The following is a 72,089-nucleotide window of genomic DNA, read 5'->3' on the forward strand; positions in this document are numbered from 1 at the left end:
CCTCCAGGGAGAATATGACATCCTTAGATCTTGATCTTTCCCTCAACACTGTGCACCATCCTGTCTAGAGCCCCCATGAGATGCCATGTGTCTGTAATAAACCATAAGTCTGAATCAGAGATGGACAACAGGCAGGAAGCCCCAGGTTCAGCATAACATACATTTTCTTAGTTTTCATATCACTACTCCAACTTCTCTTCTCACCCTCCTCCTCCTCTTCTTTTTCTGAGACATGTTTTCCCTATGTAGCCCTGGTTGTCTTGGAACTCACCTTGTAGACCAGGTGAGTTATAAAGCGTTCTGTCTCTCCCTGTCTTTCAAGTGTTGGGATTAAAGGCATGTGCCACCACTGCCTGGGTATTTTTTTTTTTTTCATCAGATCATGTTTCTTTAAAATCAAAGCTCATACCAAGCTTTCTGAAAGTTCTGATTTTGATGAGGTATAAACTTAGGACTCATTTCAATGGGAGACAGATACATCAATTTAACCTCCCACATCTTATTCAGGATTTCACACCCATGTGAACAGCAGTACTCACTCACTCACTCACTCACTCACTCACTCACTCACTCACTCACTCATTCATTTCCTTGAGATACACTCACTCTACTGCTTAAAGCTCACACTCCTGGATTTGAAGATCAAAGATCAAGCCTTTGGTATCCTGCCACTCTCCAGGAGATGGCATTTAATCACACCAGTTTTTGGATCTCCCTGGTTCCCAGAGGCCACCCCTATCCAGGGCCCAGCTCTGTCTGGCACCTGAGACACCTCAGGACTCTCAGCAAACCTTGCTGAAGTGGTATCCTGGCCTTTTTTATTGCCCTGGCTCTCCTTCCTTCCCCACCTGCACACTGACACTCTCTGTACCAACCTTAGGCTGCCCTCCCTGCATGGACTCACCTGGCTCTGCTTCTCAAGATCCTCCTGTCATCTGAGCTTTCCCAGACACCTTCTGTTCAGTTCCCTTACCTTCACCCATAGGTACATCACACTTAGACCTGTGTGTGAGCACTTCCCTTACTCCAAGACCACAGAATGCAGGGGAAAGGAAAAGAGGCTTACTTTGAACTGGGCTGCTGCCATTCTTTCTGGTCCTTTACTGCCCCCTTGTGATGATTTGCCTGTAGGAACTCTTGTGTGTTGTCACTCTAACTGCCACCAAGCACTCTGTCCAGGTTGATTAAGGAAGGAGATCTTTGTTATCCAAAGCATTCTAAGGCTTTATCGAGCCAGATACACAAACCAGTTCACTCTCCTTTCGTTCCACTCACCCTTGCTAGAGCTTGGGAGGCTGCTTTCCTCTGAGAAACTGGCTCAGTGGATCAAGAAGGGATTTCAAGTAGGCTAAACATCAAGATGGAAGATCCATTCATTCCCCACCAGTCCCATTTTCTTCTGAGCTAACAGAACAGGCCTGGGGAGGGTGTTCAGTTCCCCCAGGGCAGATGGATGCTCACTCTCTGCAAGGTGCCTGGGTTGTATGTGCTGCAGCCGTCAGCTGCCCACAGCCTGGATGTCCAGTGGTGAACTCCACTTGAGCCCTTGCAGGGATTCCTGAGGATTTCCCCTTCCCTTTACAGAGTGCATGCTGCAGCTACATCCTCACTGACTGTCCTCCAACACAAAGAATTTAGGGATGCAGGAGTCAAAACACAAATGTATAACAAACTGTGGTTTAGAGATCTGCCCTGAAATTTACTTTCATTTCCAGAAACAGGCAACTTCTCCTTTTATACCATAGAACATTGTCCAGTTACCTGAATTAAAGGTTTCTTGATATGACAGGGGCAAGGAAAGACAGATTGTCTCTGTGTTAATGAGAAACAAAGTGGTCTTCCTACTCTGTTACTAGCCTGTGTGAAATGGTGCTGCTCTCTCTCTCTCTCTCTCTCTCTCTCTCTCTCTCTTTCTCTCTCTCTCTCTCTCTCTCTCTCTCTCTCTCTCTCTCTCTCTCTCTCTCCCAACTCTGTCTATTGTAGTGATCAGGACTCTTAGGTTTGGTTTGCTGTATAGAACTTCGGCATGGTTTGCCTCCTGACTGTGGTATGGGAGCTCAGTTCTAATCTATCCACATTACATCCCATAAACAGTACTTAATATGGGATAAGAAAGAAATTTCGATGCTGGGTGAGATTTTACTTCTGTCTGTGATATCATATGACAGGCAGGTGACTTAACTGTCTATAAACCAGTTCCATGGAATCTGAAACTCTCTTCTGCCCTCTGAGGGTACCAGACATGTATCTACTAAGTACAAAGACATATATGCTGTCAAAACACCCGTATACACAGAAGCAGACAGATAGATAATGGATGGATTGATGGATTGACAGGCAGAAAGACAGGCAGACAGATAGAAATGGGAGGGGTAGAAATTGAGGCTACAGTCGGCATTCCCAGGTGTTACAAGAGACAGGTAATTTTGTTCCCTCTACATGGTGCCCCCACACCTCGTTCAGTTTGGGACTGTCTGATGGAATAGACTGGGCTTCTTTCAGATGTGGGAGTTGAGGTAAGCTACTAACTCCATTATTATGAAAGACCTCAAACCTATCTTGACTGGCTTCCTCTGCCGAGAGATACTGGGTGGGAAGAGAGAGAGGGAGAGAGAGAGAGAGAGATGGAGAGGGAGAGAGAGAGAGGGAGAGAGAGAGAGAGAGAGAGAGAGAGAGAGAGAGAGAGAGAGAGGCAGGGAAGAACAGTGAAAGAGGCTAAGTCAATAGAAGGAAAAAAGGAGAGAGAAGATGGGAAATGGAAGAAACAAGAGGGGCAGGCAGTTGCATTTAGAGCCACAGATAGTAGATTTTCACACTATGGCTCAGTAGTAAATACCTTTTCGGGGTGTGGTGGTGTTCACTTGAAGGAGACTCTCAGATCATTCCTTCAGCCAGGGGCTGTTTGTTATGGTGACCATGACCTCCTGGGTACTTCTCAAGGCTTCTTTTGGTTCTACAGAGTCTTGTTGTTAAAAAGGAGGTAGTCTTGCCCTAGAGGCATAGACTATGCTCTAGGGTTGTGCTGTACCCTGCTCCTGCTCCCCCTACAACCAGTGTGAGCTCAAACACTCAGAGGGAGGCAAGTTTTAATTTCCTAAGACCAGGAGCAAGATTCGGTCTGTGATCTGGCAATGCTGAACTGAAGCACTCTAGATTAGATGGTTGGCCCAGGCTTGTGCCCAACTAAGCAGGAGTCAGGTTCACCAGCACTGACTATGGACTTCACTGGATATAGAAAAGAAAGGTGGCCACTGGAGTGACCAAACACACACTTTTCCACATTAAGCATTAAAAGATTTTATTGTTCTTTGAGCTTCATAAAGGTATCAAAATGTTCCAAGACAAGAAATGCTTTGGCACATGGAAGGGAGATGTGGAAGTCCTGAGGAAATTCTACCTACAAGAGGTTCCAGGCAATTCAGTACCAGCCACAGATTCTTGGGTCACAGCAGCTGAGTCACAACAGCCTGTGCATTACTGGGCAAGTGCTTAGGACTGATGGTGTGTGACTGGGCCAGTGACTTGCAAGGTTGCTAGTGACCCAAAGACAAGTTGGACAGTGCATAAAATGGAATTGATAAGAGTTGAGTTGTTTCTAAGTCCCTCTCTGGAGGACCTGATAACACCCAGGGCCATGTCCTCGCCCTCCACATATCACTGTGACTTTTTGTGTAGTGTCTCCCTGTGCTGCTTCACTAGTGTTCCAATCCACTCTGAGGTTTTTTGCTTGGCTTCCTCCCAGCTGACAAGTGGCTGATAGCCTAGATCGCGCTGAGCTTTCTTATAGGAAATGGTAAACACGCTATTTAGCACTGTGATCAAGAGGCGGTTAAAGGGTGGCCTATAGTTGTAAACTGGACGTAGCAGGAAGCTCACAGTTTCCAGCAGGAAGGCAAGCCAGTAAAGCAGGGACAGAGGAAGGCTCCAGCCAGAATCAAGGCAGAGGCCCCACTCCTTGCTCAGGGTGTAATTTAAATCATCATAGCTTTGGTGAGGGGTGTTATCAGAGATGTAATAGAACTGTCCTTGGATGCTTGGGGACTTCTTGGGGTCCTGTAGGCTCCTGGCAGCCAGAATGTGAGCCCAGGCTGCATTGCCCACATACACTGGGTTGGCGATGGAGAATGTGGCATTTTTCTTAATTATGCTGTTGTTCTTCAGTGCTGTTTTCACAGTGGTTGAAGTGACTTGGCATTCTTCCCCATAGATGAAAGGGAGTCTTAAGGCACAAGTATGCAAAGTGCCACCATTTTTCAGGAGTCTCCCATTTGTTGCCAGCACTGCCTTCTCAGCCATCCTTTTGCTGTATGGGTATGGGTTAGGCCATGTGCTTTCACGATGCTCTTCCTCATGGGCATTCAGGATGATCTCCTTGTAGGAATTTGGTCCAGCCACAAGCACTGAGCTGCTGTAGATGAATGTTGGCACACTGGCTTCCACACAAGCATCCAGTAGGAGCTGAGTACCTGCTCATAGGAAGCCCACAATCATTGCTAGGAAATAAGTCAAAGGGCCACTGTGGCAATGGGGTCAGACTGGTCTCCATCCCAACTCCCGTGAAAGGGCCACTACAGGCTAAATGCATTCCCACTTGATGGTGACTCAAATCTACTATTCTACAGGAAATATTCACTCTGAAATTCATAGAGTGACATGTATATTCTGGAAAGGAGGGAATTCCAGATTTACAAATTGAGGTTTCTTAATTTATAAGGCTCTCTGTCTGTCTTTCTCTCTGAATATCCATGTGTTTTTTTGTACCTTCTTTTTTTAAAAATACTAGGGTTGTAACCTAGGGTCTTTCACATGTTAGATATGGTCCCTACCACTGAGACACTGTCCTAATTTACTTTCTATTGCTCTGCTTAACACCATGTCCAAAGGAACATGGAGGAGGGAAGGGTTTGTAGGGCTCATATGTCAAAATTACAGTCCATCACTGAGAAAAGTCACTGTTTAGAACAAAGGCAGAAGTCCCAATGCTATTCCCTTGCATCCCATGATTGTTTAAGTTGTTTACATAATATAACCCAGGACCTCTTGATCAGCCTTCACACAGCCAAGTGGGCAGTGTCATATCTATCACTAATCAAGAAAATAACCCAGAGAAGACAATTGCATGGGAGCAATTCCTTAGTAGAAGTTCCTTCTTTCCAGGTGACTACTGTGTGTCAAGCTGACAAAATCTAAGCCGCCTTTTTACCTTGGAAAACATGTCTCTAGATTTTTCTTCTGGAAAGGTGTTCCCTTATGTGTTTTAAAAACTGACGTCACTACATTAGTTTGTGGATATTGCTCAGTGATCGAGCCTTTGCTTTGATTCCCAGAAACCACAAAAATTTATTTAAAAAGGAATCCGTCACCAAATGAAAGCAAAGAGTTACTAATCATCATGCATTTTACTAGATTAAAGGACAGTGGGGTTTTAAATAAAAATGCAAGTTACCATATTGTTAGAAGTAGTTCAGAATTTTCATCATGCCCACTCTGGTGAATTGTCCATAGTGTATCGGCAATATGTATTTTTATTGTATTTTTTTTCCAGATAGAGACCTAGTATAGAGCCCAGACTGAGCTTGAAGGCTTGATTGTTCTGATTCAGAGCCCTGAGTGCTAGGATTACAGATGTGTACCACTGCATATGGGGATGCAGTGTACTCTCATCATTAGATATCTAGGCTGGTGTATTTTCCTCATGAAGTCAGAATTAACACAGAGATGGGAACGTGATTCCCTATAGCACCACCCTACAGTGAGGATGAGACAGAGGTAGTTATGCAGAACTAAAAGGGATGCTTGTAGTGTGGTTATGGGCATGCTCAAATAATTAGTTGATTTAGAAAAGCAAAAGCAAAAACTAGTCACTCCATTTGGAGGTTCCGGAGAGGATACATGGCAGGAAGGATCTTGGAATATAGTGGTGCTATAAAGACCGAATTCAGGATTCAGTGTGGTTATTTTATATGGTAAAAATTTTAATTTAAAGTCAAATGGAATCTACATTCTGAGGTACTAAGCATTAAGGGATGGGGATCTATGGAGGAGAGCTGCTAAGCTCTGCCTAGTACAGATCTTCAAGAATAAACTAATTCCTATCTGAAGAGATGATAATGTGGAAACCGGAATACAATTGTAGTTAAGAAAACAGGCTCCTTTTCCCCCAGGCAGATTATATAGAGCAGTATTGAAGGCTCCTAGGGAGAAAAAGGTCATTGTCTGGTCCGTAGATTCAGTGGGTTGATGGACATCAAATATTTGTATATGGAGTCAATCCATTTTGGTGTAGAGAGGCAGGAGAACTTTCCTGGCATTTGGAGTATCATGGGTGTGGCTTTATAATCTTTCAGTCATACTGACTACCCCTGGTGTCACTTTTCATCTTTATGCCTGGTTTCTTTTTCTAAACCCCGAGGACAATAAACCTGAGTTCTGCCACCTGTGCTGTTGAGCAGATCATCTGACCTACTCAGAACACAGCAGGTATCCCATGGTTGGCCCTTCTCTTTCTGTCATAATCCTGTTGGGACATCCTCATTTACCCACCTGTTCTAACTCTTCCTCCAGGTGTTCCAAACTAGGTGCTTCCCTCCCCAACCTGTCTTGTTCTTTTCATTTTTCAACCTGCTCCATATCTTCCCCGGGTACTGCACCTTTCAGATTGACATCTAGGATGGTCTGTCTGGAAGCGGCACCAAGGGGGTCAATAGCAGCAGCGGTGTGGATGACAGCAGACATGCCCTGGCAGGCTCTCTTCAGGCATTGGGCATCCAGAATGTCTCCCTTCAGTACTCTCACCTTGGCCTTTGTCTGCAGCTCTGTGGACAGAAAGCAGGGTCTTTGGAAGCTTTGTACATGGGATGGAAGTTTCCTGATACAGGTGTCATTTATGTAGGTCTTCAAGGGCAGTCATGGTGAGAAGACACTGGGGGTCGGGGGGAGGCCTTTCTACAGAAGGAAGCATAAAGACTCAAAAATCAGAATGTAGCATTTGTAGGGAAGCAAGAAGCATCCATATCCACCCCATCACTTTGTAGAACATGCACCTGAGCAATAAAGTACCATTTATGTTTTGCAAATAAACAAAGAGTTATGGGAAACTCCTGCATGCATTAAAGCAACTGGAAAAGTGGTGGCACAGATATGTAAGGAGGGAGAGTAGGATTTAATTGATAGGGAATGGGGAAATCATGTGTGGATTTGAAGGAGAAACAGAGCCAGAGTCCTGCCTTGGGAAAGTGTAACAGTAGTCAGAGGGTGGGTAATAAACTGCCCAGGTGTGAAGACATGAGAGAAATATGGATTAGCAACATGTTAACCAGATTATGTTCTCTGGAGTTCCAATAAGTAGGATCTAGACTATGGACACAAAGATGGACATTTTAGCTTTGCCTTGATAGGTCTTGATATTTTCTGTGTCTGGGCTATACATAAATGAAGTGTTAGCCCTATTACAGAGAAGCAATTGGAATCTCTGTGAGAGAACCCAGAATGGACTCAAATGAGTGTTTAGGTGAGCATTTCTTATCAGATAGATCCTTGTAAATGAGGCAACCTCAAGTGGACCACACTGTGGGCTTGAAGCCAGTGGCAGTGGATACATGAGTGTTTTCAGGTTCCTTTGAAATTTACTGAATGATACAGGCAATCACAATGTCAAACAAATCAGCTCACAAAATTAACATGTGTCTTGCAGCCTGTACAAATACTCTACCCTGGCTTTAACTTCATACTTTGCACATGATTTTCTTGGTTTGCTCTTTCCTTTCCCAACTATGTCATGATATCAGGCATTCATTCTGATGTCCCTGGCATAGGTTGGGGAACCACAGATGGCCCCAGGGACATGATTCAGGACACACATCTGCCCAGTGAAGGGCCTAATGTCTCTCTGCCTCCTTCTAATACATTCTCACTTCTCCATGAACTCTAAGGCCAGGGCTGGTTGGGATCAACTCTTGTGAGATAGACAGGTCAACTGAATCTACAATGCAGCTAAAGAATAGCTTTACAGAGACAGAAGTAGAAATCCAGTGCTGTCCTCTTGGGACAGGTGAAAACCTGTGCTAGATTTGTTTACTCTGTGCCCCTTTCTCCTGTCAGGTATCCCCAAGAAGACCTTGAAGTAGAAAAAGATAGGTTTCCTTGTCATGTTTTCTATTGCAGTGACATGATACCATGACCAGAGAAGCTCTCATAAAGGTAAACACTTATTTGGGGTTGGCTTACAGCTTCAGAGGGTTTGTGTTTTATCATTATGGCAACATGCAGACAAACATGGTACTGGCAGAGCCTTGAGTTCTACAATCTTGATCCTCAGGCAGTAGAAGGAGACTCTCTTCCCCACTAGGCATAGCTTGAGCATATGGGATTTCAAAGCCCACCTTTGACACACTTCCACCAACAAGGCCACACATTGTAATAATGCCACTCTTTTTGGGCAAGCATCCAGACACATGAATCTATGTGTTCTATCATCACAATGAAGAAAAGCCTTCTGGGAAGGAGGCAGATACTAGGATGAGGGTCTCTTTCTGTATATTCTTTCATCTGCTCTCCTTTCAGCTGACATTATAAAGATTGTATCAAAGAGTGGCTGTGACCTGGTAGTTGGAACCCAGATACAGAGTGCAGTAGATACAAACATGAGTTCTTTGGGTGTCCTGAGATAGCAGGAGGAAACATCTTGGGTTCTTGAGGTAGAGCTAAATCTCCTACTTTACCCAAGACATCATGGACTTGGTAATTATTCTGAACTGCCATATCATGGAGGTGGTGTTATGCTGTGATCTTCAGTAGAAGCACATGCCATCCTTTTAAGGGACAGAGGATACTGATAGACGTCCTGGACGCAAACCCTTCTTTTCCTTACTTGAGTTGCCCCATCTTGGGGAAGTCATTTAACATCTGTGTTGCCTTCCGGCCTAAAAATCAGAAGACAAAGTTACTTTTCCTAAGTGATTTCATGGGGTGGTGGGTATGGAATTTCTATCATTAGTATGTCCTTGACACAGAAACACACTGGCATTGTTCTTTTCTCTTTCTGAGAGGAAGGAACCTAAAATCGGTAAATTCCTCTATATGATAGTGTTGCAAGCAAGCCTGCATTTTCATCATTTATGATCCATGTGGGAGTGCAGGTCCCATGGTGTGTGATCCATAGGAAAGAAGGCTGAGCAAGTTTTGAGATCAAGCCAGTAAGCAGTGTTCCCTCCCCACCTCACTCCCACCATGACGCCTGCATCAGCTCCTGCCTATACATTCCTGATTTTTTAGAGTTCCTGTCATGATTTCCTCCACTGATATGAAAGCTTAAGTCAAATAAATCCTTTCCTTTCCATGTTGTTTTCGGTCACAGTGTTTCATGAGAGCAAGAATAACCTAAGACAGAGTACTTATGTTATTTTCTCTCTCTCTCTCTCTCTCTCTCTCTCTCTCTCTTTTTTCCCTGTCTCTCTCTCCCTCCCTCCTCTCTCTCTTTCTTTCTTTTTTCTTTGTTTCTTTGTTTCTTTGTTTGTTTGTTTGTTTGTTTGTTTCTTTCTTTCTTTCTTTCTTTCTTTCTTTCTTTCTTTCTTTCTCTGCTTCTCTCTCCGTCTTTCTTTATTTCTTCCTTCCTTCCTTCCTTCCTTCCTTCCTTCCTTCCTCCCTCCCTCCCTCCCTCCCTTTCTTTTCTTTCTTTCTTTCTTTCTTTCTTTCTTTCTTTCTTTCTTTCTTTCTTTCTTTCTTTCTTTCTTTCTTTCTTCTTGCCTTGAGACAGAGTGCCCAGGAAATTTCTAAGGAAGTTAAAATACTAAATATTAATAGACAGAAAATTAACATTTATTTGGCATTTTGTTTTATGAGACAGAGGAAAATGTGACATGTGTTATAAGTATCTCTAAGAAAAATTATAAAATAAGAAAGTATCTCTGAGCAAAGGGAGAGGTCATGGTTGTTTGTTTGTTTTCCCCAAAGATGATTGTGTTTTCAAATTAGAAGAGACAGATAAGACCCAGAATGATAAAAACACTTGGACTACTTGTCTAAATGGTTTGAGAAAGCTGCAAGAGTTTCAGAAAGGCACAGGACTCCTTGCAGGAGGCACAGAGGACCATGTGCTCACAGAGAAACACTAGGGGAACCTGGCATGTAGGCAGAGTTGTTCCTTCAAGTGAAAGAATGCATAGTGAGCTGCCTGCCCAGAAGGCTGGGAGCAGATGTACATTATAGCTTGGTGAGCTTTGGCAAGTCTCTGTGGCCTCAGACTACACTGGAAACTCCCCCTGGCTCTCATCATAAGGTTGTTTATTGTGATCAATCTATAGAACCCATATTCATGGAAGGTATTCCATGAATTTTATGAAGTGTTTCAATGTGGTCATGTCTGATCTTTATTTAGCTTACGTTTTTCCTCAAGGATGCTGGTGTAAAGTCCATTGTACACATGGGATTAGGTTAATTTTCACTAGGAATATGTTCACCAAATTGTGTTATGCTTAATACACTAAAATCAAACCACTTGTGTCAGAGTACAGAAACATTAACCAGCAGCTACTATTTAGTCATGCTGAACCAAATGGCATTCATGTGTCTCCTGCATTGTCATTCTTTGGTCTTCATCATCTAAGTGAACACTTTGACTTCTGGGACAGTTGCATATGAAATCAAACAGTGTTGACTTTTGTAGACACTGAACAGATATCAGGGAACTTTGACTCTGTATTCGGATCTTAGATTCTTCACTTTCAACTTGAGGAGTTTCCCCAGTAATAAAATTGCTTTGAGTTTGTTTTAGTCAGAGTTTCTATTCCTGTACAAACATCATGACCAAGAAGCAAGTTGGGGAAGAAAGAGTTTATTCAGCTTATACTTTCCACATTGCTGTTAATCATCAAAGGATGTCAGGACTAAAACTCAAGCAGGTTAGGAAGCAGGAGCTGATACAGAGGCCATGGAGGGATGTTCCTTACTGGCTTGCTTCCCCTGACTTGCTCAGCCTGCTCTTTTACAGAACCAAGACTACCAGCCCAGACATGGCACCACCCACAAGGGGATCCCCCCCCCCCCGAACTATCACTAATTGAGAAAATGCTTTACAGCTGGATCTAGTGGAGGCATTTTCCCAACTGAAGATCCTTTCTCTGTGATGACTCCAGCCTGTGTCAAGTTGACACAAAAGTAGCCAGTACAATTGACCCTTTGTCAACTTGACACACAAACACATTACTAGTATCCTCAACCCTTAGTTTCTTATTCATCCCCAAGATCTAAATAATTTTAAAAGTCCCACAGTCTTGTACATTAAAGTTCAATCCCTTTAAAATGTCCAATATTTTTTAAAACTCAAAGTATCTTAAATGTGGGCTCCAGCTGCCTGTACTCCACTGCTGCTCTGTTCTTAGTGGTCATCTCATAGTACTGGCATCTCCAAAACACTGCATGACCTCTTTAGTCCTGGGCCATCAATTACAACAGAGGCTGCACCTTAACCAATGGCCTTCCATGGCCTCTCATAGTGCCAAGCCTCAGCCACTCTTCATGACCCCTTCAAGCCTACAAAACCAGTACCATCTGGGTGACTCTTACACATTACCAAGTCTTGCTTCAGCAAGAAGTACAACCTTTGATATTTCTGGAACACAGCCTCTGCTTTCAGAAAACACTTCCCAGAAGATGTCACCTCAATGTTGCTGTTCTCTTCTTAATCACCATTAATTTCTTAGCTCCAGCTAGCCAGCATCAATAGTTCCAGTAATGCAAAGTTTTCACTTTAGTAGTTCAGTTATCTTGTTAATTACAGCTGATTCTTCAGCCCCAGATAACCAGAACCACAGAATCTTCACAATCAAAATAGCAATGGCCCTGAAAAGAGTCTTTAATCTTTCCCCTGAAATTTCACAAGCCAGGCCTCCATCGTCTTAACTGTTCTTAACATTATCTTCCAAGCTCTTAACATCTGACAAAGCTCTTAACACTGAATGGATCTTCTAGCCCAAAGTTCCAAAGTCCTTCCACAGTCCTCCCCAAAACATGGTCAGGTTGTCAAAGGAATACCCCACTCCTGTTACCAATTTGTCTTAATCAGGGTTTCTATTCCTGGACAAAACATCATGACCAAGAAGCAAGTTGAGGGGGGGGGAAGGGTTTATTCAGCTTACACTTTCCACATTGCTGTTAATCATCAAAGGATTTCAGGACTAAAACTCAAGCAGGTCAGGAAGCAGGAGCTGATGCAGAGGTCATGGAGGGATGTTCCTTACTGGCTTGCTTCCCCTGGTTTGCTGAGACTGTTCTTTTACAGAACCAAGACTACCAGCCCAGACATGGCACCACCCACAAGGGGATCTTTCCCCACACCACGATCACTAATTGATAAAATGCCTTAAAGCTGGATCTAGTGGAGGCATTTCCCCAACTGAAGCTCTTTTCTCTGTGATAACTCCAGCCTGTGTCAAGTTGATACAAAATTAGCCAGTACAGAGTCAATCCCCAGTTCTGGGAAAAAAAAAAAAAAACAAACCAAAATATTGAAGTTTCTTACATCTCATCTTAGTAGAGAGCTGTGACACTTCTCTGCCTCCTCTCCAGTGTAGGTGGCCAATCCAGCTTTAGACACCTCTTGTGATTTGTGTTTTTATTTATTTATTTTTCTGTTCTTGTGATATTTTTGTGTCATGTAATTTTTACCAAATACTTCAACATTTTCTATATTTTCCAAACTAAAAATTAAATTCTTTTTATATTTTTTAAAAAATATTTATCCATGTTTGTGTTATGTGTATTGATGTATTGTCTAGAACTGGAGTTGCAGAGAGTTGTTAGCTGTGATATTGGTGCTATAAATTGAACCCAGGTCCCACAAAGAGCATCCAGTGCTCTTAAACACTGAGCCATCTCTCTAGACCCTAAATCCTTTTGACTTACTATTAACTTTGGCATTTCAGAAGGTTCTGCAAGTCCAAGTTGCATGTATATAAGAGCTGTATTTGATCATATGTATTTGTATATATTCCAAGGGTTTATAAGTCTCAGGATATCTAGTATATTAGAATGTGCGTTATAAGTTATAATTCTAGTACAACATTATTATAAGGTTTAAAAATATCAAATTAATTACTTTATAATTCCCTCAAAAATGTAATTTTATGAAAAATATAGGTGTGTGGAAATCAAAACTACTATAAAAATGGAAGCCTGTGTGTTTCTTTTAAAATTTTGCAACTGTTGTGTCTCAAAACTCTGAACAATCTTCCTTTGAATCCAACAATACTGGTTCAGTATCTTGAGATGCTAATTATAAAAACATATGATATTATTGAAATTCAGATAAATGTGAGGCACTCTTTATAAACCTCAAATGTGTTTTGAGGGTTTCAAAACAGACTTGTGATTTGAATGAGAACAACTCAGTAGGTTGATATCTCTGAATACTTAGTCCCAAGTTGCTGGAAATGTTAGGAGGTGTGGTCTTGTTGGAGGAGGTGTGACATTAGAAGTAGCCATTGAGGTCTGCAAAGACTTGTATAATTCCCACTTTGTTCTCTGCCTTGTGGTTGTGGACCTAGATATGAACTCTCAGCTACTGCCACAATGCCATGCCCATCAGTCTGCTGCCATTCTCCCTGCCATGATGGCCATAGGTTCTAATCTTCTGAAACTGGAAGTGTTCAATAATCTCTACTTTCTATAAATGGCCTTGCACAGTGTCTTATCCTAGCAACAGAAAAGTAAGCAAGGCATGCCTCCATCACGTTCCTTCTTCATAGGACCTAGTCAGATCATCTAGAGGATAAGACTCATCTTGGGTGAAGGGACAATCAAAAATCAAACTATGGGATGTCTGATAGGTGATTTGATCCAGACTCAACCTGACAAAATCAAGTGATGTGTGGCAGGGATCCAAGCAATGGGTGTAAAAGAACTCTGGAGAGTGTGGAGGAAGAGGTGGCATACATAATGGTCTCCCAGTAGGAGCTGAGGCTCTTCCACAACTACCTCCACAGAAGGATGAGAGAATAGAGCACCTGGGAACCTGCACTATCAACTCAGTGCTTACCCTTGGGCCTTGGTGTGGGAAAAGACAACAACAACAACAACAACATCCCTCTCCAGCAAAGCACTCAGTCACATTCTTTGAGAGTAAATGGCAGAGAGATGGAATTCTGGGAAAGGCATTGGAGGATTCCTGATGATGCATATGAAGTCTTACTGGCCCTCACTATGTGCTCTCTAATCTCCTTCTCTCCTTCCTCACTCCCCTTCCCTACAGCCTTCCTAAGTGTACCTTAATACTATAAGCACTTCCTGCTATGAACTGTAGTCTCTCTCTAGTCTTTAATAAAAGTTAAATATGAAGCAGGTTAGGATTATCAAAGAGGCTTAGATCCACTGCTAAGGTCTCTAGTTCAATAATCTTTTGTTAGTATTACAACATATTACAAAATGTTGAAAATATTGACAAGTCCATTCCATTTAGGACATAAAAGAGCTTCCAGCGAAGGCGAAAATTGATCTGCAGTGTCTAAATAGGAGAGAGACCTTTAGCCTCAGGGCCTGCCCATGACCAGTTGTGTATGAGACCTGAATTCATTTTATCCAACTATACTGTGACTTTTGTGCTGTGCCAACTGCAAATGTTGTTTACAGATCCACCTGAATTTTTTGCTATAGACAAGAGAGCCTTCCTTACACCTCGTCCATATCCCCCAACCCCTAAATCACTTACTGGACAATTCCTCTTCATGTTTTCGACCGAAGGTCCTGAACAGGGCTCTGATCTCCTGCAACTCTTCCTCCTGCACCAACATTCGGACAATCCTCTGGCCAAGAAACCCTCCTGCTCCTGTCACCAGGCAGCTCCATCCAGGCATGTTCAACACAGGAATCAGATAGTTGAGGATATAGATGTGATATAAAGTGTTCCTGTGGAGTGATTCAATGTGTACAGAGTCATGGAATTCCTACTACACTTACATACTAGAAAAAATGTCCTGAAGCTAATTTCACCCATTTCTCTCATAAGACATCACTTCTCTGGTACCAAATCTTGTGGGATATTCTCTAAGAAACAAGGAAAAAATAAAATCAAAACCAGAGTACAAATATGCACTGGACACCAGATATGCAATCTCTATCTTAGATCATCTCTGACACTGAGGCACTACTTTAGACTGTTCCCAAGCTTGCCTCTCTCACCTTAGATGCCAATTACAAACTCTGGATTGTCTTACCTGTGCTTATGAGAAACCACTCACACATGCTATTCCTAAATATTCTCACTGTATATGGTTATTTTTTTTTTTCAGCTTCAGAGATCTGACTTCAGAAACCCAGGGTCACATTTATAAAGGATATAGAGGAAGTGATGTACAGGCTGAGGAAAGAGAAACGGGAACAAGGCTTCTACTCCCTTGTTTGATGTATTAACTTCTAGTAAGGTCTAAGTGTTCAGCTACAAACAAGCTTAGGAGGCTGAGCCAATAGAGGTTTCCTCTTTCTAGATGTCTCCAGGTTAAGTCAAATGTACAACAAAGGTTAACAAATAACCAGCCAGAGTGTTTTTTCAGTGTGTTAAATATAATACCTTTTGTTACCATTTTTAAGTCCTTTACTTTGTGTCAACTACTTTGTACATCTTACAGTTCACTGCAGTGAATGCACATGTTCATCTAAAGGAAATATCATTATTCTGCGCAATAATCTAATGGTTGTTTCATTGTTTAGATTGACAACTATAGATGAGTAAATTGTCCTAGGGTAGAAAAACTCTAAATCTTGTGCAATCGATAGCCCATGTACCCATGTGGTCAAGAATAGCTATGAATGCAGCCCAACACAAAATTGAGAATTTATTTAAAATATTATGAATAGTTTATTTCATTTTGTGATTCCATTATGAGGTTCTTGACTGCGATCTTCATAGGTGACCAAATATGAATGAGAATTCAAAAGGTGGCACATACATGCATGGAAAAAGCTCCCAGCCTGTTGGTGGTGAATGTGTACACCAAGCCCAGAGTGATGTCTACATTATGGTATTGTAGAGATATTTTCTACAAGTGCAGTAGCATTGGCTGTATATAGGAGAGCACATATATTGATCTGGTTCATATTTAGATGCTTACTTCATATTGCCTGAATGTTGTGTATATATACATAGTACTTACTTAGTGTCAGGACTAGGTAGGTGAATATCTGCAATTACATACGTGTCCATTTCTATAATATAATTAAGAGTAAGAGAGGTAACTATTATACTAGAAGCCCATTGAAAGATATCTATGAACCATCATTGCTATTTTATCCACCAAAACAAACAAATACAATGACAAAAATCCAAGAGAAGGTATGAGAAATAGGGACCCACTGGTTTTTGTATGTAGAAACATACAAACACTAAAAACACTAAAACACTAAATGGGAAGTTATAATATGTATGCAAAGAATCTGTAGGGTAAAAAGAGTAGAAAATTTTTATATAAAGGAAATAAAATGATATAAGGATTATTGAGTGAAAATTTAAAAAAGGAGGAGCCCACATAACATTATGAGACAAAGAATCGCTAAAGAAACAATTGATTTAGACTTTGTTGGCCTACTTCTTCTGGGCATACACTCTACTTTTAAGAATAGTTTGTTCTCTCACTGAACCTCCCTTGGATCAAACTAAATTTTATTTGACAAGTGTATCATTGGAGATTGCTTTGACGTTATGAATCGGAGCATATGACCACTTCTTTCAGTTCTAGGACCCCAGTTGTTGCAGATCTGTGCAGGCCCTGTGCATGCTGCATCAATGTCTCTGAGTTCATATGTGTGTGGATCATGTTGATTTTAGAAGGCCTTGCTTTTTCTTGGTGTTGTTCATCCCCTCTGTCTCTTACAGTCACTTTGCCTTCTCTTCCATGGAGTTCCCTGTGCCCTGATGGGGAGTTTGATGGAGACCTCCCATTTAAGACTGAGTGTTCCAAGGTCTCTCACTCTCTGCAGTGTCTGGCTGTGGTTCTTTCTATGTGCTCCCATTCTCTGCAGGATGAAACTTCCCTAATGATGGCTGAGCCATGCACTATCAGAATGTCCTTAGGTGTCATTTTATAGTGCTCTTTTTCTCTTTCAGAGCAGTAATATTTGGTTTCACTTTAGGTCTCTGGGCTGTCTAGTCTGTGTTCTGCTCACCTAAGCAATGCTTGGTATGCGTTCCAGCTCATGGAGTGGGTCTTAAATCAAATCAGACACTGTCTTGTTACTCACACAAGCTCTTTGTTACTACTAACATATGTTGCAGGCAGGATTCCATTGTAGACCAAAGGATTTGTGGCTGGTTTGGTGTTTTCATTTCTCCATTGGTAGTGTAAGCACACATTACAAAGAGAAAGATGCCAACATATAGAAATGAAGGCTCTAGGTAGCCACCAGTTTTTCTTCTCCATATTTATTGGTTTTGTAGATGTTTTCTTCAGCAATGGGTCCTTGCTCTCAGTTTGTGGAGAGCAACCTACCTTTTGGCAACAGCTTAGGTTGTTCAGTGGTTTCCATGGGACCCCTTTCGCCAACAACCCAGTTAGATTTGACTTGGTTCTGATATTTGAAGTTTCAAGTCGCCAAAATAGATATCCAATTTCATTTTGGTTTCCCCCATTATTTGTTGATTTTATTTAGACCACCTTCATACACACACACACACACACACACACACACACACACACACACACACATATGGAAGCTCATACTGTATTAAATTTCCCCACACCCCTTCCAGTGGCCCTTAATTTAACACTCACCCTGAACTTTTTCCCTGTCCCCCTTCTTTCCCAACTCTCTCACCTTAATATTCTCACTCCAGTTTCTTCCCTTTATCCATTCATATTCAATTATTCCTTTTTCCTTTTCTAGGTAGATCTATCTGTCCACCCCAAATTCCTTCCTGTATACCTAAATTTTGTGGTTCTATAGATTGTAGCTTTTTACTGATGGCTTAATAACTAACATCCACATATAAGGGAATACATACTGTAGCTGACTCTCTGGATCAGAGTTATCTCACTCAGGATGATTTCTTTTCTATTTCCATTGATTTACCTACAATATTCGGGATGTCATTTCTCCTCCCAATGTTTTTCCCACATTTTCATTACCCATCCATTGGTTGATGGACATCTAACCTTTTTTCAAATTGTGGCTCTTATCAAAAGAGCAGCAGTCAACATGCCTGAGGACGTGTCTGTGTGGCAGGACGAGTTGTCTTTAGGTAGGTGCTTTTGAGTGGTACAGCTGAGAATTGAGGAAGATCAATCTCCTTCCTGAGGAAGTCACACTGATTTCCACATTGTTTGTAAAAATTCATACTCTCACCAGCAATGAACAAGTCTTACCCTTGTTCTACATCCTCACCAGGATGAGTTATCATTTGTTATATTAAACAAGTATTTTAAATGGTGTAGCATGAAAGTTCAAAGTAGTTTTCATTTGCATTTCTTTCACAGCTAGGGAAGACCAACATTTATTTTTCTTTTTTTTAAATATTTATTTGTTTGTTTGTTTATTTATTTATTTATTATATGTAAGTACATTGTAGCTGACTTCAGAGACACGAGAAGAGGGCATCATATCTCATTAAAAATGGTTGTGAGTCACTATGTGGTTGCTGGGATTTAAACTCAGGAGCTCCATAAGAGCAGTCAGCACTCTTAACTGATGAACCATCTCTCAACTCCCCAACATTTCTTAAGTTTTTCTCAGCCATTTGAGTTTCTTCTTTTGAGAATTCTACATGTACATCCATCAGTACATTATTCTTAGTTGGGCTGTTTTCTTGTTATCTAGTTTGTTGAATTATTTGCATATTTTGGATATTAGACCTCTATTGAGTATGTAGTTAGTAAAATGTATTCCCATTCTGTAGATTGCAGCTTTGTCAACATTCTGGTGTTTTTTAACCTGCAGAACCCTATCAGCATTATTAAATCCTATTTGTTAATTATTGATCTTAGAGCATTTGCTACAATGTTCTTTTCAGAAGGGGTTTTCCTGTGCTAATAAGCTCATGCCTATTCCCCACATTCTCTTCTATCAACTTCAGTGTATCTCTATTAGTTCTGAGGTTGTGTGTGTGTGTGTGTGTGTGTGTGTGTGTGTGTGTGTATGTGTGTGTGTGCAGTGTAGTAAGTGTGGATCTATGTGTATTTTTCTGCATGCAACCATCCAGTTTAATCAGTTCCAAATGTCAAAGATGCTGTCTTATTTTTCAGTGTGTACTTCTATATTCTTTATTAGGATTCTGATCTCAACGACTATGTCAATTGTGTCTAGGTCTTCAATTTGATTTCTTTGATTGTGTTTGCTTTTTTTCCAATACCATGCTGTTTTTATTACTATAGTTCCATAGTACAACTTAAAATTGGGAATAGTGATACCTCCTGCAATTCTTTAAATTCAGGAATATTTTATGTATCTTAGTTTTTTCTATGTATGTGTGCTCATATGAGGATTGGAGTTTTGGTTGGAAGTGCATAGACTCTGCAGATTGCTTTTGTTAGGATTGCCCTTGGTATTAGTTTAGTCATACTGACCCATGACCATGGAATCTCTTTCCATATTCTGAAACTCTCTTCATTGTCTTAAGGTTTTTAATCATACAATCTTTTACTTACTTGGTTAGAGTTACTCTAAGATATTTTATATGATTTAGAGCTATTGGGAAGGGTTTTGCTTCCCAGAATAATTTTCTCGTCTATTTTTCATTTGAATATAGGAGGCTACTGATTTTTGTGTGTTAATTTTCTACCCTGCTATTTGCTTTAAGTGTTTATCAACTCTAGGAATTTTCCAGTGGAATTAGTTGATTAGGGGCTAATTATATATCTTTGGCTAGTTAGCATTATGTAACATCCATACTTTGTCCCACTTGTATCCGGACTAACATCTCTTGTTAATAAATAAGCTATTAACTGGAAACCTACATCTTGTGATAATAACTACAAAGCTCCTAAAATCTACTGACTTAGCAGAATATTAACTTCTACCAGTCCCAGAGCCAGGAATTTCATCAGCTAGTATCTTATGTCTGTAGAATTGTTTGCACATCTTGCTGTACCTGCCCTTCTGGTTAGCTCACTAATGAATTTTAATATTGCCTTGATTTATAACTTTCTTGTTCTATTAAATGAAAATAATCTTGTGAAATTTCTTCCTTGTTGGAATGTGGCATTTGGAGCTATCTACATTTATGTTTCCAGTCATGGCAAGTACAATTGGCTCCAGATTCTACTCTCATATTTCTTTTAACATAAGAGCTTGATTCCCCACCCCACATTTGTGATTTGCCATCTGTGTGCTGGTGACAGGACATTGGTCTGCTATAAGACTACCAAGTACTCTTAACCACTTAGTCATCTTTGCAGCCCCACAATTTATTTTGGACCCTGATTCTTAGAGTGCCACAAACCTGAAAGCCGGGAATGACACTGGGAAGCTCTAGTAGGGTGTCTTTGAAGGCAACAGTTCAGCCCTGGTTCTACCTTTGCTCTCTGATTCGTGGTTCACCATGATGTGTACAGGCTAGAGATTCTTTGATTCCAGATTCAGGCTAGAGAATTCCTACAAAGTCACAAGCATATATCAGCACATGATTGGTGGGAGAGTAAAAGAGCAGAGTGCCAAAGATGTGTTGACAGTAAACACTATTTTTAATGTAAGCAATGCCATTTCAAATGTGAAGAATTTCTCACAAGTGGGAGAGAAACCACTGTTAGGTTTGTCTCTGTATCACTTTTCCTCTAAGAATTCCCAATGAAGCTCAATTCAAATGTAATGAAGTAATTAATCTGGGAAAGGAAACTCCAAGGGACTCTGTGCTGCTTGATGCCAGACTTCATTGTTTAAAACTTCACAATGCCTCAGAGTCTTTTCCAAGACATTGCTTTAGGGTACTGGACCCAAATGTGCTTACTGAGGGAAGAATTTCTGTCAGTAAAACCATTTAGAGACATTGCTGCTTTGGTTCAAGAGGGTCTGACTTCTGCTTGAATTTTGAGCAGAACTTGACATTCTAAAAGTACCTGTAACTTGCCTAGTGTCATTTTTGTCTGTGGGCTTACTGCCTTAATGTGCTTACTCAGACCTTGCCCTGGAAGCTTATAACCTCCTTACCATCTAACCAGTGCCTAGAATGTGTCCATACTCTTAGATATGAGACTGAATGAGCTCACTATTTCCTAGCTCTTTCTGATGTCTGGCTGGCTAGTTCTGAGTCTAACTCTTCTCTGAGATGACTGACTCAGTATAACTTCTTTCTCTGCCTCTGACTTTGTGCTCTGCTTGTCCTCAAAGTAAATCTGGCAATGTCTTTAATATTCTGGCTTACCATTCTCTGGGTAGTTCTGTCTTCACCTGTGTCTAGCTTCTTTTCTCTTTAAGCTCTGTCTGTAAAACTCACTCAGTAAAACTGCCTCCTTCTCTACTCTCTCTTTCCTCCCTTTTTCCCTGTGGTTCTATTTTTTTTTTCCATTTTTTATTAGGTATTTAACTCATTTACATTTCCAATGCTATACCAAAAGTCCCCCATATCCACCCACCCCTACTCCCCTGCCCACCCACTCCCCCTTTTTGGCCCTGGTATTCCCCTGTACTGGGGCATATAAAGTTTGCAAGTCCAATGGGCCTCTCTTTCCAGTGATGGCCGACTAGGCCATCTTTTGATATATATGCAGCTAGAGTCAAGAGCTCCGGGGTACTGGTTAGCTCATAATGTTGTTCCACCTATAGGGTTGCAGATCCCTTTAGCTCCTTGGCTACTTTCTCTAGCTCCTCCATTGGGAGCCCTATGATCCATCCATTAGCTGACTGTGAGCATCCACTTCTGTGTTTGCTGGGCCCCGGCATAGTCTCACAAGAGACAGCTACATCTGCGTCCTTTCAATAAAATCTTGCTAGTGTATGCAATGGTGTCAGCGTTTGGATGCTGATTATGGGGTGGATCCCTGGCTATGGCAGTCTCTACATGGTCCATCCTTTCATCTCAGCTCCAAACTCCGTCTCTGTAACTCCTTCCATGGGTGTTTTGTTCCCAAATCTAAGGAGGGGCATAGTGTCCACACTTCAGTCTTCATTCTCCTTGAGTTTCATGTGTTTAGCAAATTATATCTTATATCTTGGGTATCCTAGGTTTGGGGCTAATATCCACTTATCAGTGAATACATATTGTGTGAGTTTCTTTGTGAATGTGTTACCTCACTCAGGATGATGCCCTCCAGGTCCATCCATTTGGCTAGGAATTTCATAAATTCATTCTTTTTAATAGCTGAGTAGTACTCCATTGTGTAGATGTACCACATTTTCTGTATCCATTCCTCTGTTGAGGGGCATCTAGGTTCTTTCCAGCTTCTGGCTATTATAAATAAGGCTGCTATGAACATAGTGGAGCATGTGTCCTTCTTACCTGTTGGGGCATCTTCTGGATATATGCCCAGGAGAGGTATTGCTGGATCCTCCGGTAGTACTATGTCCAGTTTTCTGAGGAACCGCCAGACTGATTTCCAGAGTGGTTGTACAAGCCTGCACTCCCACCAACAATGGAGGAGTGTTCCTCTTTCTCCACATCCTCGCCAGCATCTGCTGTCACCTGAATTTTTGATCTTAGCCATTCTGACTGGTGTGAGGTGGAATCTCAGGGTTGTTTTGATTTGCATTTCCCTGATGATTAAGGATGTTGAACATTTTTTCAAGTGCTTCTCTGCCATTCGGTATTCCTCAGGTGAGAATTCTTTGTTCAGTTCTGAGCCCCATTTTTTAATGGGGTTATTTGATTTTCTGAAGTCCACCTTCTTGAGTTCTTTATATATGTTGGATATTAGTCCCCTATCTGATTTAGGATAGGTAAAGATCCTTTCCCAATCTGTTGGTGGTCTTTTTGTCTTATTGACGGTGTCTTTTGCCTTGCAGAAACTTTGGAGTTTCATTAGGTCCCATTTGTCGATTCTCGATCTTACAGCACAAGCCATTGCTGTTCTGTTCAGGAATTTTTCCCCTGTGCCCATATCTTCAAGGCTTTTCCCCACTTTCTCCTCTATAAGTTTCAGTGTCTCTGGTTTTATGTGAAGTTCCTTGATCCACTTAGATTTGACCTTAGTACAAGGAGATAAGTATGGATCGATTCGCATTCTTCTACACGATAACAACCAGTTGTGCCAGCACCAATTGTTGAAAATGCTGTCTTTCTTCCACTGGATGGTTTTAGCTCCCTTGTCGAAGATAAGTGACCATAGGTGTGTGGGTTCATTTCTGGATCTTCAATTCTATTCCATTGGTCTACTTGTCTGTCTCTATACCAGTACCATGCAGTTTTTATCACAATTGCTCTGTAGTAAAGCTTTAGGTCTGGCATGGTGATTCCGCCAGAAGTTCTTTTATCCTTGAGAAGACTTTTTGCTATCCTAGGTTTTTTGTTATTCCAGACAAATTTGCAAATTGCTCCTTCCAATTCGTTGAAGAATTGAGTTGGAATTTTGATGGGGATTGCATTGAATCTGTAGATTGCTTTTGGCAAGATAGCCATTTTTACAATGTTGATCCTGCCAATCCATGAGCATGGGAGATCTTTCCATCTTCTAAGATCTTCTTTAATTTCTTTCTTCAGAGATTTGAAGTTTTTATCATACAGATCTTTCACCTCCTTAGTTAGAGTCACGCCAAGATATTTTATATTATTTGTGACTATTGAGAAGGGTGTTGTTTCCCTAATTTCTTTCTCAGCCTGTTTATTCTTTGTATAGAGAAAGGCCATTGACTTGTTTGAGTTTATTTTATATCCAGCTACTTCACCGAAGCTGTTTATCAGGTTTAGGAGTTCTCTGGTAGAATTTTTAGGGTCACTTATATATACTATCATATCATCTGCAAAAAGTGATATTTTGACTTCCTCTTTTCCAATTTGTATCCCCTTGATCTCCTTTTGTTGTCGAATTGCTCTGGCTAATACTTCAAGTACTATGTTGAAAAGGTAGGGAGAAAGTGGGCAGCCTTGTCTAGTCCCTGATTTTAGTGGGATTGCTTCCAGCTTCTCTCCATTTACTTTGATGTTGGCTACTGGTTTGCTGTAGATTGCTTTTATCATGTTTAGGTATGGGCCTTGAATTCCTGATCTTTCCAAAACTTTTATCATGAATGGGTGTTGGATCTTGTCAAATGCTTTTTCTGCATCTAACGAGATGATCATGTGGTTTTTGTCTTTGAGTTTGTTTATATAATGGATTACATTGATGGATTTTCGTATATTAAACCATCCCTGCATCCCTGGAATAAAACCTACTTGGTCAGGATGGATGATTGCTTTAATGTGTTCTTGGATTCGGTTAGCGAGAATTTTATTGAGGATTTTTGCATCGATATTCATAAGAGAAATTGGTCTGAAGTTCTCTATCTTTGTTGGATCTTTCTGTGGTTTAGGTATCAGAGTAATAGTGGCTTCATAAAATGAGTTGGGTAGAGTACCTTCTACTTCTATTTTGTGAAATAGTTTGTGCAGAATTGGAATTAGATCTTCTTTGAAGGTCTGATAGAACTCTGCACTAAACCCATCTGGTCCTGGGCTTTTTTTGGTTGGGAGACTATTAATAACTGCTTCTATTTCTTTAGGTGATATGGGACTGTTTAGATGGTCAACTTGATCCTGATTCAACTTTGGTACCTGGTATCTGTCCAGAAATTTGTCCATTTCGTCCAGGTTTTCCAGTTTTGTTGAGTATAGCCTTTTGTAGAAGGATCTGATGGTGTTTTGGATTTCTTCAGGATCTGTTGTTATGTCTCCCTTTTCATTTCTGATTTTGTTAATTAGGATTTTGTCCCTGTGCCCTTTAGTGAGTCTAGCTAAGGGTTTATCTATCTTGTTGATTTTCTCAAAGAACCAACTCCTCGTTTGGTTAATTCTTTGAATAGTTCTTCTTGTTTCCACTTGGTTGATTTCACCCCTGAGTTTGATTATTTCCTGCCGTCTACTCCTCTTGGGTGAATTTGCTTCCTTTTTTTCTAGGGCTTTTAGATGTGTTGTCAAGCTGCTAGTATGTGCTGTCTCCCGTTTCTTCTTGGAGGCACTCAGCGCTATGAGTTTCCCTCTTAGAAATGCTTTCATTGTGTCCCATAGGTTTGGGTACGTTGTGGCTTCATTTTCATTAAACTCTAAAAAGTCTTTAATTTCTTTCTTTATTCCTTCCTTGACCAAGGTATCATTGAGAAGAGTGTTATTCAGTTTCCACGTGAATGTTGGCTTTCCATTATTTATGTTGTTATTGAAGATCAGTCTTAGGCCATGGTGGTCTGATAGGATACATGGGACAATTTCAATATTTTTGTATCTATTGAGGCCTGTTTTGTGACCAATTATATGGTCAATTTTGGAGAAGGTCCCGTGAGGTGCTGAGAAGAAGGTATATCCTTTTGTTTTAGGATAAAATGTTCTGTAGATATCTGTCAGGTCCATTTGTTTCATAACTTCTGTTAGTTTCACTGTGTCCCTGTTTAGTTTCTGTTTCCACGATCTGTCCTTTGAAGAAAGTGGTGTGTTGAAGTCTCCCACTATTATTGTGTGAGGTGCAATGTATGCTTTGAGCTTTACTAAAGTGTCTCTAATGAATGTGGCTGCCCTTGCATTTGGTGCGTAGATATTCAGAATTGAGAGTTCCTCTTGGAGGATTTTACCTTTGATGAGTATGAAGTGTCCCTCCTTGTCTTTTTTGATAACTTTGGGTTGGAAGTCGATTTTATCCGATATTAAAATGGCTACTCCAGCTTGTTTCTTCAGTCCATTTGCTTGGAAAATTGTTTTCCAGCCTTTCACTCTGAGGTAGTGTCTGTCTTTTTCCCTGAGATGGGTTTCCTGTAAGCAGCAGAATGTTGGGTCCTGTTTGTGTAGCCAGTCTGTTAGTCTATGTCTTTTTATTGGAGAATTGAGTCCATTGATATTAAGAGATATTAAGGAAAAGTAATTGTTGCTCCCTTTTATTTTTGTTGTTAGAGTTGGCATTGTGTTCTTGTGGCTGTCTTCTTTTTGGTTTGTTGAATGATTACTTTCTTGGTTGTTCTAGGGCGTGATTTCCGTCCTTGTATTGCTTCTTTTCTGTTATTATCCTTTGAAGGGCTGGATTCGTGGAAAGATATTGTGTGAACTTGGTTTTGTCGTGGAATACTTTGGTTTCTCCATCTATGGTAATTGAGAGTTTGGCCGGGTATAGTAGCCTGGGCTGGCATTTGTGTTCTCTTAGTGTCTGTATAACATCTGTCCAGGCTCTTTTGGCTTTCATAGTCTCTGGTGAAAAGTCTGGTGTAATTCTGATAGGCCTTCCTTTATATGTTACTTGACCTTTCTCCCTTACTGCTTTTAATATTCTATCTTTATTTAGTGCATTTGTTGTTCTGATTATTATGTGTCGGGAGGAATTTCTTTTCTGGTCCAGTCTATTTGGTGTTCTGTATGCTTCTTGTATGATCATGGGCATCTCTTTTTTTATGTTTGGGAAGTTTTCTACTATTATTTTGTTGAAGATATTAGCTGGCCCTTTAAGTTGAAAATCTTCATTCTCATCAATTCCTATTATCCGTAGGTTTGGTCTTCTCATTGTGTCCTGGATTACCTGGATGTTTTGAGTTAAGATCCTTTTGCATTTTGTATTTTCTTTGACTGTTGTGTCGATGTTCTCTATGGAATCTTCTGCACCTGAGATTCTCTCTTCCATTTCTTGTATTCTGTTGCTGATGCTCGCATCTATGGTTCCAGATCTCTTTCCTAGGGTTTCTATCTCCAGCGTTGCCTCGCTTTGGGTTTTCTTTATTGTGTCTACTTCCCCTTTTAGTTCTAGTATGGTTTTGTTCATTTCCATCACCTGTTTGGCTGTGTTTTCCTGCTTTTCTTTAAGAGCCTGTAACTCTTTAGCAGTGCTCTCCTGTAAATCTTTAAGTGACTTATGAAAGTCCTTCCTGATGTCCTCTATCATCATCATGAGAAATGTTTTTAACTCTGGTTCTAGATTTTCGGTTGTGTTGGGGTGCCCAGGACTAGGTGGGGTGGGAGTGCTGCGTTCTGATGATGGTGAGTGGTCTTGATTTCTGTTAGTAGGATTCTTACATTTGCCTTTCGCCATCTGGTAATCTCTGAAGCTAGCTGTTTTAGTTGTCACTGTTAAGAGCTTGTTCTTCAGGTGACTCTGTTAGCCTCTATGAGCAGACCTGGAGGGTAGCACTCTCCTTAGTTTCAGTGGGCAGAGTATTCTCTGCAGGCAAGCTCTCTTCTTGCAAGGCAGGTACCCAGATATCTGGTGTTCGAACCAGACTCCTGGCAGAAGTTGTGTTCCACTCACTAGAGGTCTTAGGATCACGTGTGGAATCCTGTGTGGGCCCTTGCGGGTGTCAGGCGACTCAGCTGGCAAGGTAGCCGGGGCTCGAGTGGAGTGGAAGGGGTTTGTGCCCCAGATCAAGCCCGGGTAGCCTGCTTCCCTATGTACCGCAGTCTCAAGTTCCACGCGATTGGATTGGGGTAGGCGCTGTGTTCCACTCACCAGAGGTCTTAGGGTCCCGTGGGGAGTCCCGTGTGGACCCTTGCGGGTGTTGGGCAAGACTCTGCTGGCAAGGTAGCCCGGGGCTCGAGTCTCGAGTCGAGAGGAAGGGACTTGTGCCCCAGATCAGGCCCGGGTAGCCTGCTTCCCTATGTACCGCAGTCTCAAGTTCCACGCGATTGGATTGGGGCAGGCACTGTGATCCACTCACCAGAGGTCTTAGGGTCCCGTGGGGAGCCCCGTGTGGACCCTTGCAGGTGTTGGGCAAGACTCTGCTGGCAAGGTAGCCCGGGGCTCGAGTCTCGAGTCGAGAGGAAGGGACTTGTGCCCCAGATCAGGCCCGGGTAGCCTGCTTCCCTATGTACCGCAGTCTCAAGTTCCACGCGATTGGATTGGGGCAGGCACTGTGGTCCACTCACCAGAGGTCTTAGGGTCCCGTGGGGAGTCCCGTGTGGGCCCTTGCGGGTGTTGGGCAAGACTCTGCTGGCAAGGTAGCCCGGGGCTCGAGTCTCGAGTTGAGCGGAAGGGACTTGTGCCCCAGATCAGGCCCGGGTAGCCTGCTTCCCTATGTACCGCAGTCTCAAGTTCCGCGCGATTGGATTGGGGCAGGCACTGTGATCCACTCACCAGAGGTCTTAGGGTCCCGTGGGGAGTCCCGTGTGGACCCTTGCGGGTGTTGGGCAAGACTCTGCTGGCAAGGTAGCCCGGGCCCTGTGGTTCTATTTTAAGTAGCCTTTTTTTTTTCTAACTTTTCTAGTGAGAAGAGGACCTATCCTACCTCTTACTCATTCTGTCAAATCTTTTTCTAATTCCCCTCTTTGTGTGCCTTTCAATTAGATGTCACTTTCAAACATGAGTGCTTTTGTCTACACACTAAGTTTATGTTCATTGTTGGGGATTAAAGATGTGTATAATGAGTGATATCATTTTTGCAGGCTTGGTCCAGGAGGGTCTAACTGCTGCTTGTTCTTCAGCAGAACTTGTTATCATAATTTACATAATGCTAGTATGCAAAGTAAGAGTTTCTTGTATCATGGAAGCTTTTATTTCCATTTTAAAGAAAGACTGTGAACTCAAGAATAAAGTGTAGTAAGATTGGATTCACTTTGGGAAGCCCTGAGATACTGATGTGCAGGGCTATGATGGTGAAGCATGGCCTTCTGTACAGTGTCTAAGACATAATAGGTATGTAATATGGAGCAAATAGAGAGAGAGATATCTAGCCAACAATTGGTACCAGCTGGACTGAGATACCATGTGTGCTACCAACAGCTAATCCATAGAAACATGACTTCCCACCCCGGTTGGAACATACTGGAGTTTGCGAACAAAAGTCTCACTTTATGGACCTTGTCTCCTTCCTTCTTACCTTATTCAAGTTCATGCAATACTCATTTTGGACCAATGTAGATATAAGGACAAGTTTTTTGTGTTAGGTCCTCAGGTATTCTACTGAAGTCTAGATAGACTTGTGGGATGATCAATAGGTTAGTGAACAACCAAAGTCAACTGTAAGAGGTGACCTGAACCAGAATTTAACTCTCTCCTTCAGGCTGGAGATTCCCAGCAAAGGGTAGTGCTAAGCAAGTGGAAGTGGTTCAGGTACTCCTTTACAGTAAGTCAAATATCAAACGGAAGGGCTTTCCTGAAGGTTCTGTCATGTAGATTTTTTTCCCAAGTGGTGGTGAAAGATGTTTCTCTCCCTCACTACTTCTCTTCTTCTTTCCCTCCCTTCATATTCCCTCTCTCCCCTTTCTGTTATTTATAAGTGTGATTAATTTTTCTACAATAGAGTCCCAGTGGATTTCTGCTTCCTAATTCTCATCACGATTATGCAACTGCTCTTTTAAAATTCTTTCATGAAGTACTTTCAATTCACATGTATATTTATATTCATAGCATTCTGTCTCTTGCCTCACCTTTCCTCCTTCTAGCTATTTGATAAAATCTGCTTATGTTGTATACTCTTCACTCACTCTGAGTCACCTGCTTGGTCAAACATGGTTAACAAAGAGATTATTTATGACATACTCCTCACGCAGAAATATGGTAAATGACACTGAACATATTAATAAGAGCAGTGCTCTTAGTCATAGATAAGACATGGGGGTGTTGAAGTGAGTAGCCTTGTATAGTGAGTAGGTAAGGAATGGATATGAATGTATTAGCAGAAGGCACATCCTGTTACTGCTTCTAGTGGAAAAAAAAACACACAAGTACTCTTTTACACATATTGAGAGCCAAATCTGAGAACAGCCCAGTCCTCTGATTTCAACTTCAAGCATGTTGACATCAAATGTCTTTTAAGACCATTTTCTCAGAAATAACCCCTCCTTCACCCTTGTGATATGGAAGGGAGGCTCAGAAAAGAGTAAATGTTAATCAAAACGTTTTGTTCTTGACATCTAATAGAACAACTGTGCCAATGGAAATTACTATTGCTTCTTTCTTGGTAGAATTCGACATACTGTGGGAATGACCACTGGAAGCTCATCCAAGGAAGTAGAAATCTCCCTACCAGGCAGGGTATTCTTTATTTTGTATTGCTGATATAAAACACCACAGCCAAAACAACTTATAAAAGAAAGCAATTAATTGGACTTACCTTTTGTTTCCAAGAGCTTTAGATCCTGAAGGCAGGCACAGTTCCCTTCTTGATCTGGATGCAGAGAATAGAGGGCAGTAGGAATTTTTGGAAGCCTCAAAGTTCACTTCCAGTGACATGCCTCTGCCAACATGGCCACGCCTCCTAATGCTTCTGTAGCATTTGTACCCATAGGGACCTCAGGGTTAAACATGTGAGCCTATGTGGGTGTTTGCCTCCAAACACCATGAACCTCTGGAGCTTCAGCAGGACTGTTTCTACAGAACCTCCTTAGTTATTTCTAATGGATGTATTAAGAGCCTTATTTAAGGTTTCTTTAGCTTACTTTCCCACTTGGGCTACTATAATCTTATCTGCTGGATAGTGTAAGCCCCTGATTTAATGATGCTATTTGCTGATTCTCTCCTGTGTCTCGCTCTCTCCTTGTCTCTCTTTCTCTGTCTCTCTGTATCTCTCTCTTTCTGTCTCTCTGCCACTTTTCATGGTAATTTTGCCTTTGATAGCTTTCTATTAATAAAAACCACACATTGAATACTTAAATTTTGAATGCAATGGATCATTACTATATTGGGAACATATTTGATGTAGTTGTGAAAATCAACAAGATGCTATTTGTTTTGAAGGCATTATTACAATATAAAGGAAGGAAAGGGGAAGAGTCATAGAAAGGTATTTCTTTGGTCATTGCACCCCCACCAGCTTTTGGCTGATTTGGGAACCTGACAAGTGAGCAGGGATGTCTTGGGATGCTGATAGCCTCTCTCCATAGAAATCTGGCCTCCCCCTCTGTGTAGAATAACACCGTGAGCAAATGCCTTGTGTCTTCAGACCTCCAAGAATGTAGCGTTTTTTTGGTCCCTCTGTATTTTCTCTTCTACGTGATTCTGATTGCAAAAAAGCTCAGTGTTCATGTTTGTTTGGGAGTCTCTTTATCTTAGCTGGCTCTAACTCAATGTGACATCTTGTAATTCTCAGAATGTTGGGAGAGAAATAAGTGTTTGAAAATACATTTAAAGAAATCAACCCAACATGAGGTTTGGCTAAGGTATTGAAATAGGCAAAACTCCAACAGTTTAACACATTTATTGGCAGAAAAATCTTAATTTTTTCTACTAATTCATATATGCAATTTGGATTCAACTCCCTTTATTAATATTTTATTGAATGTATTACAATTTCATAGGATAGATTTTGATCGAATTCACCTGCATTTACCTCTCTTTAAGTCGTCCCAGTTCCATCTCCTTTGCACTCAGACAAACAAAAAGAAGTGTTTGTAGGCAAGTAGATAGAGCTAGAGAAAATCATCCTGAGTGAGGTAATGCAGGCCCCAAGAGACAAATATGGTACTTGTTAGAGGCTATGTCTTTGATTAGCAAGATACTATCTTTATAACCACAGGGGTTCACTATAGATAAGGAATTAACATGTAGGGAAGAACCTTTTTTGGAATGGGAAGTAAAATAGATAGGTTGGGATAAATTGAGAGAGAAAAATTGGGAAGATCTAAGGTGGAGGGGGAGAGAGAGGTGAAGAATACTGGGAGGGACAGCCAAATCTATTGCCATTTGAGGGATTTCATGCACACTTAATAGGGTATACTTTTAAAAATATAACATATATTTATGAACTATATCTAAATTGGATACAGGGAGACAAATCCCTAATTAGACACCTCTCACCAACAAGTGAATCCACCAGTGCTGGGAATGTATTAATTCTGGTTAAGTTGTTGGACACATGGCCCTATGGAAAGCCCCAGATACCGCAATCAATGTCAAGGCCATTGATAGCTGGCCACAGACTGGTGGTAAGGTTCTAGGCCTAAAGATATTGTCTTCTTTACTCACTGAAATTGGAGAAGTTGAGCTGGTACCTACCTACTGAATACCTACTGGATATTAGTGCTCATGGTAGTGGGAGATATTATGTGTACTACCAGAGGAGAAAAGGTCAATACCTGCCCAGATACAGTATCTGCAATCAACAATTGAGACATACCTGCAAAGATAACCAGGTATGACTGTGGCACAACAGTTGTGGCAGCAAGCAAACACTCTCTGGTTGTAATTAAGATCTCCTCTCTGAGATATAACCCATGCCTGACATTGTTCCAGCAGCCAAGAATCAGATAGACCAGGGACCTAGAGGAAAGCAAATACTATATATAGTTGGGGTAAAGGTGTTTAGCAATTAAATGTCTTCTAATGATATCAGCTATGCTCATTAATTATCAACTTGCACATCTGTCTTCAGAGAAGTCTCTTCCTTCATCAGAGACACATAGCTGGACATTAAGCAGAGAGCAGAGACTGTGAACACTCAATCTTAAATGGGTTGTCTTCATCAAATCTCTATCTTTTTTTAGGGAAATCTGCAGAAAAGGAGGCAGAAATATTGTAAGAGCCAGAGGGAATGGAGGACACACAAAAAAACAAGGTTTTCCATATACAACAGGAGTTACACATACATGAACTCATAGAAATGTTGGAAACATGTACTGTACCTGCACAGAACAAAGCCAGATGTGGCTCCAGTGCTGAGAATGGAAGCAGACACATACCTCCTTCTGTAACTCAGAAGCTATCTTCAATTGATAAAGGCTTTCAAAGAAAAATTTGTTTTGATTTTTAAAGAAGTCTCACTGAGCATATAAAGCACACTGGAAGAAAGTCCTCATATTCAGCAGGATTTGGTCAACACTGTATGAACTCAATGGTATTGTTGTCATTTTTGTATGTTTGTTTAACTTACAGATCTTGTACTTTCATAGTATATTTTCCAATTTTGTTTTAGGTGGATTTCTGTGTGTATCACTTCCACTACCATGAGCACTAGTATCCAGTAGGTATTCAATGTGTTATTGAAGAGGAGATGAGGAAATCTCAGCGCTAAGTGAAACTCTTGTACAGTCTGTAGTACCTTAAGTCAGAAGAGACAACATCCATTTTGGAAAGTATCATTTTCATTCCTTCAAGTTTGCAAACCACATGTCTGCTTTGAATTGTCATGTCTTTGTGTACATGGCAGGTTTTCTGGGTTTTGCTTTTTTAATCAGCAAGTGACCATGTCATAACCCATCCAAATGTATTTCTTTTCTCACTTACATTTACTAATTATTTATTCATATTTATTATTTATGTCCTGTGTGAGTGCCCATGTGTGTATCTGTGTGTGTGTGTGTGCTTTCACATGCATGATATGGTAAATATGGGTGGAGTCGGTTCTCTAATTCCACCAGGGTGATTTCAGAGATGGAATCTGGTGGTCTAGCTTCATGACAAGTACCTTTACTCACTGATCCTTGTCATATGTCAATAGTGCCTCTATTAGTTGTCTCTTTTCAGTAATACCAAGATGGACAATATAGGGAGAATGCAAGAAGGAAATAGGCTAAGGATGACAGCAGAGATGATTGTACACAGGGAGAGATATGGATATGGAGAAAGAAGGAGAAACAATTAAATATGAAGGAAAGGTAGTGTTCTTTGGCTCATGCTCAGTGGGAGACTAACTCTGGACAGAGTTTAAATATTTTGTTTCATTTTTCTCAGACTCATAATATGTCTTCACTGTGTAAATGGAAAGGTTCAAACTCACAGTTGGGGATGACCAGACACCCAGATGTGGTCTAGAACTTTCAGTGATTCTGACACTGGAAGTTGTGGTAAACTTTTTTCCCTTGAGGAGACATAAACATTTTCTTTCCTCTTGTCTAATATTCTGTTGACAAACTAAGGCCTGGTGCTATCACCTTACTCCTTGCCATAGAAATGGGTTTACTGAAATCACTTATAATGCATAGATGAGGTGTTACTTACTTGACTGTGGTTGTTTCCTGCAAAAGGCTCCAGTGGTGTGTCTTTGACTAGCAGGGTAATGACCTTCTCACAGGTGAATAGATGAAGCTTTTCTCACTATCGTCTTCCCCACCTATATACCTCAGTCTCTCCCTTAGGCCACATGCAATTAGAGTCGAATGGAATATAATGTGTTATGGAATGGCTGGATGCTCAAGTGAATTTTCCATGATCCCCCTTGCACCTTACTCTACAAGGTCAAGAAGATTATCCAGCTGATATGATTTTTATCAACTTATTTTTTTATTAGATGTTTTCTTTGTTTACATTTCAACTGTTATTCCTTTTCCTGTTTTCCAATTAGAAAACCCCCTTCCCTCTCTCCACTCCCCAGACCCCTGCTCACCAAACTACCCATTCCCACTTCTTGGACCTGGCATTGGACAGTGGGGCATAGAGCCTTCCAGGTGAGCTGGTATGCATTTAGACACAGATGGACTATCAAAGACAGCAGTTGTGTGGCTCATATGATAGTAGGACACAACAGAAATTGATGCTGAGGACAGTTCTGCTTCTTCCCTTTCTGAGTAGAAACATGTATTGAGGCACACATGTCTCTAAAGATTTTTTTCTGATTCTATGGAGGATCATGTTCAGGACTTCGAAGGAGGGACGCCTGACAGAATCCAGCTAGGAAAGGCTAAGGCAAGCAAATGAGTTTTCTGGAGATGGTCCACCTTTATGTATGACATGATTTGTGAGCTCTGAGAATTCAGGGTCCTTAGATACTTTATCTCAGGATTGTTTCTTGCTGCTGATATGCTTTTCCTGTTACTATTACATATCCTCATGATTCTTGGCATCGACTTTTCAAATTGGGTAGATTTCCTGCAGAATCAATAAGAAGACATACATTCATATAGTAAGGCTGTGTAGATGAATTAATGATTTCATAATTCCTGACAAGAATTTTGTAGTATTTCTGAACTGATACAAGTAATCTCAAGCCCCATATAGAATAAAATCTGCAATTAGATCTCTATAAACCTTTATGTGTCATGGTCTCATCGTAGTAGACAGAAAAAGCCAGCTTGAAGCAAATTCATTGTCAAGGAAACTATTTCTTCTAGGTTAAGAACCACATCACTATTTGGTAACTAAAGGTCACTAGGTAGGAGTTGACAATTTATTGTACGTGTAAGGACCAGATATAAAATTTTGGCTAGTTAATCTATACATAATTTCAAAATAATAAGAAAGAAAGCAGATGAGTTTTTTTTTGTTGTTTTTTTAAACCAAACTGTGATTGCATATGACATAAAAATTATTTCTTTTTTTAATTAGTTTCTTTATTTACATTTTAAATGTTATCTGCTTTTCTCATTTCCCCTACAACCCCCCCTTTTGTATCCCCCCTCCCCCTGACCACTAACCCACCCAATCATGCTTCTGTGTCCTGGCATTCCCCTACACTGGGGCATAATGCCTTCACAGAACCAAGGGCTTGACCTATCATTGATGTCCCACAAGGCCATCTTCTGCTACATATGCTGCTGGAGCCATGGTTCCCACCTTGTGTACTATTTGGTTGGTGGTTTAGTACCTGGGAGCTCTGAGGTAATGGTTGTTCTATATTGTTGTTCATCCTATGGTGCTGCAAACTCCTTCAGCTCTTTAGGTTCTTTCTCTATATCCTGCATTGGGGTCCCTGCGGTCAGTCTGATGGTTGGTCACAGGCACAGGAGTGGTAGAGAAGCTGGGACAGGGTCTTCCAGCTGCTACCTGCACCTAGGACCTGGGTGTGTTCCACAGACTTCTGTGCACAATTCCTGGCAGAGTATAGCTGGTTTCCCAGGAGTACTGACACACACTTCCAAGCCCACAGGAGGGACAAGCTCAAGCAAAAGACAGTAAGGCCTACTAATACCAGAGATAACCAGATGGCAAAAGGCAAGATCACAAACATAAGCAACAGAACCCAAAGCTACCTGGCATCATCAAAACCCCACAACAACAAGTCCTCAATACTGCAACATACTAGAAAAGCAAGATTTGTATTTAAAATCCCATCTCATGATGCTGATAGAGAACTTTAAGAAGGCCATAATTAACTCCCTGAAAGAAATACAGGAGACCACAGGTAAATAGTTTGAAGTCCTTAAAGAGAAACACAAAAATCCTTAAAGAATTATAGGAAAACACAACCAAACAGGTGAAGGAATTGAACAAAACCATCCAGGATCTAAAAATGGAAGTATAAACAAAGAAATCACAAAGGGAGACAACTCTGGAGATAGATAATCTAGGAAAGAGATCAGGAGTTATAGATGTAAGAATCACCAACAGAATACAAGAGATAGAAGAGAGAATTGCAGGTGCAGAAGGTACCACAGAAAACATTGACACATCAAAGAAAAAGAAAAAGCCAAAAAGTTCCTAACCCAAAACATCAACGAAATCCAGGACACAAAGAGAAGACCAAAAATAAGGATAATAGGTGTAGAAGAGAGCAAACATTTCCAACTTAAAGGGCCAGCCAATTTCTTCCACAAAATTATAGAAGAAACCTTTTCCAACCTAAAGAAAGAGATGCCAAGGAACATACAAGAAGTGTACAGAACTCCAAATAGATTGGACCAGAAAAGAAAATTTTCCCATCATATAATAACACCAAATCTACTAAACAAAGAAAGCATTTTAAAAGCAGTAAAGGAAAAAGAGCAAGTAACATGTAAAGTCAAACCTTTTAGAATTACACCAGACTTCTCTCCAGAGACTATGAAAGTGAGAAGAACCTGGGCAAATGTCATACATATGCTAAGCCAACACAAATGCCAGCCAAGGCTACTATATCCAGTCAAACTCTCAATTACCATAGATGAAGAAACCAAGGCATTCCATGACAAAAATAAATGTACACAACTTTTTTTTCTACAAATCTATCCCTTCAGAGGATTAATAAATGGAAAACACAAGGAGGGGAACTACACACTAGAAATAGCCAGAAATCAACCTTCTTGCAACAAACCAAAAAGAAGATAGCCACATAAACATAATCCCACCTCTAACAAAAAAAAAAAATAACAGGAAGCAACAATCACTTTCCCCTAACATCTCTCAATATGAATGGAATTAATTCCCCAATAAAAAGACATCGACTAACAGAAACAGGACACATTTTGCTGCCTACAGGAAACCCACCTCAATGACAAAGACTGACACTACCTCAGAGTAAAAGGATGGAAAAATATTTCCAAGCAAATGGTCCCAAGAAACATGCCAGTGTAGACATTTTAATATCAAATAAAACTGATTTTCTACATAAAGTTATCAAAAATGATTCCCAACCTTCTGGACATCCAGACACAGCTTGAAGTCATAGAAGAGCTTAAAATGGAAGAGGCCCGTGGGCTGAGCATGAGCCCTTGGCAGGGGTAAAGGGAACTCAGGCTTAGCTCATCTGTGAAAGTCCTTAGTTTAGCAGTGTTTGTTTGGGATCATAGAACGACTTCTGGGGAAGCCTTAGGTAGCATAGCTCTGAAGATAAAGGCTTTCTTCATGTTTTCTATGGCTGTTCTTGAAAAAAGAGACAGTCCTTAGTTCTGTTTATTGATTGTTTATCATGGAAAATGGGTGCATACCACTTCCTCAGTTTGACTAGAGTTTATGCACTTTTGCAGGGAGGAACGTCTGAGAAGAGTTATTTGCTAAACTCTTAGAGCCTCTAGATATCTCATTAGAAGGGAGAATTCTATTCTGGGATACATTTCTGCAGGTCATGTTTTCTATGTTATTAGTATGGCTCATGTTTCAGGGCAGGAATCTGGTATGGAGCAGGGAGCTGCATACTCTCTCAGGTGGGTGCATGGGTGCTGGAGACCCTGAACCCACTCAACCTTACCTTGTTTCCTTGCTCGGTCCAATGTTCCACACACCCCCACCAGGTTTCTGGCTTCTGGAACATGGACCTGAGAAAAATAAGTTTCAACAATGTAAGAGAATTCTCACATTAATCTTGCAAACCCCTCAGACAGGGGGTGCTGGGTTAAAGAGGGAAAACAATGGACTTGAGATTGCCTATTGCCACGAGCAGAGGCTGACACAAGGTTCTGTCAGTGCCCATCCTACACCAAGAGCCATCAGCACTGGTTTGTGTGAATTTTGTGGGTATCCCTTAGGATGGAACAATGTGAATCTGTAGACAAACCCTTCTTTACAGATGCTATTAAAAATACTCTTAAGAACTAGCAAGATTTTGCTGAAAGGACCCTGATATAGCTGTCTCTTATGAGGCTATGCCAGTGCCTGGCAAACACATAAGTGGATGCTCACAGTCAGCTATTGGATGGAGAACAGGACCCCCAATGGAGTAGCTAGAGAAAGTACCCAAGGAGCTAAAGGGGTCTGCAACCCTATAGGTGGAACAACAATATGAACTAACCAGTACCCCGGGATCTTGTGTCTCTAGCTGCATATTTAGCAGAAGATGGCCTAGTTGGTCATCATTGGGAAGAGAGACCCCTTGGTCTTGCAAACTTTATATGCCTCAGTACAGGTGAATGCCAGGGCCAAGAAGTGGGAGTGGGTGGGCAGGGGAGTCAGGGGGGAAGGGTATGGGGAATTTTGGGATAGCATTCGAAATGTAAATGAGGAAAATACCCAATAAAAAATTAAAAAAAAAAAGAAGGCATTAAGGTTTAGCACTAGTCAGCTGACTGGTTTTTTTTTTTTTCCAGTTTTTATAGACAGTCAGCCCCTGGTTTTCATACTGGGGAATTTTTGATGTGGAAATATGGAGAATGTACAGTTAGATATCAGGAATTTGATTAGAGGAGAACAGTGGAAAGGGCATGCTCCTTATACTGTTTACTATTCGGAATGCACTTAAGCAAACATTGGTAATAGCAAAAAGAGTTCCTATGTCCTCAGGAGACATTTGCTCCTCCATCTTCATGAGAGGGAGCCCTCATGTGCCTGAATTCTCATGATTTATGCAGATAGACATTACACATCTTCTTTTGAAAAATTACCCTTTGTTCATGTGTGTTTACAGATACTTATTCTCATGTTATTTATGGGTCTGCCTCCCCTGGGAGGCTTTCAAATTTTTTTTCCCCATTTTTATTAGGTATTTAGCTCATTTACATTTCCAATGCTATACCAAAAGTCCCCAATACCCACCCACCCCAACTCCCCTACCCACCCACTCCCCCTTTTTGGCCCTGGCATTCCCCTGTACTGGGGCATATAGAGTTTGCAAGTCCAATGGGCCTCTCTTTCAAGTGATGGCTGACTAGGCCATCTTTTGATACATATGCAGCTAGAGACAAGAGCTCCAGGGTACTGGTTAGTTCATATTGTTGTTCCACCTATAGGGTTGCAGTTCCCTTTAGATCCTTTGGTGCTTTCTCTAGCTCCTCCCTTGGGGGCCCTGTGATCCATTCAATAGCTGACTGTGAGCATCCACTTCTGTGTTTGCTAGGCCCTGGCATAGTCTCACAAGAGACAGCTATATCTGGGTCCTTTCAGCAAAATCTTGCTAGTGTATGCAATGGTATCAGCGTTTGGAAGCTGATCCTGGGATGGATCTCTGGATATGGCAATCACTAGATGGTCCATCCTTTCATCACACTTCCAAATTTTTTCTCTGTAACTCCTTCCATGGGTGTTTTGTTTCCTATTCTAAAAGGGGGCAAAGTGTCCACACTTTGGTCTTCATTCTCTTGAGTTTTTTTTTTTTAAGATTTATTTATTTATTATATGTAAGTACACTGTAGCTGTCCTCAGAAACTAGAGAAGAGGGCATCAGATTTCATTACGGATGGTTGTGAGCCACCATGTGGTTGCTGGGATTTGAACTCAGGACCTTCGGAAGAGCAGTCGGAGCTCTTAACCACTGAGCCATCTCGCCAGCCCCCGTTCTCTTGAGTTTAATGTGTTTAACAAATTGTAACTTATATCTTGGGTATGCTAAGTTTCTGGGCTAATATCCACTTATCAGTGAGTACATATTGTGAGAGTTCCTTTGTGATTGGGTTACCTCACTCAGGATGGTGCCCTCCAGGTCCATCCATTTGCCTAGGAATTCCATAAATTCATTCTTTTTAATAGCTGAGTAGTACTCCATTGTGTAAATGTACCACATTTTCTGTATCCATTCCTCTGTTGAGGGGCATCTGGGTTCTTTCCAGCTTCTGGCTATTATAAATAAGGCTGCTATGAACATAGTGGAGCATGTGTCCTTACCGGTTGGGACATCTTCTGGATATATGCCCAGGAGAGGTATTGTGGGATCCTCCAGTAGTACTATGTCCAATTTTCTGAGGAACCGCCAGACTGATTTCCAGAGTGGTTGTACAAGCTTGCAATCCCACCAACAATGGAGGAGTGTTCCTCTTTCTCCACATTCTCGCCAGCATCTGCTGTCACCTGAATTTTTCATCTTAGCCATTCTGACTGGTGTGAGGTGGAATCTCAGGGTTGTTTTGATTTGCATATCCCTGATGATTAAGGATGTTGAACATTTTTTTCAGGTGCTTTTCTGCCATTAGGTATTCCTCAGGTGAGAATTCTTTGTTCAGTTCAGAGCCCCATTTTTTAATGGGGTTATTTGATTTTCTGGAGTCCACCTTCTTGAGTTCTTTATATATATTGGATATTGGTCCCCTATCCGATTTGGGATGGGTAAAGATCCTTTCCCAATCTGTTGGTGGTCTTTTGTTTTATTGACGGTGTCTTTTGCCTTGCAGAAGCTTTGCAATTTTATGAGGTCCCATTTATCGATTCTTGATCTTACAGCACAAGCCACTGCTGTTCTATTCAGGAATTTTTCCCCTGTACCCATATCTTCGAGGCTTTTCCCTACTTTCTCCTCTATAAGTTTCAGTGTCTCTGGTTTTATGTGGAGTTCCTTAATCCAATTAGATTTGACTTTAGTACAAGGAGATAGTAATGGATCAATTCGCAATCTTCTACATGATAACAGCCAGTTGTGCCAGCACCATTTGTTGAAAATGCTCTTTTTTCCACTGGATGGTTTTAGCTCCCTTGTCAAAGATCAAGTGACCAGAGGTGTGTGGGTTCATCTCTGGGTCTTCAATTCTGTTCCATTGGTCTACTTGTCTGTCTTTATACCAGTACCATGCAGTTTTTATCACAATTGCTCTGTAGTATAGCTTTAGGTCGGGCATGGTGATTCCACCAGAGGTTCTTTTATCCTTGAGAAGAGTTTTTGCTATCCTCGGTTTTTTGTTATTCCAGATGAATCTGCCGATTGCCCTTTCTAATTCGTTGAAGAATTGAGTTGGAATTGTGATGGGGATTGCATTGAATCTGTAGATTGCTTTTCGCAAGATAGCCATTTTTACTATATTAATCCCGCCAATCCATGAGCATGGGAGATCTTTCCATCTTCTGAGATCTTATTTAATTTCTTTCTTCAGAGACATGAAGATCTTGTCATACAGATCTTTCACTTCCTTAGTTAGAGTCACACCTAGGTATTTTATATTATTTGTGGCTATTGAGAAGGGTGTTGTTTCGCTAATTTCTTTCTCAGCCTGTTTGTCCTTTGTGTAGAGAAAGGCCATTGACTTGTTTGAGTTAATTTTATATCCAGCTACTTCACTGAAGCTGTTTATCAGGCGTAGGGGTTCTCTGGTGGAATTTTTAGGGTCACGTATATATACTATCTTATCATCTGCAAAAAGTGATATTTTGACTTCTTCCCTTCCAATTTGTATCCCCTTGATCTCCTTTTGTTGTCTAATTGCTCTGGCTAGGACTTCAAGTCCAATGTTGAATAGGTAGGGAGAGAGTGGACAGCCTTGTCTAGTCCCTGATTTTAGTGGGATTGCTTCAAGCTTCTCACCATTTACTTTGATGTTGGCTACTGGTTTGCTGTAGATTGCTTTTATCATGTTTAGGTATGGGCCTTGAATTCCTGATCTTTCCAAGACTTTTATCATGAATGGGTGTTGGATTTTGTCAAATGCTTCCTCTGCATCTAATGAGATGATCATGTGGTTTTTGTCTTTGAGTTTGTTTATGTACTGGAATTACGTTGATGGATTTCCGTATACTCAACCATCCCTGCATCCCTGGGATGAAACCTACTTGGTCAGAATGGATGATTGTTTTGATGTGTTCTTGGATTCGGTTAGCAAGAACTTTATTGAGGATTTTTGCATCAATATTCATAAGGGATATTGGTCTGAAGTTCTCTAAATTTGTTGGGTCTTTTTGTGGTTTAGGTATCAGAGTAACTGTGGCTTCATAGAATGAGTTGGGTAGAGTACCTTCTGTTTCTATTTTGTGGAATAGTTTGTGAAGAACTGGGATTAGATCTTCTTTGAAGGTCTGATAGAACTTTGCACTAAACCCATCTGGTCCTGGGCTTTTTTTGGTTGGGAGACTATTAATGACTGCTTCTATTTCTTTGGGGGATATAGGGCTGTTTAGATCATTAACCTGATCTTGATTCAAATTTGGTACCTGGTATCTGTCTAGAAACTTCTCCATTTCATCCAGGTTCTCCAGTTTTGTTGAGTATAGCCTTTTGTAGAAGGATCTGATGGTGTTTTGGATTTCTTCAGGATCTGTTGTTATGTCTCCCTTTTCATTTCTGATTTAGTTAAATAGAATGCTTTCCCTGTGCCCTCTAGTGAGTCTGGCTAAGGGTTTGTCTATCTTGTTGTTTTTCTCAAAGAACCAGCTCCTCGATTGGTTGATTCTCTGAATAGTTCTTCTTGTTTCCACTTGGTTGATTTCGCCCCTGAGTTTGATTACTTCCTGCCTTCTACTCCTCTTGGGTGAATTTGCTTCCTTTTGTTCTAGACCTTTTAGGTGTGTTGTCAAGCTGCTAATGTGTGCTCTCTTTAGTTTCTTTTTGGAGGCACTCAGAGCTATGAGTTTTCCTCTTAGAAATGCTTTCATTGTGTCCCATAAATTTGGGTAAGTAGTGGCTTCATTTTTCATTGAACTCTAAGAAGTCCTTAATTTCTTTCTTTATTCCTTCCTTGACCAAGGTATCATTGAGAAGAGTGTTGTTCAGTTTCCACGTGAATGTTGGCTTTCTATTATTTATTTTGTTATTGAAGATCAGCCTTAGTCCATGGTGATCTGAAAGGATGCATGGGACAATTTCAATATTTTTGTATCTGTTGAGGCCTGTTTTGTGACCTATTATGTAATCAATTTTGGAGAAGGTACCATGATGTGCTGAGAAGAAGGTATATCCTTTTGTTTTAGGATAAAATGTTCTGTAGATATCTGTCAGATCCATTTGTTTCAAAACTTCTGTTAGTTTCACTGTGTCCCTGTTTAGTTTCTGTTTCCATGATCTGTCCATTGGTGAAAGTGGTGTTTTGAAGTCTCCCACTATTATTGTGTGAGGTGCAATGTGTGCTTTGAGATTTAGTAAAGTTTCTTTAATGAATGTGGCTGCCCTTGTATTTGGAGCATAGATATTCAGAATTGAGAGTTCCTCTTGGAGGATTTTACCTTTGATGAGTATGAAGTGCCCCTCCTTGTCTTTTTTGATGACTTTGGGTTGGAAGTCAATCTTATCAGATATTAGGATGGCTACTCCAGCTTGTTTCTTCATACCATTTGCTTGGAAATTTGTTTTCCAGCCTTTCATTTCTATCTTTTTCTCTGAGATGAGTTTCCTGTAAGCAGCAAAATGTTGGGTCTTGTTTGTGTAGCCAGTTTGTTAGTCTACATCTTTTTATTGGGGAGTTGAGACCATTGATATTAAGAGATATTAAGGAAAAGTAATTGTTGCTTCCTGTCATTTTTGTTGTTAAAGTTGGCATTCTGTTCTTGTGGCTGTCTTCTTTTAGGTTTGTTGAGGGATTATCTTCTTGTTTTTTCTAGGGTGTGGTTCCCATCCTTGTATTGGTTTTTTTTCTGTTATGATCCTTTGAAGGCCTGGATTCGTGGAGAGATAATGGGTGAATTTAGTTTTGTCGTGGGGAATACTTTGGTTTCTCCATGTATGGTAATTGAGAGTTTGGCTGGGTATACTAACCTGGGCTGGAATTTGTGTTCTCTTAGTGTCTGTATAACATCTGTCCAGGCTCTTCTGGCTTTCATAGTCTCTGGTGAAAAATCTGGTGTAATTCTGATAGGCTTGCCTTTATATGTTACTTGACTTTTTTCCCTTATTGCTTTTAGTATTCTATCTTTATTTAGTGCATTTGATGTTCTGATTATTATGTGTCTGGAGGAATTTCTTTTCTGGTCCAGTCTATTTGGAGTTCTGTAGGCTTCTTGTATGTTCATGGGCATCTCTTTCTTTAGATTTGGGAAGTTTTCTTCAATAATTTTGTTGAAGATGTTTGCTGGTCCTTTGAGTTGAAAATCTTCATTCTCATCCACTCCTATTATCCGTAGGTTTGGTCTTCTCATTGTGTCCTGGATTTCCTGGATGTTTTGAGTTAGGATCTTTTTGCATTTTCCATTTTCTTTGATTGTTGTGCCGATGTTCTCTATGGAATCTTCTGCACCTGAGATTCTCTCTTCCTTCTCTTGTATTCTGTTGCTGATGCTGGCATCTATGGTTCCAGATTTCTTTCCTAGGGTTTCTATCTCCAGTGTTGCCTCACTTTGGGTTTTCTTCATTGTGTCTACTTACCTTTTTAGGTCTAGTATGGTTTTGTTCATTTCCATCGCTTGTTTGGATGTGTTTTCCTGTTTTTCTATAAGGACTTCTACATGTTTGGTTGTGTTTTCCTGTTTTTCTTTAAGGACTTGTAACTCTTTAGCAGTGTTCTCCTGTATTTCTTTAAGTGAGTTATTAAATTCCTTCTTTATGTCCTCTACCATCATCATGAGATATGTTTTTAAATCCAGGTCTACCTTTTCAGGTGTGTTAGGCTGCCCTGGACTGGGCGAAGTGGGCGTTCTGGGTTCTGATGATGGTGAGTGGTCCTGGTTTCTGTTAGTAGGATTCTTACGTTTACCTTTCGCCATCTGGCAATCTCTGGAGTTAGTTGTTTTAGTTGTCTTTGTTTAGAGATTGTTCCTCTGTTGATTTTGTTACCCTCTATCAGCAGACGTGGGAGACTAGCTCTCTCCTCTAAGTTTCAGTGGTCAGAGCAGTCTTTGCAGGCAAGCTCTCCTCTTTCAGGGAAGGTGTACTGTTATCTGGTGTTTGGACCTCCTCCTGGCTGAAGATGAAGGCCCAAAACAGGATCTTTCCCAGAAGCTGTGTTGCTTTGGCCAGGAAGATGGCCGGTTTTCTGGAGCCGAAGATGGTGCTGCCGATACTGGTCTCTTAATCACCACCAATTTCTTAGCTCCAGCTAACCAGGATCAATAGTCCCAGTAATGCAAAGTTTTTGCTTTGGTAGTTCTGGTATCTTGTTAATCACAGCTGATTCTTCAGCCCCAGCTAACCAGAACCATAGAATCTTCACAATCAAAACAGCAATGGCCCTGAAAAGAGTCTTTAATTTTCCCTCTGAAATTTAACAAACCAGACCTCCATCTTCTGCAGTGTTCTCAACATTATCTTCCAAGCTCCTACACAACATCCGACAGAGCTCTTAACAACGGATGGATCTTCAAGCCCAAAGTTCCAAAGTCCTTCCACAGTCCTCCCCAGAACACGGTCAGGTTGTCACAGGAATACCCCACTCTGCTGGTACCAATTTGTCTTAGTCAGGGTTTCTATTCCTGTACAAACATCATGACCAAGAAGCAAGTTGGGGAGGAAGGGGTTTATTCAGCTTACATTTCCATACTGCTGTTGATCACCAAAGAATGCAGGACTGGAACTCAAGCAGGTCAGAAAGCAGGAGCTGATGCAGAGGCCATGGAGGGATGTTCTTTACTGGCTTGCTTCACCTGGCTTGCTCAGCCTGCTCTCTTATAAAACCCAAGACTACTAGCCCAGAGATGGTCCCACCCACAAGGGGCCTTTCCCCCTTGATCACTAATTGAGAAAATGCCTTACAGTTGGATCTCATGGAGGCATTTCCTCAACTGAAGCTCCTTTCTCTCTGATAACTTCAGCTGTGTCAAGTTGACATAAAACTAGCCAATACAGTTGTGCTGATGTTCTCTATGCAATCTTCTGCACCTGAGATTCTCTCTTCCATGTCTTGTATTCTGTTGCTGATACTCACATCTATGGTTCCAGATTTCTTTCCTAGGGTTTCTATTTCCAGCGTTGCCTCACTTTGAGTTTTCTTTATTGTGTCTACTTCCCTTTTTAGGTCTAGTATGGTTTTGTTCATTTCCATCACCTGTTTGGATGTGTTTTCCTGTTTTTCTGTAAGGACTTCTACCTGTTTGGTTGTGTTTTCTTTTTTTTCTTTAAGGACTTGTAACTCTTTAGTAGTGTTCGCCTGTATTTCTTTAAGTGAGTTATTAAAGTCCTTCTTTATGTCCTCTACCATCATCATGAGATATGCTTTTAAATCCGGGTCTAGCTTTTCGAGTGTGTTGGGGTGCCCTGGACTGGGTGAAGTGGGAGTGCTGGGTTCTGATGATGGTGAGTGGTCTTGGTTCCTGTTAGTAAGATTCCTACGTTTACCTTTCGCCATCTGGTAATCTCTGGAGTTAGTTGTTATAGTTGACTCTGTTTAGAGATTGTTCTTCTGGTGATTCTGTTACCGTCTATCAGCAGACCTGGGAGACAGGCTCTCTCCTCTGAGTTTCAGTGCTCAGAGCACTCTCTGCTGGCAAGCTCTCCTCTTCCAGGGAAGGTGCACAGATATCTTGGGTTTGGACCTCCTCCTGGCCGAAGAAGAAGGGCCAAATCATGACCTTTCCCAGAAGCTGTGTTGCTTTGGCAGGTCCCAGAAGCTGTCAGCTTCTGTGGTGCACACTCTCACCTGTGCAGACTAAGTTCCTAAGTTCGGCAGATTCCCGGAACCAAGATGGCGCCCACTGTTCCTGAGGCAGAGGGCTTCTGAGCTAGGCGGACACCTGTCCTCTGGCCCGGGAGGGTGGCCGGCTGTCTGTGGCCCGAAAAGGGTGTTGCCTCAGCGGCTCTGTGGCTCCCGCCTGTCCCAGAAGCTGTCCGCTTCTGTGGTGCACCCTCTCACCTGTGCAGACTAAGTTCCTAAGTTCAGCTGAGTCCCAGAACCAAGATGGTGCCCGCTGCTCCTGAGCTCAAAATTTTAATACAGCATTTGTTTTACTATTTCATTATTCTGGATTGCCAAGGGCTTTAAAAACAGACAATGAATTTATGCTTTAATAACCTTTTATTTTCTAGAATACACTTTTTAATTTGATATTTACTTCATTTACATTTAAAATACTATCCCTAAATTCCTCTATACCCTCCCCTTGCCATGCTCCCCAACATACCCACTCTTGCTTCCTGGCCCTCGCATTCCCCTGTACTGGGGCATATGATCTTCGCAAGATCAAGAGCTTTCCTCCCATTGAAGGCTGACTAGGCCATCCTGTACTACATAGGCAACTAGAGGCACAGTTCTGGGGGTGTACTTGTTAGTTCATATTGTTGATCCTCCTATAGGGTTGCAGACCCCTTTAGCTGCTTGGTTATTTTCTCCAACTCCTTCATTAGGGGCCCTGTGTTCCATCCAATATATGACTGTGAGCATCCACTTCTGTATTTGACAGGCACTGGCATAGCCTCTCAAGAAATTTAGCTATATCAGGGCCCTGTCAGCTAAAACTTGCTGGCATATGCAATAGTGTCTGGGTTTGGTGATTGTATAAGGGATGGATCCCCAGGTGGGGCAGTCTCTGGATGGTTCTTCTCAGCTCTAAACTTTGTCTCTGTAACTCCCTCCATGTATATTTTGTTCCCCCATTATAAGAAGGAACAAAGTATCCATACTTTGGTCTTTCTTCTACTTGAGTTTCATGTGTTTTGCAAATTGTATCCTGTGTATTCTGTTTCTGGGTTAATATCCGCTTATCAGTGAGTGCATATCATGTCTGTTCTTTTGTGATTGGATTACCTCACTCAGGATGATATCCTACAGATCCATCCATTTGCCTAAGAATTGCATAAATTCATTGTTTTTTAATTGCGGAGTAGTACTCCATTGTGTAAATGTACCACATTTTCTGTATCCATTCCTCAGTTGAGGGACATCTGACTGGATGGTTTTGGCTCCCTTGTCAAAGATCAAGTGACCATAGGTGAGTGGGTTCATTTCTGGGTCTTCAATTCTATTCCATTGATCTGCCTGTCTGTCACTGTACCAGTACCATGCAGTGTTTTTGTTTTTATTATCACATTTGCCCTGTAGTAGGGCTTGAGGCTAGGCATGATGATTCCCCCAAAAGTTCTTTTATTGTTTAGAATAGTTTTTGTTATCCTAGGTTTTTTGTTATTCCAGATGAATTTACAGAGTGCCCTTTCTAACGCAGTGAAGAATTGAGTTGGAATTTTGATTGGGATTGCATTGAATCTGTAGATAGCTTTCGGCAAGATAGCTATTTTTACTATATTAATCCTGCTAATCCATGAGCATGGGAGATCTTTACATCTTCTGAGATCTTCAATTTCTTTCTTCAGAGACTTGAAGTTCCTATCATACAGATCTTTCACTTCCTTAGTTAGAGTCACACCAAGGTACTTTATATGGTTTGTGACTATTGTGAAGGGTGTTGTTTCCTAATTTCTTTCTCATCCTCTACAAAGGTGTAGAGAAAGGCCAGTGATTTTTTTTTCGAGTTAATTTTGTATCTAGCTACTTCACTGAAGCTATTTATCAGGCATAGGATTTCCCTGATCGAATTTTTAGGGTCACTTGTATATACTATCATATCATCTGCAAATAGTGGTATTTTGACTTCTTCCTTTCCAATTTGTATCGCCTTGATTTCCTTTTCTTGTTGAATTGCTCTGACTAGAACTTCAAATACTATACTGAATAGGTAGGGAGAAAGTGGGCAACTTTGTCTAGTCCCTGATTTTAGTGGGATTGCTTTGAATTTCTCTCCATTTAGTTTGATGTTGGCTACTGGTTTGCTCTATATTGCTTTTATTATGTTTAGTTATGTGCCTTTAATTCCTCATCTTTCCATGAGTTTTATCATGAAGGGGTGTTGGAGTTTGTTTACATAGTGTATTACATTGATGGATTTCCATATGTTAAACCATCCCTGCATCCCTGGAAATGAAGCCTACTTGATCATGATGGATGACCATTTTGATGTGTTCTTGGATTAACTTTGCTAGAATTATATTGACTATTTTTGCATCGATATTCATAAGGGAAATTGGTCTGAAGTTCTCTTTCTTTGTTGGTTCTTTATGTGGTTTAGGTATCAGAGAAATTTTGGCTTCATAGAACAGGTAGAGTACCTTCTGTTTCTATTTTGTGTAATAGTTTGAGAAGAATTGGGATTAGGTCTTCTTTGAAAGTCTGATAGAACTCTGTATTATACCCATCTGGGCTCTTTTTGGTTGGGAGACTATAAATGACTGCGTCTATTTCTTTAGGGAATATGGGAATGTTTAGACCATTAATCTGATCCTGGTTTAATTTTGGTACCTGGTGTTTGTCTATAAATTTGTCCATTTCATCCAGGTTTTCCAGTTTTGTTGAGTATAGCCTTTTGAAGTAGGATCTGATGATGATTTTGATTTCCTCAGGTTCTGTTGTTATGTCTCCCTTTTCATTTCTGATTTTGTTAATTAGGATACTGTCCCTGTGCCCTCTAGTTAATCTGGCTAAGGGTTTATCCATATTGTTGATTTTCTCAAAGAACCAGCTCCTGGTTTGGTTGATCCTTTGAATAGTTCTTTTTCTTTCCACTGCATTGATTTCGGCCCCGAGTTTAATTATTTCCTGCCTTCTACTCCTCTTGGGTGAATTTGCTTCCTTTTGTTCTAGAGCTTTTAGGTGTGCTGTCAAGTTGCTAGTGTATGCTCTGTCTAGTTTCTTTTTGGCAACACTCAGAGCTATGAATTTTCCTCCATGGACTGCTTTCATTTTGTCCCATAAGTTTGGGTATGTTGTGGCTTCATTTTCATTAAACTCTAAAAAGTCTTTTATTTCTTTATTTCTTCCTTATCCAAGGTATCATTGAGTAGAGTGTTGTTCAGTTTCCACGTGAATGTTGGGTTTCTATTATTTATGTTGTTAATGGTGATCTGATAGGATGCATGGGATAATTTCAATATTTTTGTACCTGGTAAGGCCTGTTTTGTGACCAATTATACGGTCAACTTTGGAGACAGTACCATGAGGTGCTGAGAAGAAGGTATATCCTTTTGTTTTAGGGTCAAATGTTCTGTAGATATCTGTTAAATCCATTCATTTAATAACTTCTGTTAGTGTCCATGTGTCTCTGTTTAGTTTCTGTTTCAAGGATCTGTCCATTGATGAGAGTGGGGTGTTGAAGTCTCCCACTATTATTGTGTGAGGCGCTATGTGTGCTTTGAGCTTTACTAAAATTTCCTTAATAAATGTGGCTGCCCTTGTGTTTGGAGCATATATATTCTGAATTGAGAGTTCATCTTGGTAGATTTTACCTTTGATGAGTATGAAGTGCCCCTCCATGCCTTTTTTGATGACTTTGGGTTGGAAGTCGATTTTATTCAATATTAGAATGGTTACTCCAGCTTGTTTTTTTGGAACATTTGCTTGGAAAATTGTTCTCCAGCCTTTGACTCTGAGGTAGTTTCTGTCTTTGTCCCTGATGTGGGTTTCCTGTATGAAGCAAAATGTTGGGACCTTCTTACATAGCCAGTCTGGTAGTCTATGCCTTTTTATTGGGGAATTGATTCTATTGATATTAAGAGATATTAAGGAAAATTAATTATTGCTTCCTATTATTTTTGTTCTTAGAGTTGTGGTTCTTTTCTTGTGGCTGTATTCTTTTCAGTTTGTTGAAGGATTACTTTCTTGCTTTTTCTAGGGAGTAATTTCTGTCCTCATGTTTGTTTTCCCTTTATTATCCTTTGAAGGGCTGAATTTGTGGAAAGATATTGTGTGAAATTTGTTTTATGATGAAATACTTTGGTTTCTCCATCTATGGTAATTGAGAGTTTTGCTGGGTAAAGTAGCCTGGGCTGGCATTTGTGTTCTCAAAGGGTCTGTAAATCATCTGTCCAGGATCTTCTGGCTTTCATAGTCTCTGGTGAAAAATCTGGTGTAATTCTAGTAGGTCTGCCTTTATATGTTACTTGACCCTTTTCCCTTACTGCTTTTAATATTCTGTCTTTATTTATTGCGTTTGTTTTTCTGATCATTATGTGTCAGGAGGAATTTCTTTTCTGGTCCAGTCTATTTGGAGTTCTATAGGCTTCTTGTATGTTCGTGGACATGTCTTTCTTTAGGTTAGGGAAGTTTTCTTCTATAATATTGTTGAAGAAATATATTGGCCCTTCAAGTTGAAAATCTTCATTCTCATTTAATTCTATTATTTGTAGGTTTCATCTTCTCATTGTGTCTTGGATTTCCTGGATGTTTTGTGTTAGGATCTTTTTGCATTTTGCATTTTCTTTGATTGTTGTATCCATGTTTTCTATGGAATCTTCTGCACCTGAGATTCTCTATTCCATCTCTTGTATTCTGTTGCTGATGCTCACACCATGATTCCTGATTTATTTTCTAGGATTTCTATTTCCAGAGCTGTCTCCCTTTGGGTTTTATTTATTGTTTCTACTTCCATTTTTACATCTTGGATGGTTTTATTCAATTCCATTACCTGTTTGGTTGTTTTTTTTTTCCCCCTGTAATTCTTTAAGGGATTTTTGTGTTTCCTCTTTAAGTACTTCTATCTGTTTAGCAATGTTTTCCTGTAATTCTTCAAGGACTTCCACCGGTTTAGTATTGTTCTCCTGTATTTCTTTAATTGAGGTATTAATGCCCTTCTTAAAATCCTCTACTATGATCATGAGATATGATTGTAAATCTGAGTTTTGCTTTTCGGGTGTGTTGGGGTATCCAGGACTCACTGTGGTGGGCATACTGGGGTCTGATGATGCTTAGTGGTCTTGGTTTCTGTTAGTAGATTCTTAAGTTTGCTTATCGTCATTTGGTATTCTCCGGTGTTAGATGTTCTAGCTGTCTCTGGTTGGAGCTTGATCCTCCTGTGATTCTGTGAGCCTCTTTCAGCACTCCTGGGAGTCCAACTCTCTCCTGAGTCCCAGTGGTCAGACTACTCTCTACATTCAAGCTCTCCTCTTGCAGGGAAGGTGCCCAGAAGTCTAGAGCTCAGATCCACCTCTTTAGTCCTGGGTTCAGAGCCCTCCCTGGAGGCCAACTCTCTTCTGACAAGGATGGTGCCCAGGTGTCTGGGTCACAGCTCTTCCTCCTGGCTGAGGTTGAAGGCCCAAAAGGAACCTGTCCAAGAAGCTCTGTTGCTTCTGCCACCCACGTGCTCTCCTGTGTAGACTGGTTGCAGTGATCAAAGATCCTGTGTGTGCTAGGGCCTTTCCAGTTCATGCCCAAGATGGCGCAGACCTGGAATCACTAGAAGGAATCCCAGCCTCTGGTTGGGCAGGGTTCCTTTGTCCCTGTTCCTGCTGGAACAAGACCCTCTGGGATTCTTTGGAACTGATGTTGTGTTCCACTCACCAGTGATCCCAAGGTCCTGGGTGTGCTATTGGGCCTGCTGCATGGAAAGTCCTCTGGGGACCTTGGGACCCTCTGCAGGGTAGATAATTTTTTTATTTACATTTCAAATGTTATCTTCTTTCCTAAATCCCCCTCTGAAAATGTCCTATTCCCTTCCCCACACCCCCTACTCACCAATCCACCCAATCCTGATTCCTGGACCCATCATTCCCCTATAGTGGGGCATACGACCTTCATAAGACCAAGGGCCTGTCCTCCCATTGATGCCCAACTAGGCTATCCTCGGCTACATATGCAGATGGAGCTATGAGTCGTACCATATGTTTTCTTTGGTTGGTGGTCTAGTGCCAGGGATCTCTGGGGGAGGGGGATGGTACCAGTTAGTTCATATTGTTTTTCCTCCTATGGGGCTACAAACCCCTTCAGCTCCTTGGGTACTTTCTGTAGCTCCTTCATTGGAGACCCTGTGTTCTGTCCAATGAATGGCTGCGAGCATCCACTTCTGTAATTGTCAGTCACTTGCATAGCCTCTCAGAGATAGGTATATCAGGCTCCTGTCTACAATCTCTTGTTGGCATCCTCACTAGCGTCTGGGTTTAGTGGTCTTTCATGAGATGAATACACAGTTGAGGCAGTCTCTGGATGGTCATTCCTTCAGTCTCTGCTCCATACTTTGTCTTTGTATATCCTTCCATCGGTATTTTGTTCCCCCTTCTAAGAAGGATCAACGTTTCTCCACATTGGTCTTCCTTCTTGAGTTTCATGGTTTTTGTGAATTGCATCTTAAGTATTCCAGCTTCTGGTCTAATATCCAGTTATCAGTGTGTGCATATCATGTGTGTTCTTTTGTGATTGGGTTATCTTACTCAAACAAATGGGACCTCATAAAATTTCAAAGCTTCTTCTGTAAGGCAAAGGACACTGTCAATAAGACAAAAAGGCAACCAACAGATTGGGAAAGGATCTTTACCAATCCTAAATTTTATAGAGGGCTAATCTCCAATATATACAAAGAACACAAGAAGTTGGACTCCAGAAAACCAAACAACCCGATCAAAATACAGTGTAAACTAAGAATTCTCAACTGAGGAATACCGAATGGATGAGAAGCACCTAAAAAATATTCAACAGTTTAATCATCAGGGAAATGCAAATCAAAACAACCTTGAGATTCCACCTCACAACACTCAGAAAGGCTAAGATCAAAAATTCAGGTGACTGCAGATGCTGGCAAGGATGTGAAGAAAGAGAAACACTTCTCCGTTGCTGGTGAGATTGCATGCTGGTACAACCAATCTGGAAATCAATTTGGTGGTCCATCAGAAAATTGGGAATATTTCTACCAGAAGATCCAGCAATACCACTCTTGGGCATATACCCAGAAGATGCTCCAACTTGTAATAAGGAAACATTCTCCACTATGTTCATTGCAGCCTTATTTATAATAAGCAGAAGCTGGAAAGAATGAAGATGTTCCTCAGCAGAGAAATGGGTACAGAAAATGTCATACATTTACACAATGGAGTACTACACAACTATAAAAAACAATGAATTTATGATATTCAAAGACAAATGGATGGATCTGGAGGATATCTATGTTTCACAAAGGGAAAACTAAGAGGCAGTAGCTTGTAAAGTAGAGTGGGTTATTTCTGTGTAGAATAGAGAGAGGAACATGTTCAGCTTCTCTCGACCTTTCTCATATCAGTGCTGCACTTTTATGGAAAAGGTGTAAGAAAAATCAACAAACAGACATATGAAGATTTGGCTGTGAGAAAAAAAGTGTACTCTAAGAATGTTCTTTTAGATGGCACTCTCTTGTGGACAGAGCAGGGAATGGATTTCTGGAAGAAATTGTAATTATATAGCATTCTTACTGTCAGGGTACCTAGTACACAAAATAGAATATTATTCCAGTCATTAGGTACATACTCAAAAGACAATGTGTTAGAGTTAGTCTCACATCTGCATCTGTTCCTGATTTTTCCCCAGTTTACCTCAGATGTATGATTTCTCTGATCTCTGATTGGCCATGTCTAGACTCAGAAGGGACATAGAATTATTATTATTAGAGTGGTTGAAGGACTTTGGCATTCTTCCCTATAGATGAAAGGGAGTCTTAAGGCACAAGTATGCAATGTGCCACCAGTTTTCAAAATGCTCCCATTGGCTGTCAGCACTGCCTTCTCACACATCTTTTTGCTGTATGGGTATGGCTCAGGGTCAGATTGGTCTCCATTCTAAATCCTGTGGAAGGGCTATTACAGATCTAAATGAATTCCCACCTGATAGTGACTCAAACCTACAAATCTATAGACAGAGAATAATCCCCAAATTAAATGAGCTTCCATTTAAATCTAGGAATAAAAGATTTCTAAAGTTTCAATTTAAATCTCTCTCTCTCTTTCTGTCTCTCTCTGTCTTTTTCTGTCACTCTGTTTATATGTTTGTGTGTACTTTTATTTTCAGTGCTATTGATCAAACAAATCTAAGCTTTCTATATGTTACACAAAGCCCTCACCCTTTCAGAGGCTGGTGCTGTTGTTGTTGATATAAACAACATGATCAAAGCAACTTGGATATGAAAGGATTTCTATGGGTCCCACATTAGTTCACAGTTCATTTGTGAGGAAAGTCGCTGTAGGAACAAAGGCAGAAGCCATGTACCAATGCTCCTCCCTCACTTGCTTCCCATGGATGCTCAGCTTGCTTGCTCATATTACCCAGGATCTCCTGCTCAGTGTTTTTACTGCCCATACTGGGTAGGACATCCCATGTCAATCATTAACATAATCCACAGAAATGCACACAGGCCTATCTAATGGCACCAATTTCTGAGTAGTGTATTTTAATTTCTAATTAGACTCTTAGCATTTAGTTCAGACTGTCCTAGAAGATATGATTATCCTGGTTCAGAGTCCTGAGTGCTAAGTTTACAGATATGCACCACTTCATGTGGGAACCATTATATACTCATAATTCAATATTAAAGGCTGGTGCGTTTTTATCATGTAGTAAGAATTAATATGGAAATGAGAAAATGGTTATTCATACCACCAAACTGAAGTGTGGCTAAGAAAGAGGTAGTAATACAAACCTAAAAAGGATCCGTTTGAATTGGTTTGGGCCAGCTTCAAATAATTGACTGAATTAGTAACCTGGTCCAGGTAGTCATTTGGAGGTCATGTCAGGATCCATGGCAAATAGGATATGGACTAGAGTGGTGCTAATAAGACTGGTGTCAGAAGTCAGTGTGTTTACTTTATATGGTAAGTTCCTTTATGTAAACTAGGTTGAAAGTCTACTTTCAAAGCCACTAAATGTGAATTTCTGTTTGTATTTTCTGCTCCCTAAAGAGGGGTGCCTCAACAAGGAGTAGATCATGTAATCTTTGATGACAGGTGAAATCTTAGGCTAGAGACTGTGATTGGGCAGGGGATTGAAAAGGCAGAGCTGGAAGTTTTATAAAAAAGAAAGAATGAGGGAAAGAAGGGAAGAGATGGAGGGCAGAAGGAAAAGAATTTAAATCTCTGATATTTTCATTTCATGGTGCTAAGAAGAGCTGAGTGAGCAGGCGAGCCACAGGGGTTGGATGGCCTGAGAAGTTAGAGAAGCAGCTCCAGGTATTTCTGATTAAACTGGTTTGGTTAGCTTAGCAAGCTAGCTGCAGGAACCAGGGCAAGATGGCCTCTTAGAACTGGCCATGGAGGGTAGACATAGGCAGGTGAATAGCCAGATTCAGTGTGGTTTTCTTTTTTCTACTACAAGCTATAAGTAAGCATTTAAGTGTATGGATCTAAGGAGGAAAGTACTGAGCTGCCTAGGAGCAGTCTTCAAGACTAGAGTGATGCTGTTCTGAAGGGAATGATTTTGTGGAAATCAGAAAACCAGTGTTATCTTAATAGAGAACACATCCTGGGTCTTTTTTCCTGTCTGGCTGTTATGGAATAGCTTTGAAAGTGCTCTAAAAAAGAAATGTCAGGGTCTTGTCCATAGTGGCAGTGGGTGGATGGAAATCAAGCATGTGGAGATGGAGTCCAGTTACAAGGTTGGGAAGGGTCAGGGGAATGTTCTAGGCAATGAGAGTACACTGGATGTGACTATAAACTTTTTCTCCTGCTGTTCCTTCTTCACTCAGTATGGTTTTTCATCTAAACACCAAGCAGAAGAGTCCAGATTTCTGCCTCCTGGTAAGTAAGGAGACACATGTGGCCTAGGCAGAGCACAGCAAGTATACCACTATTCTTCAAGTTGTTCCAAAGTAGGGGCTTCCCTCCCCAACCTGTCTTATGGTTTTCATTTTCCAACCTGCTCCATATCCTCCTATGGAACTGTGCCTTTCAGATCAACATCTAGGATGGTCTGTCTGGGCAGGACACCTGAGATATCAATGACAACAGCAGTGTGAATGACAGCAGAAATTCTCTGGCAGGCTTTCCTCAGGCACTGGGCATCCAAAATGTCTCCTGTCAGTACTGTCACTTTGGTGTTGTCTGCAGCTCTTTGTTTTTTTTTTTTTTTTTTTTTTTTGTAACATTTTTTTTATTATGTATTTTCCTCATTTACATTTCCAATGCTATCCCAAAAGTCTCCCATACCCACCCCGACACTCCCCTACCCACCCACTCCCCCTTTTTGTCCCTGGCGTTCCCCTGTACTGGGGCATATAAAGTTTGCAAGTCCAATGGGCCTCTCTTTGCAGTAATGGCTGACTAGGCCATCTTTTGATACATATGCAGCTAGAGACAAGAACTCCGGTGTACTGGTTAGTTCATATTGTTGTTCCACCTATAGGGTTGCAGTTCCCTTTAGCTCCTTGGGTACTTTCTATAGCTCCTCCATAGGGGTCCGTGTTATCCATCCAATAGCTGACTGTGATCATCCACTTCTGTGTTTGCTAGGCCCCCCGCATAGTCTCACAAGAGACAGCTATATCTGGGTCCTTTTAGCAAAATCTTGCTAGTGTATGCAATGGTGTCAGTGTTTGGAAGCTGATTATGGGATGGATCCCTGGATATGGCAATCACTAGATAGTCCATCATTTCATCACAGCTCCAAATTTTGTTTCTGTAACTCATGGTTGTTTTGTTCCCATTTCTAAGAAGGGGCAAAGTGTCCACACTTTGGTCTTCGTTCTTCTTCATTTTAATGCGTTTAGCAAATTGTATCTTATATCTTGGGTATCCTAGGTTTTGGGCTAATATCCACTTATCAGTGAGTACATATTGTGTGAGTTCCTTTGTGATTGGGTTACCTCACTCAGGATGATGCCCTCCAGGTCCTTCCATTTGCCTAGGAATTTCATAAATTCATTCTTTTTAATAGCCGAGTAGTACTCCATTGTGTAAATGCACCACATTTTCTGTATTCATTCCTCTGTTGAGGGGCATCTGGGTTCTTTCCAGCTTCTGGCTATTATAAATAAGGCTGCTATGAACATAGTGGAGCATGTGTCCTTCTTACCGGTTGGGACATCTTCTGGATATATGCCCAGGAGAAGTATTGTGGGATCCTCCGGTAGTACTATGTCCAATTTTCTGAGGAACCGCCAGACTGATTTCCAGAGTGGTTGTACAAGTTTGCAATCCCACCAACAATGGAGGAGTATTCGTCTTTCTCCACATCCTCACCAGCATCTGCTGTCACCTTAATTTTTAATCTTAGCCATTCTGACTGGAGTGAAGTGGAATCTCAGGATTGTTTTGGTTTGCATTTTCCTGATGGTTAAGGATGTTGAACATTTTTCAGGTGCTTTTCTGCCTTTCGGTATTCCTCAGGTGAGAATTCTTTCTTTAGCTTTGAGTCCCATTTTTTAATAGGGTCATTTGATTTTCTGGAGTCCACCTTTTCGAGTTCTTTATATATATTGGATAATAGTTCCCTATCTGATTTGGGATAGGTAAAGATCCTTTCCCAATCTGTTGGTGGTCTTTTTGTCTTATTGAAGGTGTCTTTTGCTTTGCAGAAGCTTTGCAATTTTATGAGGTCCCATTTATCGATACTTGATCTTACAGCACAAGCCATTGCTGTTCTATTCAGGAATTTTCCCCCTGTATTCATATCTTCGAGGCTTTTCCCTACTTTTTCCTCTATAAGTTTCAGTGTCTGAAGCTCTTTGGACCCAAATCAGGTGCTTGGGAAGCTTTCTGCATGGGATGGAATTTTCCAGACACAGTTGTCAGTTATGCCTATCTTCAAGGGTAGTCATGGTGAGAAGACACTGGAGAGGAGGGCTTTCTACAGAAAGAAGCATAAATGCTCAAAAATCAGAATGTAGCAGTTGTAGAGTATGAGGAAGCATCTATATCTGCCCCATCCCTTTGTAGAAAATGCATCTGAGCAGTAAGATGCCACCTGTGCCTTACACATAAAGAGAGAATTATGGGAAATCCCTACATTCATTAAAGTAACTGGAGAGTTGGTGGTTAATCAGAATGTTTCCTCCAGAGTCCCAGTGAGGAAGATCCAGAACAAGGAGGCAAAAACATGGAAATTTCAAAGTCTAATCAATTTTGATATTTTCTGAAGAGTTAGCAGAATTACTGAGAGGAAATTGAGGCCTTTGTGATGAACTCAGAAAGGGCTCCAATGGTTGGTTCAGGGAAGTATTTCTTGTCAGATTTATTTGTTGGTTATGAGGCAACCTCACCTGATAACATATACAGGGAAATGGATACATCAGTATCTTTTTGTTCCCCTGTTATCTATCGGTTGATACTAGCAATCCCAATGTCACACAAATTATCTCACAAAATTAATATGTGTCCATGGAGCCTGAACCTCTCCTCACACTGGCTGGAGCTTCATACTTTGCACATGGCTTTCTTAGTTTGCTTGTTCCTTTCTTAGCTATTTAATGATATCTGACATTCATTCAGATGTTCCTAGTGTAGTTTGAGAAATGACAGAAAGCTACAGGAACATGCCTCAGGACACATAGGTGCCTAGTGAAGGCTCTAATGTCCCTTTGCATCCTTCCAAATCATGCTCACTTCTCCATAAACTCTAAGCCCAAGACTACCTGGGAACAACTGTTATGAACCATCCAGGTCAACTGAATCTACAATGCTTCTAAAAAATTTGTTCACAGAGGCAGAAGTCGAAATCCAGAGCTGGAGAATTTCCTCTTGAGACAGATGAAAACTTCTGGATTTGTCTACACTATGTCCCTTTCCTCTGTCAGGCAACTCTTCGAAGTCATTGAAATACAAAAGGATGGGTGTCTTAGTTAAGGTTTCTATTGCAGTGATGTGACACCATGACCAGGGAAACTCTCATAAGGGAGAAATTTGCTTGGGGATGACTTACAATTTCAGAGGTGTTGTCCATTATTATCATGGCAAGAGAGGAGAAGGCATGGTACTCTCACAGCTTTGAGTTCTATATCTTGGTCCTCAGGGAGCTAATGGAGACTGCATTCCTCACTGGGCATAGCTTGAGCATATATTAACGCCAATCATGCGGGTGTCATCCTTCCACTAAAAAGACCGTGTCTCCTAATTGTGAAACTCTTCATGGCCAAGTTTTTGAACACGTGAGTCTATGGGGACTACTTCTATTCAAAACACCATAATGGAGAAAAGCCTTCTGGGAACGAAGTAGTTGCCATGATGAGAATCTCTTTCTGTATGCTCTTTTGTCTGCTTTCATTTGAGCTTACTTCTATACAGATTGGGTCTAAGGAGTAGCTTGGTCTTGGCAGGTGGTACCCAGATAAAGTATAATGGAGTAACTTCACATATCAATATTTTGGTTGTCCTGAGATACTAGGCCATTTATGTGCTATGTGGCAGCACCATACTCCCACTTTTTACAAGATACTGGGCAGTTGTTCTGCATTGCCACATCATGGCGGTGATGGCATGCTGTGATCTGAAGTAGAAGGAGATTCAGAGAGAAGCTCACACTCAGCATCCTTTAAAGGACAGAGGGTACTGGCAGACTGCCTTTTTATTGCTGTGAGATTTTGGGAATGTCCCTTTTCTTTGTTTTCACCTCATTTTCTGTAGAATCAGAAGACAAAATTATCTTTGTTTAAGGAGTTCATGTTAAGGAGTGTCAAAGAGTTTACAGCATTGAGAAATCTCTAACTGAAAAAGGCACTAGAAGGATTCTTTACGCTTACTGGGAGGAGGTAGTGCCAACTGAGAAAAATGCTTTCATAAAATCTAGCAGTTGGTAAGCCTGTAGGGAATTTTCATCACTAGTGACCATTGTTGGAGGAAACCTTCCATTGTGACTTGTACTGTCCCAAGACACTTAGGTCTGTGTTCTATAAGAAAGCAGGCTCAGCTTGCCATGGGGAGCAAGCCAGTAAGCAGAGTTCCTCTGTGGTATCTGCATCACCTAGTCCCTTCAGGTTCTTGCTCTGTTTGAGTTCCTTTCCTGCTTTCCATCCTTAGTGAAGAATGATGTTAAAGGTCAAAACAAATAAAGGCTTTCCTCCCCTCATTGATTTTGGTCATGGTGTTTCATCACAGGTATATACGTACCTCTACCTAAGATTGAGTATGTTAATTATTTCCTTCTGTTTGCTTGCTTTTAGACATGGTTCATCGGTTATTCCTAAGGATGCTAAAATAACAAATCATTAGACAAACATTCAAGTTTTATATATTTTGGCATTTTGATGTATGAAATAAAGAGAAATATCCAAGAATGGGAAGAAACTGTGACTTGTGCAGTAAGGATTTATAAGGAGAAATACAAAATAAGAAAATGTGTTGACAGAAGTGGATGCTCACAGTCAGCTAATGGATGGATCATAGGGCTCCCAATGGAGGAGCTAGAGAAAGTAGCCAAGGAGCTAAAGGGATCTGCAACCCTATAGGTGGAACAACATTATGAACTAACCAGTACCCCGGAGCTCTTGACTCTAGCTGCATATATATCAAAAGATGGCCTAGTCGGCCATCACTGGAAAGAGAGGCCCATTGGACTTGCAAACTTTATATGCCCCAGTACAGGGGAACACCAGGGCCAAAAAGGGGGAGTGGGTGGGCAGGGGAGTGGGGGTGGGTGGATATGGGGGACTTTTGGTATAGCATTGGAAATGTAAATGAGTTAAATACCTAATAAAAAATGGAAAAAAAAAACAAAAAGAAAAAAAAAAAAAAGAAAATGTGTTGAGAAGAAGAGAGAAAGCATCTTGTTTCTTTCCCCAAAAGATTATTTGGTCCCAAATTAGGAGAGACAGAGAGACACGGAGGGGCACAGAGAAAGAGACAGCCAGATAGAGACAGAAACAAAGTGAGAGACAGACACACTCATAGAGGGAGAGAAGGGGGAGAGAGGGAGAGAGAGAGAGAGAGAGAGAGAGAGAGAGAGAGAGAGAGAGAACCCAGAATGATAAAAATATTTGTACTACCTGTGCAAATGGTTTTAGACAGCTACAAAGTCCTTTCCGAAAGGCACAGAGCTTTTTGTGGGAGGCACAGACATCCTTGTGCCATGCACAAGCTCTAGGGAAAATTGGAATGTAGGCACAGAGTTGTGCCTTCAAGAGAAGTGATGCATTACCAGCTATCTGCCCAGAAGTCTGGGAGCAGAGATGCACTTCAGCCTGATGATTGTGTAAAATCTGTGTGGCTGGACACTACATGGGACCATGCCCAAGACTCTTAACATAAGGTTGTTTTTCTTAATCAATCTATAGGACCCATATTTATGGAAGGTATCACATGGGCTTTAAAAAGTGTTTTGGTGTAGTCATGTCTGATATGTCCTTGGCCAGGTTGTGGGGAGAAACAACAGAAAAAAATAAAGTACATCTCCAGGAAAGTGCTTGGTCACTTTCTTTGAGAGAAAATGGCAGAGAGGAGGTATGCTGGGAAAGGCATTGGATGGTTCTTGATGACACATATGAAGTCTTACTGGCCCTCACTATGTGCTCTTTAATCTCACTCTTCCTTTCTTCTCTCCCCTTCCCTACAGCCTTCCTAAATGTACCCAAATATTATAAATACTTCCTGCTATGAACTGCAGTCTCTCCCTAGATTTTAACAAAAATTAAATATGAAGCAGATTAGCAATGTCAAAGAGGGTGAGATCCACTTCTAAGGTCTCTAGTTCAATAATCGTTTGTTAATATTACAAAATATTGCAAAAATTGTAAATGTTGACAAGTCCATTCCATTTAGGACATAACAGAGCTTCCAGATAAAGATAAAATTGATCTGCAGTGTCTAAATAGGAGAGAGACCTTTAGGCCCAGGGCCTACCCATGACCAGTTGCTGTTGAGGCCTGAATTCACTTTATCCAAAGATATAGTGACTTTTGTGCTGTGCCAACTGTGAATGTTGTTTACAGGTCCACCTGATTTTTATGCTGTAGACAAGAAAGCCCAAATTTACACAGCGTCTGTGTCCCCCAACCTCCAAATCACTTACTGGACAATTTCTTTTCCTATTTTTTGACTGAAGGTCCTGAACAGGGCTCTGTTCTCCTGTAGCTCTTCCTCCTACACCAATGTTCAGACAATCCTCTGGCCCAGAAACCTTCCTGCTCCTGTCACCAGGCAGCTCCATTCAGGCATGGTTAACACAGGAAGCAGAAAGTTCAAGTTGCATATGTAATTTATGGTGGTCCCGTGGAGTGGTTCAATGTGTACAGAGTCAAGGAATTGCTACTATACTTACATAGTAGAAAAATGTCCTGATGCTAATTTCACCCATTCCTCTCATAAGATATCACTTCTCTGATCTCAAATCTTGTGGGATGTTCCCTAAGAAGCAAGAAAAAAACATAAAATCAAAAACAGAGTACATATATGCACTGGACACCAGACATGCTATCTATCTTAGGTCATCTTTGACACTGAGACACTGTATTAGACTGTGCCCCAAGCTTGTCTCTCTCAGTTTATACCTGTGTAATACTCTATTGTGTAAAACCACATTTTCTGTATCCATTCCTCTGTTGAGGGACATCTGGGTTCTTTCCAGCTTCTTGTTATTGTAAATAAGGCCGAAATGAACTTAGTGGAGAATGTGTACTTAGTACAATTTGGGTCATCTTATGGGTATATGCCCAGGAGTGGTATTGCTCAATCTTCAGGTACAACTATTCCCAATTTTCTGAGGAACCACCAAACTGATTTCCAGAGTGGTTGTACCAGCATGCAATCCCACCAGCAATGGAGGAGTGTTCCTCTTCCTCCACATCCTCATCTGCATCTGCAGTCATCTGAGTTTTTGATCTTAGCCTTTCTGACTGTTGTGAGGTGGAATCTCAGGGTTGTTTCAATTTGCATTCCCTGATGATTAAGAATGTTGAACATGGCCACGGTCCTCTACCCCTGCGTGGTGTATGAATGTGGGCCCGAGAGAGCACTCTAAAAATAAAAAGTCCTCTTGCAGTTTGTAGCAAGACCATTTCTCATGAGTGATTTGGGGTGTCACCTCTCCTGAATCAGAACATGGGGGAGTCCTCATATTGTGGGTCTTTCATTTGGTGCATTGGCCGGAAATCGAGACCACCCCTTTCACCCCAGAACCTACTTGGAGGTACGGGGATCCCCTCTGGAATGTGTGCATGCCAGCTGGTGGTGCCTCTGTTCTGTCTGTTTTCTGTTTTCTGAAATGAACGTGTGCTTGTTGTGTTGGTTTGTTAGTGTCTGATCAACCTGAGTTTGCATCTGCCTGATTTTGGTTTCTCTGGTTTTGGTCGTCCTGGCAGAAGTGGACAATGGGGTTTGTAGATGATGGGGTTTTCTGTATTGTGCGCACTTTGTTTTTGCAGCTGTCCTTTTGGGCCATAAGGACCTGAAGATTGTGGTCGGCAGACATGCTAGGAGGACCACAGGCTGCTGCCCTGGAGGACACCCTGGGAAGTGAGGAGAACCAGGGATGCCTGGTAGTCTCCCGAGATCGGTCAGAGGGACCTAGAAGCTGATACATCAAGTAAGGGAGTAGAAGCCTTTTTCCCATTTCTCTGTCCTCAGCCTGTGCATTATTTCCTCTGTATCCTTTATAAATGTGAGCTTAAGTTTCTGAAGTCAGAGCTCTGAAGCTGAAAAAACTAACTCTATACAGTGAGAATTTTTAGAAATAACATGTGCAAGAGGTTTCTCATAAGCACAGGTAAGACAATCCAGAGTTTGTAATTAGCATCTAAGGAAATGGATTTATGATATTCGTAGACAAGTGGATTGATCTGGAGGATATCTATGGTTTACAAAGAGAAAACAAAGAGGCTGTAGCTTGTAAAAGGGAGTGGGTTATTTCTGTGTAAAAAAGAGAGAGAAACATTCACCACATCTCTCGACCTTTCTCATACCAGTGCTACACATTTATGGAAAAGCTGTAAGTAAAATGATCAAACAGACATATGAAGATTTAGCTGTGAGAAAATGTGTAACTCTGAGAATGTTCTTTTAGATGGCACCCCTTGTGGACTGGGCAGGGAGTAGATCTCTGGAAGAATTTGTAATTCTGTAGCATTCTTACTGTCAGGGTCCCTAATACCCAAAATAGAATACTATTCCAGGCATTAGGTACACTCAGGAGACAATGTGTTAGAGTTAGTCTAACATCTGCATCTGTTCCTGAATTTCACCTAAGCTTACCTAATATCCATGATTTCTCTGATCTCAGAGTGGCCATGTCTAGACACAGAAGGGGCATAGAATTATTTACTTACAGAAAAACACAATCTATAGATGAGGTATTGAGAAATATTTATTGCTCTTTCCAATGGGCTTCATAAAGTAAGCAGAATTTTCTGAAGGGTAGACATGATTTGATGTGGAGAGAAAATCATGGTGAGATTTCCGAGGTACAAGAGGTGCTGAGAAGGTTGGACCCTGGAACTGGGGCACAGCTGCTGTGAGTCTCTGGGTAGGGTCTTCAAGGAGAAGGCTTGTGGCTGGGTCAGTGACTGACAAGGCTTTCAGTGACTTGATTGAGACTCTAAGATCCTCTGTATCAAAGAGAAGCATCAGGACCCGGGTTGTGTGCCTGTCCCTGCTAGAGGACCTGATAACCCCTAGGGCCATGTGCTCTCCCTCCTCATATCACTGTGACTTTCTGTTTTTGTGTCTCCCTGTGGTGCTTTAATAGTTCTGATCCATTCCAAGGTTTTCTGCTTGGCTTCCTCTCAGCTGACAAGTAGCTTGCTGAGCTTTCTTGTAGGAGATGGTAAGCAAGCTATTTAGCAGTGTGATCAAGAAGCAGTTAAAGGGTAACCTAGAGTTGTTGGCAGGACATAGCAGGAGGCCCACAGTTTCCAGTAGGAAGGCAAGCCAGTAGAGCAGGGGCAGAGGAAGGCTCCAGCTGGAATCAAGGTGGAGGCCCCAATCCTTGCTCAGGGTGTAATTTAAATCATCATAGCATTGGTGAGTGGTGTCATCAGAGATGTAATAGAACTGTCCTTGGATGCTTGGGGACTTTGGGGTCCTTTAGGCCCCTGGCAGCCAGAATGTGAGCCCAGGCTGCATTGCCCACATACACTGTCTTGGCTATGGAGTGTGGGGCATTTTTTAAAAATTATGTTATTGTTCTTCAGTGGTATAGTCAGAGTGGTTGAAGGAATTTGGCATTCTTCTCTATAGATGAAAGGGAGTCTTAAGGCACAAGTATGCAATGTGCCACCAATTTTCAAAATGCTCCCATTGGCTGTCAGCACTGCCTTCTCACACATCTTTTTGCTGTATGGGTATGGCTCAGGCCATGTGCTTTCATGATGCTCTTCCTCATGGCCATTGAGTATGATCTCTGTGTAGGAATTTGGTCCAGCCACAAGCACTGAGCTGCTGTATATGGATGCTTGCACACTGGCTTCCACACAAACTTCTAATAGGAGCTGAGAACGAGCACATAAAAAGTTCACGATTACTGGTAGTATATAAGACAAAGGACCCACTGTGACAATGGGGTCAGATTGGTCTCCACTCTAAATCCTGTGGAAGGGCTATTACAGATCTAAATGCATTCCCACCTGATAGTGACTCAAACCTACAAATCTATAGACAGAGAATAATCCCCAAATTAAATGAGCTTCCATTTAAATCTAGGAATAAAAGATTTCTAAAGTTTCAATTTAAATCTCTCTCTCTTTCTGTCTCTCTCTGTCTTTTTCTGTCACTCTGTTTATATGTTTGTGTGTACTTTTATTTTCAGTGCTATTGATCAAACAAATCTAAGCTTTCTATATGTTACACAAAGCCCTCACCCTTTCAGAGGCTGGTGCTGTTGTTGTTGATATAAACAACATGATCAAAGCAACTTGGATATGAAAGGATTTCTATGGGTCCCACATTAGTTCACAGTTCATTTGTGAGGAAAGTCGCTGTAGGAACAAAGGCAGAAGCCATGTACCAATGCTCCTCCCTCTCTTGCTTCCCATGGATGCTCAGCTTGCTTGCTCATATTACCCAGGATCTCCTGCTCAGTGTTTTTACTGCCCATACTGGGTAGGACATCCCATGTCAATCATTAACATAATCCACAGAAATGCACACAGGCCTATCTAATGGCACCAATTTCTGAGTAGTGTATTTTAATTTCTAAGTAGACTTTTAGCATTTAGTTCAGACTGTCCTGGAAGATATGATTGTCCTGGTTCAGAGTCCTGAGTGCTAAGTTTACAGATATGCACCACTTCATCTGGGAACCATTATGTGCTCATAATTCAATGTTAAAGGCTGGTACATTTTTATCATGTAGTAAGAATTAATATGGAAATGAGAAAATGGTTATTCATACCACCAAACTGAAGTGTGGCTAAGGAAGAGGCAGCAAGACAAACCTAAAAAGGATCCGTTTGAATTGGTTTTGGCCAGCTTCAAATAATTGACTGAATTAGTAACCTGGTCCAGTTAGTCATTTGGAGGTCATGTCAGGATACATGGCAAACAGGATATGGACTAGAGTGGTACTAAAAAGACTGATGTCAGGAGTCAGTCTGTTTACTTTATATGTTAAGGTCCTTTATGTAAATTAGATTGGAAATTAATTTCAAAGCCACTAAATATGGATTTCTGTTTGTATTTTCTGCTCCCTAAAGAGGGGTGCCTCAACAAGGAGTAGATTATGTAATCTTTGATGACAGGTGAAATCTTAGGCTAGAGACTGTGATTGGGCAGGGGAATGAAAAGGCAGAGCTGGAAGTTTTATCAATGAGAGAGAATGAGGAAAAGAAGGGAAGGGATGGAGGGCAGAGGGAAAAGAAGATGGAGGAGGAAGAAGAGGTTGAAGATGGAGCAGACCAAGGTGGCCTGGAGGAGCTGAATGTAGCTAGGAATTTCATAGTTGGACAATGGAATAGTGTGGTGGTTTACTTTTCCTTTCAAAGCAGGCAGCTTGTAATTGTATTGTTGCGTAGTGTGTTCCTTGCATGGGAATTTTGTGGTAAAAGATTTACTATTATAATTCTGGCTGGTATAATTTAAATGTCTGGTATTTTTATTTCATGGTGCTAAGGGGAGCTGAGTGAGCAGTCCAGCCACAGGGGTTGGATGGCCTGAGAAGTTAGAGAAGCAGTTCCAGGTATTTCTGATTAAACTGGTTTGGTTAGCTTAGCAAGCTAGCTGCAGGAACCAGGGCAAGATGGCCTCTTAGAACTGGCCATGGAGGGTAGACATAGGCAGGTGAATAGCCAGATTCAGTGTGGTTTTCTTTTTTCCACTACAAGCTATAAGTAAGCATTTAAGTGTATGGATCTGAGGAGGAAAGTATTGAGCTGCCTAGGAGCAGTCTTCAAGACTAGAGTGATGCTGTTCTGAAGGGAATGATTTTGTGGAAATCAGAAAACCAGTGTTCTCCTAATAGAAAACAAGTCCTGGGTCTTTTTTCCTGTCTGGCTGTTATGGAATAGCTTTGAAAGTGCTCTAAAGAAAAAATGTCAGGGTCTTGTCCATAGTGGCAGTGGGTGGATGGAAATCAAGCATGTGGAGATGGAGTCCAGTTACAAGGTTGGGAAGGGTCAGGGGAATGTTCTAGGCAATGAGAGTACACTGGATGTGACTATAAACTTTTTCTCCTGCTGTTCCTTCTTCACTCAGTATGGTTTTTCATCTAAACACCAAGCAGAAGAGTCCAGATTTATGCCCCCTGGTCAGTAAGGAGATACATGTGGCCTAGGCAGAGCACAGCAAGTATCGCACTATTCTTCAAGTTGTTCCAAAGTAGGGGCTTCCCTCCCAACCTGTCTTATGGTTTTCATTTTCCAACCTGCTCCATATCCTCCTATGGTACTGTGCCTTTCAGATCAACATCTAGGATGGTCTGTCTGGGCAGGACACCTGAGATATCAATGACAGCAGCAGTGTGAATGACAGCAGAAATGCTCTGGCAGGCTCTCCTCAGGCATTGGGCATCCAAAATGTCTCCTGTCAGTACTGTCACTTTGGCTCTGTCTGCAACTCTTTGGATGCAAATCAGGTGCTTAGGAAGCTTTCTGCATGGGATGGAAGTTTCCAGACACAGTTGTCAGTTATGCCTATCTTCAAGGGTAGTCATGGTGAGAAGACACTGGAGAGGAGGACTTTCTACAGAAGGAAGCATAAATGCTCAAAAATCAGAATGTAGTAGTTGTAGAGTATGAGGAAGCATCTATATCTGCTCCATCCTTTTGTAGAAAATGCACCTGAGCAGTAAGATGCCACTTGTGCCTTACACATAAAGAGAGAAGTATGGGAAATCCCTACATTCTTTAAAGTAACTGGAGATTTGGTGGCTAATCAGAATGTGTCTTCCAGAGTCCCAGTTAGGGAGATCCAGAACAAGGAGATAAAAACATGGAAATTTCAAAGTCTAATCAATTTTGATATTTTCTGAAGAGTTAGCAGAATTACTGAGAGGAAATTGAGGCCTTTGTGATGAACTCAGAAAGGGCTCCAATGGTTTGTTCAGGGAAGTATTTCTTGTCAGATTTATTTGTTGGTTATGAGGCAACCTCACTTGATAACATATACAGGGCAATGGATACATCAGTATGTTTGGGTTCCTCTGATATCTATCGGTTGAAATAGCAATCCCAATGTCACCAAAATTAGCTCACAAAATTAACATGTGCCCATGCAGCCTGTACCACTCCCCACACTGGCTCGAGCTTCATACTTTGCACATGGTTTTCTTAGTTTGCTTTTTCCTTCTTTTTTAATTTAAAAAATTTATTATATTTTATTATTATTTTTTTTTTTGCTCTTTCCTTTCTTAGCTAACTCATGATATCTGGAATTCACTCTGATGTTCCTAGTATATTTTGTGAAACCACAGAAAGCTACAGGAACATGTGTCTGGACACACAGCTGCCTAGTGAAGGCTCTAATGACCCTTTGCATCCTTCTGAGTCATGCACACTTCTCCATAAACTCTAAGCCCAAGATTGACTGGGAACAACTGTTATGAGCTAGCCAGGTAAACTAAATCTACAATGCGTCTAAAATATTGCTTAATAGAGGCAGAAGTCGAAATGAAGAGCTGGAGAAATCCCTCTTGAGATAGATGAAAACTTCTGGATTTGTCTACTCTATGTCCCTTTCTCCTGTCAGGCAATTCTGAAAAGTCATTGGAATACAAAAGAATGGGTGTCTTAGTTGAGGTTTCTATTGCAGTGTTGTGACACCATGACCAGGGAAACTCTCATAAGGGAGAATTTTTTGGGTGATGAATTACAGTTTCAGAGTTGTTGTCCATTATTATCATCACAATAGAGGAGCAGACATGGTGCTGTCATAGTCTTGAGTTCTACATCTTGATCCTCAGGCAGCAAATAGAGACTGCCTTCATCACTGGGCATAGCTTGAGCATATATTTACATCAATCTTGCCCTATAGTAAAATATTTCCTCTAAAAAGGCCACATCTCCTAATAGTGCAACTCTTTATGGCCAAGTTTTCAAACATAGGAATGTATGGGGACTACTTCTATTCAAACCCCCATAATGGAGAAGCACTTTCTGGGAAGGAAGTAGGTGCCAGGATGAGAATTTCTTTCTGTATGCTCTTTCATCTGCTTTCATTTGATCTGACTTCTATACAGACTGGGTCAAAGGAGTAGCTCAGACTTGGCTGGTGGTACCCAGATATAGTATAATAGAATAACTTCACATATCAATATTTTGGTTGTCCTGAAATACTAGGCCATCTTATGTGCTCCGTGGCAGCACCACAGCTCCACTTTTTACAAGATACTTGGCAGTTGTTCTGAATTGCCACATCATGGCGGTGATGGCATGCTGTGATCTGAAGTAGAAGGAGATTCAGAGAGACGCTCATACTCAGCATCCTTTAAAGGACAGAGGGTACTGCCAGACCTCTTTTTTTTTTTTTTTTTTTTTTTTTTTTTTTTTGCTGTGATATTGGGGATGTCACTTTGCTTTGTTGTCACCTCAGAGTCTGTAGAAACAGAAGACAACATTATCTTTGTTTAAGGATTTCACGTCGAGGAATGATAAAGAGTTTATACCATTGAGAAGTCTCTAACTGAAAAAGGCACTAGAAGGATTCTTTACTCTTACTGGGAGGAGGTAGGGCCAACTGAGAAAAATGCTTTCATAAAATCTAGCAGTTGGTAAGCCTGTAGGGAATTTTCATCACTAGTGACCATTGTTGGAGGAAACCTTCCATTGTGACTTGTACTGTCCCTAGACACTTAGGTCTGTGTTCTATAAGAAAGCAGGCTCAGCATGCTATGGGGAGCAAGCCAGTAAGCAGAGTTCCTCTGTGGTATCTGCATCACCTAGTCCCTTCAGGTTCTTGCTCTGTTTGAGTTCCTTTCCTGCTTTCCAACCTTATTGAAGATTGATGTTGAAGGTCAAAACAAATAAACACTTTCCTCCCCTCATTGATTTTGGTCATGGTGTTTCATCACAGGAATAGTAAGTGCCCTTAGCTATGACCGAATATATTAATTATTTCCTTCTGTTTGCTTGCTTTTAGACATGGTTCATCGGTTATTCCTAAGGATGCTAAAATACTAAATCATTAGACAGAAATTCAAGTTTTATATATTTTGGCATTTTGATGTATGAAATAAAGAGACGCAATCAAGTATGGGAAGAAACTGTGACTTGTGCAGTAAGGATTTATAAGGAGAAATACAAAATAAGAAAATGTGTTGAGAAGAAGGGAGAAATCATGTTTGTTTGTTTCCCCTAAAATTATTTTTTTCCCAAATTAGGAGAGACAGAGAGACACAGGGAGACACAGAGAAATTGAGGGACAGACACAGACAGACAGACAGACAGACAGACAGACAGAAACACACACACACACAGAGAGAGAGAGAGAGAGAGAGAGAGAGAGAGAGAGAGAGAGAGAGAACCCAGAATGATAAAAATATTTGCACTACCTGTGCAAATGGTTTGAGACAGCTACAAAGTACTTTCAAGAAGGACAGAACTTCCTGTGGGAGGCACAGTCATCCTGTGCTCATGCACAAGACCTAGGGAAAACTGGAATGTAGGCACAGTGTTGCACCTTCAAAGAAAAAGATGCATAACCAGTTATCTGCCCAGAAGTCTGGGAGCAAAGATGCACTTCAGCATGGTGAAGTTTTTAAAATATGTGTAACCGGAAACTACATGGGACCATCCCCCTGACTCTTAACATAAGGTTGTTTTTCTTAATCAATCTCTAGAGCCCATCTTTAGGGAAGGTATCACATGGACTTTAAAAAGTGTTTTGGTGTAGTCATGTCTGAT

General features: G+C 41.1%; 1 protein-coding gene and 2 pseudogenes across 1 annotated transcript; all 3 read right to left on the reverse strand.

The window, feature by feature from the left end:
* Positions 1-3,283: 3,283 nt before the first annotated feature.
* Positions 3,284-30,182, reverse strand: Hsd3b5 (hydroxy-delta-5-steroid dehydrogenase, 3 beta- and steroid delta-isomerase 5). The gene is made up of 4 exons (NM_008295.2): positions 30,121-30,182; positions 14,702-14,898; positions 6,651-6,815; positions 3,284-4,466 (listed from the first exon to the last, which is right to left on the reverse strand). The coding sequence occupies exons 2-4, from the start codon at positions 14,844-14,846 to the stop codon at positions 3,655-3,657; spliced, it is 1,122 nt and encodes a 373-aa protein (NP_032321.2). The 5' UTR covers positions 14,847-14,898; positions 30,121-30,182; the 3' UTR covers positions 3,284-3,654.
* Positions 54,521-56,941, reverse strand: Gm12399 (predicted gene 12399; annotated as a pseudogene).
* The window catches only part of Gm12400 (predicted gene 12400), a 7,640-nt pseudogene continuing 844 nt past the window's right edge, over positions 65,294-72,089 (reverse strand).

Source organism: Mus musculus, chromosome 3 (assembly GCF_000001635.26).
Source record: "Mus musculus strain C57BL/6J chromosome 3, GRCm38.p6 C57BL/6J".
Taxonomy (NCBI): domain Eukaryota; kingdom Metazoa; phylum Chordata; class Mammalia; order Rodentia; family Muridae; genus Mus; species Mus musculus.

Coding starts and splice junctions, on each gene's coding strand:
- Hsd3b5 (NM_008295.2), bottom strand. CDS start 14,846: ATGCCTGGATGGAGCTGCCTGGTGACAGGAGCAGGAGGGTTTCTTGGC. Junction 6,816..14,701: donor ACATGAAGAGGAATTGTCCA/GTAAGTGATTTA, acceptor TTCTGTCCACAG/AGCTGCAGACAAAGGCCAAG. Junction 4,467..6,650: donor CCTAGATGTCAATCTGAAAG/GTGCAGTACCCG, acceptor TCCTATGAGCAG/GTACTCAGCTCCTACTGGAT.